This window comes from Sitophilus oryzae, unplaced genomic scaffold (genome assembly GCF_002938485.1).
Source record: "Sitophilus oryzae breed Bouriz unplaced genomic scaffold, Soryzae_2.0 scaffold_551_pilon_pilon, whole genome shotgun sequence".
Classification (NCBI taxonomy): domain Eukaryota; kingdom Metazoa; phylum Arthropoda; class Insecta; order Coleoptera; family Curculionidae; genus Sitophilus; species Sitophilus oryzae.
The window spans coordinates 1,691,581-1,743,499 of NW_022147142.1; the positions used below are offsets into that span (position 1 = coordinate 1,691,581).

The window sequence follows — 51,919 nt, forward strand, 5'->3', positions numbered from 1 at the left end:
TCCTCGACTTAAGAAGTAAACTTAATCCTGAAGCAGATATGCGGATACAACTTTCAAACATTGAACCCGATATCGACAAACTTGTATCAAACAAACAGGCCCATCCTTCGCATTAAGCTCATAAAAATATTTGTAATGAATATTTAAGTGTTTTACTGTTTCTGAGTTATTAATATATTATGTACTTAATTCTTACATTTTTTTATTTACTCTTAATTTAGAAGCTCAATAAGTAGTATTAATATCGATATATTGACACAAAACCAAACATGCACTATGTCTTATATTTAAGAATATAGGGTAGGGGTTCCCTAGAAAAAAAAAGTGCACTCTAGGGTTCCTCACTCTACAAAAGATTGAGAAACACTGATTTAAGTAATAAGGACTGCCATCCGGATGTGGCGCATGTTGTTTTAAAATTAAAATTTGGCATCGAAGAAAGATTTTCAAATGTAGAGCAAAATAACACTTGCCATTTGTACTTTTCTAGATCCTAGATTTAAGATGTTGGCTTTTTCCAATGAGAAATTAGCAGATAATATAAAAAAAAATGTATTAGGACTCGTAAAGCAACCTCAGCCCGGAAAGTACCACAGGTGCCGAAATACCTAGCAATATTGATACCGATTTCAGATGAAGAGTTGTCCGTATGGGGAAGTTTTAAAGACTATTTCGAAAAATACCAAGCCAAAAGCGACATCAACTTCTCAAGCAATTATTGAGGTTCAACGTTACCTAGAGGACGATTTGCTGCCACAAAATGAAAATCAGTGTGAGTGGTGGTTTAATCATAAATACATACCATTATCCGGTCTTAAGTGAAGTTTTTTGTGAGAAATTTTGTGCGTTAGCAACATCGGTACCTTGCGAACGATTGTTTTCAAAAGCTGGGGAATTGATAACATATCGCAGAAATCGCCCAAAAGCCAATAAAGCCAGAACGCTTATTTTTTTAAATGTTAATGAAAACTTGGTTAAAAAATTTTCCTAATATAAAATTATTGTTTATCTATAAAGTGGCTAGTAATATCTCACCTTTTGTATTCAAAAGCTTTCTTTTTTTTATACCATTTAAAAAAATTGTTTTTTTATTTTAGGGAATTACCTATAATTTTTTAGTTTTAGTTACTTATTCTTGTTTTTTATTATTTGTAATAAACACTTAGCCTTAATAACTTTTTTATAAGAAACATCAATGCAATAGAATTACACATATGTTATTTTTTCGTGTAGTCATATAATAAATTTGGTCTAATATAAAATTAGTGTTTGTCTATAAAGTGGCTAGTAATATCTTACCTTTTGTATTCAAAAACTTTCTTTTTTTATAACATTTAAAAAAATAGTTATTTTTTTTTTATTTTAGAGAATTACCTATAATTTTTTAGTTTTAGTTACTTGTTCTTGTTTTTTATTATTTGTAATAAACACTTAACCTTAATAACTTTTATATAAGAAACATCAATGCAATAGAATTATACATCCGTTATTTTCTAATTTAGTTATATAATATAAAAGTTATCTCACTGGAAGAAGTGAAGCAGTAAAAATCCAAGGACAACAATCTACCTCTAAATGCGTTACAAGCGGTGTGCCTCAAGGTTCCATACTTGGGCCATTGCTATTTACCCTATACACGTCTCAGCTCACCTGCAATTTAAAATATGCTTCTATTCATCTATATGCTGATGACACACAATTGTACCTGTCCTTCCCTCCTTCCGAAATTTTAGTAGTAAATGAGAAATTATCCTCTGATTTGGCTCTCCTCTGTAATATTTCTAAGGCACACCCTGAACTAAATCAAAAAATGCCAACTCCTACTTTTTGACGGTCCCAATGCAGAGATAGACATGAAAATTTTGTCAAAATAAGCCTGGAGAATGAAGTGTTGAAATGTACTCATGTGGCAAAAAACCTAGGGTTATTCATGGATGTTCGCTTAAGGTTTACAGAGCATATTGACAATTGTATTAAGAAGGCGTTCAATAATTTAAAATTAATATATCGGAGTAAACACCTGCTGAACAGTAACATGAAGAAAATGCTTTGTGACAGCCTTGTTCTGTCACATTTCACGTTTTGTGACGTGCTCTACAGTTCATGCTTACTGTCACGTGACCAAAAGCGAATACAGTATATTCAAAGTTATTGTGTGCAAATGATATCTGGGTTGAGAAAATACGATACAGGCATTAGCGCAAAACTGAAAAGAAATTAAGTGGCTAGATAACATAGTCTAGTCCTTTATAATAAAATCATCTTTAAAAAACAACCTGAATACTTGTACCAAAAAAAATAAAATTTAGATTTGAGGCGCACAATCTAGATCTCCGGCATAAATTCTTGTTAACACCTGCCTAAGCATAAAACGACCCTTTTTGAAAGGTCATTTAGCTATAACATAGCAGTTCTCTACAATGATGTCCCTATCAATTTAAAAAGTGCCCCGCCTGAAAAGTTCAGATTGGAAGCTAAAAGACTGATAATAAGCCACGTTTTTGATAAGTACATTATATTACATATCTATTTTTTTATTTTTTTTTTGGTTGGTGCTTGTTGGATGTAAGCGGTTTAATTGTAAACTTTAAGATAGACTGTTTTCTTTTTTTTTGTAATTGAATTTATTGTAGCTCTTTTTTTTGGAAAAGCAATGCTTCAACTTCGCCTTTTGTAATACTTATGGATTACAATAAAGACTATTTATTATTATTATTATTATTATTAATAAATTAGGTCTAAATATTATGATTTATCATACTTATAACATAGTGTAAAACTTAGAAAGAGACCCGAATAATAGAGATCGTTTTTGGAAGGTTAGACCATTATATGACGCTCTTAAATCTAAATGTCAGGAACTAGACCTTGAATCGGAGTTTTGTATTGATGAACAAATAGTCCCATTCAAAGGGAATCTAAATGTTAAGCAATACATTAGAGGAAAGCCATGCCCCTGGAGGGTAAAGATTTTTGCTTTATGTGGTAAAAGTGGTCTCCTATATGACATTTTGATTTATCAAGGTGCCACGACTGAATTGAACGCCGAACAGTCAGCGGTTTTTGGTCTTGGTGCTTCAACAGTAATGAAATTATGTGAGCGTCTGAAAGGACCATATGTAAAATTGTACTGCGACAACTATTTCTCAAGTTACAATTTACTGCAGTGGCTTCGCCAAAAAAATATATATGCTGCCGCACTGTGGTCAATTTTTAAAAATTAACAGGAAAATATTAAAAAATCTGATGAAGCTAAGCGGCGTCAAAAACTCCATAAGTAGGCTTTGAAATAGTTGCTAAGAACATTTCGTTAACAAATATGTCAAAGGTCGTTGCGAATTTACTGTTATTTTGATTGAAAATGTAGTATAGTTGACAAATTAAACTAAATAATCTTGTTATTTGCACATGAATATAGTTTTTAATTTACGTATTCCGTGCAAAAAAGTTATATGTTATTAATACTATCTAAAATGGAAAGAGCAATTGTTGTTGGTAAGTTTTTGACATTAATGTTCTTCTGTTGAGTATTAAATATGAGTAAATAATTTTGATATCGTTAGATTTTTTAATTATTAGAATATACATTTTTTAACGAACTAGCAGAAAAAAAAAGTCTTATGAGGTTTCAGTTTTAAATTAGACAACTTTACCAAACCTACAAATTTACCGTCCTAGTCCGTCTGTTAAGGCCAGGCCATTTTTTAGGACGTATTGCCCATATTAAACGCTTGGAGGTTGTTGACTTTTTAAAAGCAACTGTTAGCAAAATCTGTAAGATCCATAGTAGTATTCTTGTAAAATGATAATTTTTAAATATCTAACATATATGCAAATGATCGCGACCAAAATCTATTTAAAATAAAAAATAACGAAACTTTTCCAAGTTTTTAATTATTATACACCCTGTATACCACCTGTTCTTATTAATTATATTATTAATGTAATTTTATGATACCTAACATATAAAATCGGATATACAGGGTTGTTCACCACATACGACACTGAGTATTGTAGCTAAACGATTAGATTTTTACAAATTGTAAGTTTTGGGTTCATTGAAGGACGGTTAGAGCTACAATTAAAAAATAATTTTGCAAGATACAGAGTGTCCCAAATAAGTAAAAAATATTATAGTTGTAGTTTTTTAAATGGAACACCCTGTATATTATTCTATTTTTAGATTCTACGACTGAAATAAAGGTAAATTTGATTAAGGTTTATTGCACTTAAACCTTACCGTTTTTGAAATATTTTTAATTTTGTGAAATTGCAGTAAAAAATTTAAGGCTGCATTTCTTCAAGGGTATTAAAGGTTTTAATACTAAATATTTACTAAAGATTATTTATTGATATTATGTTGCAATAATAAAAATTATACTACCTTATACAGAGTGTTCAAAAAGTTATGTTAAATAATTACTAGCTTTCAACGACAATAACTTGTTTAATTTAAATGGAACACCCTGTATATTTTACGTGAATCAGATGCACAATTTAATTGTCTATCAAATTGTATTATACCATTTTTTACCTATATCTTCAAGTTTTCGTAGAAAATGCATTTTCTTTGCATTTTCTTATTATTTAGGCCTCATTTATCACTATACCCATGGAATATTGACATTTTAGATTTTTTTTAAAGCAACATATGTACAAAATATACAGGTGGTAAAAATAATAATATTGTAAGCCTATTTGTTTACAAAAAGAAAATTATTTAAATCTTTGTAAAAGAGTATACCAATTATTACTAATTATTAATATACTCCGCCTATTATATTTCCGCCTAACAATTAGTTAATGACATACTTAATTGTTTTAGTTAATAAATTATTCTAAATAAATGTGGATTTGACTCAGAAATCAATACAATTATAAGCTATGAAAATGAACGTCTCTTTTAAAAAATCGTCAAAAAAAATAAAATTTATAAGGTGTTACTTTGTACCACACTATCCATTACACATACAAAACTATTTTTTTCAGTATTTGGAGCAATTATTGTTAATCAACGTAAACAGTCAATTAATGTAGTTTAAATACTAGGATCATATTAATTTGGTGCTATTTCACAAATATGTAAAGAGTTTTTCTTATTTTTTAATGAAATAAACGAATTAGATCGATAATATTAGTATCTGGTACTCTTTGAATATTTGTTACATTTTTAAAAATAATCTAAAATGTCCATATTCCATGGCTATAGTGATAAATGAGTTCTAAATTATAAGAAAATGCTACTTCTGCGAAAACTTGAAGAGATAGGTAATAAATGGTATAATACAATTTGATAGACAATTAAGTTGTGCATCTGATTCTCGTAAAATATACAGGGTGTTCCATTTAAATTAAACAAGTTATTGCCGTTTAAAGCTAGTAATTATTTAATATAAATTTATAGACACCCTGTATAAGGTTGTACTTTGTTTATTATTACAACACAATATCTGATCAATAAATAAACTTCAGTAATTATTTAGTATAAAAAACTTCGATACCCTTGGAGAAATGTAGCCTTAAAATTTTTAGTGCAATTTCATAAAATTAAAATATTTCAAAAACGGCAAGATTTAAGTGTGATAAACCTTAATCAAGTTTACCTTTATTTTAATCGTAGAATCTAAAAATATAATAATATACAGGGTGTTCGATTTAAAAAAATAAAACTATAATATTTTTTACTTATTTGGGACACTCTGTGACTTGTAAAAATATTTTCAAATTGTAGCTCTAATAGTCCTCCAACGTACCAAAAACTTACAATTTGTAAAAATCAAATCGTTTAGCTACAATACTCCGTGTCGTATGTGGTGAACAACCCTGTAGTTATTAATCAAAGTTAAGTAATTTTCACTAATATTTTTTTCCGGCTAATTTGACAAAATTGACCACAGTGTGGCGGTACAGCTAGAATTTATCGTTTTCAAAAATCTCCTTTTACCACGGATAAAATAATGAAAAAACAGGCTCGAGGTACTTCAGAGGAGCTCATAAGTCAGGACGGTGACAGTAATAGTTACAAAATGGTATGATAACAAACCAGTAATAATGGCATCAAACTTTGTAAGTGTTGGAAATGTGGACAACTGTAAACGTTGGGATAAAAATAAGAAAGAATACGTACATATTCCTAGACCCGAGGGGATAAATGTTTACAACGATAGCATGGGTGGAGTCGATAAGCTCAACTTCCTAATAAGTATCTATCGGACTTTTATAAGAAGTAAAAAATGGACACTTCGCATGTTCACCCATGCAATTGATATAGCCTGTGCAAATAGCTGGTTAGAATACAAACGGGATTGCGAAATACTCAGCATACCAAAAAAAAATATAATTGATCTAGTCACTTTACGCATGAGCATTGCTGAGTCATTGATATATGCTGATAAATACAGCAATAAAAGAATGCAACAGCTTACAAAAGCGAGGCATCAACTTTTATCCTTAACTGAAATATCTGACTCCACCTCCGAAGGAATTCTAAATGAAATTTTATAAGTACTTACCAACTTGTCCATTTCAGTAGAACATTTAGTAGGTTTTGCTGCTGATAATGTTAATATTATGATGGGCAAATTTAATGGGGTTCAGGGGAGATTAAAATAAATTAATAGTAATCTTTTTGCCAAGGGATGTATCTGCCGTTCGATTCATTGGGCTGCTTCAGCTGCAGCAAAAATATTATCAAATGCAGTTGAAGAGTTTGTAAAGAATATATTTACAATTACTTAAGTGGTGGCAGGAAAAGGGTTAAAGCATTCCAAGAGTATGTAAACTGTAACTCCCATAAGGTGCTCAGACCTAGTCAGAATTGTTGGTTATATTTGGAGGCACATGATATTTTAATATTTTTTTATGAAATATCCGCCCGGGCCCAACCGGATATAGTGAAAATCCGAGCATGTCCGGATTAATCCGGATGTCTGATCTGTCAATGATAAAATTGTAACCCTTATGATTGATGAAATTCTTGAAACCTTACATGGATTATAAGTGCGGAAATATTATAGGAGAAGCTTATAACCAGTCGGAATGTGTTAAATCACCTCATGATTTTATGATCCACAGTATGCGTTCTGCATTCCAAGAAGTTGTCCATATACTTCCAGTGAAAACATTAATAGCAGAAGATTTACATATTTTTTTATTAAGAAACAATGTTTTGGCTAGAAAATATTGGTTCTGAAGTTTTGGTCCTCCTGGTCATTGACAATCATAAAATGAATATCAAGGCTATGTCTCTTTTTGCTGGTTCTTCTGCAGTTCTTAATAACGTTAAACGTTAAAACGTTCTTAATAAACGTTCTAAAATCTCTTCTTTCGTTAATAAACGTTAACGTTGAAACGATCGATGTCTGCATTATATTATGGAATATATTACGGATATTATGGAATGCTATTGCCACGAGTGCAAGCCATGAAAACAGTGCCAGTAAGACTTTTAGAAGGGAATGATAAAATTGTAACCCTTATGATTGATGAAATTCTTGAAACCTTACATGGATTTTAAATGATCAATAAAGAACGTAACAGTGAAGATGGATTTTGACAGTAATGACTCTATCCAAAACCCCAAGACTCTATCTAAGTCTTTGATCCTGTGGACCAGTAGCAGGACAGTACGTCTTGAAGGTTACTACCAACGATACTGTGCCCAGTTCTTCAGGAGTCACTGGTAAATCTCTGTGGCTGAATGAAGAGCTAACTCCATCGAATGATGATGATCCACGGTGATCCACCGCCTATAGATTATAATGTTACATACTCGGGCTTAAAAGATATTTACTCTGTAATACATGCTCAATTAATCTGGATCTACATCCAGTCGACCAATTTCGATCTGCCTCACGATATTTTGAAACTTATCACAGAACAATTAAATCCACAGATTGATGTCCAGTGACACTTTCCCCAATTCCAGATCATATGCATGGGTTCCCGTAACTATTGGCGCAATTCAAAAATTTCTATCCCTAACAGGTTGGCTGGGTCTGATAAAGTTGCCGGCCACAAAGAATTATTGGGAAAAGCATAAACTTTATAGTATATCCTTGGCTCCTTCAATAATGTCTCGAAATAGGTTCGAATTAATCCTAAAATATATACACTTTTCTGAATCTGAACTCCAGCGTTGATTCAGATGACAGACTAAATAAAGTTAAAGACAAACACGCTGACGCTTTTTAAATACACAAAGAATATTATAAAGTGTATCTATTTAATATGTAAAGTGTATCTATTTATTCTATATAAAAGATACACTGGCGCTGAACGTGTTAAGCATTTTAATATATAAGCACCAATATCAGTTGCTCTTGATATATTGTAGAGAAAAAATGTTACTATCTGAGAAGCAGTAGGGCAGTAAAACAAAGACAATATCACTTCGAGGATGTTGTCGAGGTACCTCTCGAAAGAAGAATACATAGATATCACAATCGATATAAGTACACACTTATATGCCATATCATTTTATACTTCGAACTTCATCACAGGTTCGAACTGATCCTAAAATATATACACTTTTCTGTTCTGAACTCCAGCGTTGATCCAGATGACAGACTAAATAAAGTTAGAACACACACGTTGACGCTTTTTAAATACACAAAGAATATTATAAAGTGTATCTTAAAAGATACACTGGCGCTGAACGTGTTAAGCATTTTAATATATAAGCGCCAATATCAGTTGCTTTTCATATTTTGCAGAGAAAAAATGCTACAATCTCAGAAGCTGTAGAGCAGTGAAACAACGACAATATATTTTCGAGGATGTTATCGAAGTACCTTTCGAAAAAAAAATACAAACATATCACAATCGATATAAGCACACACTCATATGCCATATCATTTTATACTTCGAACTTCTTCACAGGTTCAAACTAATCCTAAAATACATACACTTTTCTGATTCTGAACTCCAGCGTTGATCCAGATGACAGACTAAATAAAGTTAGAGACACACACGCTGACGGTTTTTAAATACACAAAGAATATTATAAAGTGTATCTTAAATCTTTTAAGATACACTTTATATACGCCAATGTATCTACACTGGCGCTGAACGTGTTAAGCATTTTAATATATAAGCGCCAATATCAGTTGCTATTGATATTTTGCAGAGAAAAAATGCTACTATCTCAGAAGCTGTAGAGCAGTGAAACAAATACAATATAACTTCGAGGATGTTGCCTACCTTTCGAAAAAAAAAACAGAAAACATTCAAATCGATATAAGTACACACTTATATGCCATATCATTTTATACTTCGAACTTCACAGGTTCGAACTGATCCTAAATTTATACACTTTTCTGATTCTGAACTCCAGCGTTGATCCAGATGACAGACTAAATAAAGTTAGAGACACACACGCTGACGCTTTTTAAATACACAAAGAATATTATAAAGCGTATCTTAAAAGATACACTGGCGCTGAACATATTAAGCATCTTAATATATAAGCGCCAATATCAGTTGCTCTTCATATTTTGCAGAGAAAAAATGCTACAATCTCAGAAGCTGTAGAGCAGTGAAACAACGATAATATATTTTCGAGGATGTTAGCGAAGTACCTTTCGAAAAAAAAATACAAACATATCACAATCGACATAAGCACACACTCATATGCCATATCATTTTATACTTCGAACTTCTTCACAGGTTCAAACTAATCCTAAAATACATACACTTTTCTGATTCTGAACTCCAGCGTTGATCCAGATGACAGACTAAATAAAGTTAGAGACACACACGCTGACGCTTTTTAAATACACAAAGAATATTATAAAGTGTATCTTAAATCTTTTAAGATACACTTTATATACGCCAGTGTATCTACACTGGCGCTGAACGTGTTAAGCATTTTAATATATAAGCGCCAATATCAGTTCCTATTGATATTTTGCAGAGAAAAAATGCTACTATCTCAGAAGCTGTAGAGCAGTGAAACAAATACAATATAACTTCAAGGATGTTGCCTACCTTTCGAAAAAAAAACAGAAAACATTCAAATCGATATAAGTACACACTTATATGCCATATCATTTTATAATTCGAACTTCTTCACAGGTTCGAACTGATCCTAAATTTATATACTTTTCTGATTCTGAACTCCAGCGTTGATCCAGATGACAGACTAAATAAAGTTAGAGACACACACGCTGACGCTTTTTAAATACACAAAGAATATTATAAAGCGTATCTTGAAAGATACACTGGCGCTGAACGTGTTAAGTATTTTAATATATAAGCGCCAATATCAGTTGCTCTTGATATTTTGCAGAGAAAAAATGCTACTAACTGAGAAGCTGTGTAGTGAACCGATATTTTTGCAAATAGATAAAAAATCCGTCAACCATATCTCACTACGTGATGTAAAAGAATGCCCAGATAGTGAACAAGGATATATAGAGGAACCTGGGTACGTTCATATACTAGAGAAAGCGAGATATGAAATGCTACACGTGTACGGATGTTTAGTCGAAATAACAAGGCTCATAACGCACTGCGGAGCATTTTCGCATCAATCAGCCGTAGCGGGAGGACTACCCTCCTACATTTATGAATTAGGAAGCGAAGAATGTAAGAAAACGCATTCTTTCCGACAATTTAAAGGGATAAATGGGAATACTATTAGCAAGCTAAAACCTAACTCTACGATTACTACCGCAGTAACGCTAGCAAGATCAGTGGATTCTGCCGGAAATTGCAATGGCGCATAATACATTGAAGAAGGGACTCAATGGAACAACGTCTTAGTACAGGCTGAAATAAAAATCACCCTTCAAGATTACTTTACAAGTCAATTTGGAAACCAACGAAATTCATTTGCGAAATGGAGTTAAGTGTCCGTTTCTTGAAGGCTATTGTATAGATAGCACGAATGGAGAATCCACCTGGACCCACAATTTGGCCGAAAATTGCCAACAGTATTCTACCCTTTACGAAGGACCTGCTACTTTTATTAAAGAAAAGAAAAATGTTAACGAGCACCAATACGTCGTGGTAGACGACTGAGCAAAAATATTTGCCATGCAAATAATCAAACAAGAGAGTGTATGCGGTTCACCAATGTGGCAAACGGAGCATCCAAGATTAATGCTTCTTAAGAAACAAAATGCATTTGACTTGAACGATTTTTTTAAACGAAAAGGTAGCCAAGAAGCCGATTTTCTGACCTACGTCAACACAAAATTTTTATATGTAGAACAGGCTTTTAAGAGAAGTTTAAACCGCATGTTTGCTCAAACAATTTATAGACGATGTTTGTTGCACCGGGAAATATTGAAAAATCGCCTTGCCATGGCACTCGTTAACCCCAACGCTGTTGCAGCTCTAATGAAGAATAAACTAGGTTACGTAGCCAAGGTGGCTGGAGAAGTACTCAATGTAATGAAATGTCAAGCATTATCAGTGGAAGCCCGAAGAGAGAAGAACTGTTATGCGGAACTACCTGTAACGGCAAATAATAAAAGTTATTTTATGTCTCCTGTCACTCGCATACTACAGGAACACGCGGAACAAGTGGATTGTAATGCAATAATACCCCCTATGTATTACTTGGAAAATAATTGGATTGGTTTTGACCCTCTACCGACCTCGGGAATAAAACCACAAGAACTTGAAGTAGACTCGGAAGAACCTCATGAATTCCAAATCATTAAGGACCTTGGTGCGGGCGGACTATATACTTATCAAGAAATAAAGAAAGCTCAAGAGTCCGTGATGTTTGGATTAGAACGCCATGCGTTAAATCATATTATCGTGCATAAAACAGCTGGACAGGATGTTGAATCACAGGGTTATTCGTCATTGAATTTATTTAACCGGGAAGAGACTGAGAAAATAACAAACTCCGCTATTCGAAAAATTTATGGCGTTTTTACTCAGCTAGGAGAGTGGGCAAGTGGAATATTAGGACTTTATTTTATATTTAGAATACTGAAATTTGTTGTAGAGACTTTTATAAATGCAGTAGCACTCCACCAGTTCAATGGTTGTTCATACGACATAAATCAGGAAGCAACCACTTCGAATCAATCAAATCCTAGGCCTACCGAAGTGGATATAGAGGATGCCAAGACAAAAACCAGCCCTTCGACTTCTTTTGCTGCCCTAAGAAAAGAATTAGCCCGCCTACCGAGGATAGAATGGACCTTTTTTGATCGAAATGACAAACAAAAACCAACCCAATTCTAAGTAAAAAGGGGTTGAGTTTAAAAAAAGGACAATCCTAATTAACATTAAAAAAAACACCAGAAAACAAAAATGTCTATAATAAATTCCACATAAAACTTTTAATTAATTAGACTCTAATTAATTAACTATCCGAATTGAGTGATTCTACGGAGAAAGACTAAAGTGCGCGCAGAGCAAGAAAAGTGCGAGAACTATGTCATCGGAACCTTTTCGGAAAACTTTTAAACAAGTTACGGACAAAATAAACAATAAGTGTTAAGCGTGGAAACATGGTGCGAACCCCAAAGTATTATAAAACAATCCCAATTTTATTAATCGACCGTTTATAAAAGAATTACCCAATGCAGAGTCGCGAAGCGCGTGAGACATCGGAAATCGAGCGGGAAACATAAATAAACAAATTCGAACAGTGCGGAGTGCGTAAGATTATCGAGATTCGAGAAAGACAAAGAAAATACCTAATCAGCAGAATTGTATGGTGACAAGGGGAAAGGAATTGCGTAAGATTATCGAGAGTCGAAAAAGACAAAGAAAATACCTAATCAGCAGAATTGTATGGAGACAAGGGGAGAGGGATAGGATTGGGTTCGGCATCGGTTCGGGCGCGATTCGGGAGGAACCCGACAATTTCGCTGACCAAGCACGAACGTTCCTAAAAAGTAAAGTGCGGCGAGAAAAATCTTCAGTTCTGCCTTATCCGAGTTAAAAAAAATCAGAAATGGATTGGGTCGTAATAATCCTTACATTTATCCGCCGCGTACCCGAGTGGGGTATTCGAAACGTAGTGTATTGGGCGGCCCTCTACCATTTGGTATGGCTCCACAATATCTTGGACCAAGATTATAATAATTGGGTGTTCCGGGCGTACGTGACCCTCTTTATAAACCTAGTACATGTAGAATACCGGGCTTTTACAGTGTCGTGGGCCCAGCGGGAGGGACGCCGCCCTCCAATCACCTGCGCGTGTGCCAGATGCTAACAGGCACCAGCTTCTCTGTAGCAACCCTATTTCTATTGGAATTTACTCAAATCACTGGGTGTGCCCAGTTGTACCTGCGCTAGGTGCAAAATAAAACACCAATACTGCCCTGTCAACATGCCCCCGTCGCCGTCATCCCAGCCCTCTCAAAACACTACGCCATCGCCAGCCCCAAATGAATTATTGGTCCAACCACCGACACCCGAGGTCGCACGTGAGTCCATACCTATTGGACAAGCGCGTCCCGCACCAGAAATATATCCCCCGCCGCCTAGACCTTCCAGCGTCAGGAGGCGAAGGGCTCTCCCAGCCCTTAATCCCAGCGGCCATGGAGGAACATCTTCCCGCGAACCAACAACCCTCGGCGAGAGCAACAACTACGGCCAATGGCGAATAACCAACGATGGCCCTCGCTTGGTTTTCAGGCGCCAAAACCCGGAAGAGCTGCTGCAGGACGAGGAGCAGCCAAAGTGCGAAAACCGTAGTGAATCAGGTGATCAAAGTGAGTCAGTGCCGGGTATTATGTTAGTTATTAGTATTATAGGAAGTATTAAAAATCATAATCTTGATGTAGCGGAACTTAATAATCTTAAATGTAGCGGAATCATAATCTTAAATGTAAAAAAAAATTATATATATAATAATCAATTTTTGATAATGTAAGGCATATTAGAAAATTTGTTTTTGTAATTTTAAGTTTTTTTTTGTATTTTATTATAATAGATAATATGAGTATCTTGGAGTGTTTTATCTTGATTACACTTTTACTGAAAAAAATGTTTGATGAACACTGATGTTTATTTAGAAAACTCTTACTTCACCCATGTAAACCACTCTCCTCAACATAAACGATTATTTTTCTATATTTTATCTAAACAACCAAATACTGTTGTCGCTCTTAAGTCTAGTCGAAATGAACTTATTAAACGATAATTTCGTCTTGTGGGATAGGGAGTGATGTAGTGAACCGATATTTTTGCAAATAGGTATAAATAATTAAAAATAATTATTTAAATACAAGGTCAAGGTTAATCGATATTAGCACATACTTATATGCCATAACATTTTATACTTCGGACTTCTTCACATGTTCGAACTGATCCTAAATTAACTTTTTCACTTTTTTTACTTTTCTGATTCTGAACTCCAGCGCTGATCCAGATGACAGACTAAATGAAGTTAGAGACACACACGCTGACGCTGTTTAAATACACAAAGAATATTATAAAGCGTATCTTTAAAGATACACTGGCACTGAACGTGTTAAGCATTTTAATATATAAGCGCCAATATCAGTTGTTCTTGATATTTTGCAGAGAAAAAATGCTACTATCTGAGAAGCTGTGTAGTGAACCGATATTTTTGCAAATAGGTATAAATAATTAAAAATAATTATTTAAATACAAGGTCAAGGTTTCTTTAAAATCTACAAAGTTCAGTAAGTAAAAATTCTTCAATACTCTAAAAGAACACATTCCAGTGCCCGTCGGTGGCCTGATTTTCGAGGTCAGTAAACCAAATTCACCAATGAAAAAATGCACCAATTAGAACGCACGTAGCCATCCTAAAAAAACGGTGGGACAATAGATTCTTCGAGAGAAGTGGCAAAATTTTACATATAAATACGGGTCCAGAAGTTCATAAAAGTAGTCTTTGGGCAAATATAAGGTGCAGCTCGCCGTAATGCCCAAATGTTGACCGGTTTTTATTTGTTTTTAATTTTATTATTTTTATTTAATAAGTGAATATTCTAGTCGGGACTTGCACTGCAGAGAAAAGTTATAAAAGTGTTTGAACGTAATATAGTAGATTTTTCAAGAGTTAATGAAAATATTAGGTCGGGACTTGGACAACTAATAAAAGTGTTTAATCGGGAAAAACATAGCGAGAAAAAGAAAAAAAAAATATTAAATTATTTTTGACTGATTTCGTGCGGAATAATATTAACGGTCGAGTTTCGGCGAGTATAAAGAAAAAGGTGTATACAGAGTCTAACTAGCGCGACGCGTGTCCGTGTCGATATAAGTTGAGGAAGGTCGGTATTTAAGTGCTTTTCGAGTATTGACCCCAAAAGCAGAGATGATACCTAAAAGTGAGTGATAGACGATAGACAAGTGTGTTATAAAAATGACTGTATTTTTTTGAAACGAAACTATAAACTGAATGATTCAAGAACTTATGTAATAATCGATTTTAATTTACTTATAACATTTTTAAAAACGCATTTCATACTGGTGGTTTAGTTTAATAAATATTTTGTATAAACATACTCCAGGGTTTTTCTGTGTTAAACAAAGAGGTATAAAATACCTGATAAATAAGCTCCCTTTTCAACAAACCAAATTAGTACGAGAGCAGGAGCCCAATAAGGAACTCATCTGGTGGAAGATAAGAAGAAGAGTGTTTTTGTGCCAACGGGGGAATTGGGCGAAAATAAAGTAAGTGATTATTATTTTCTTGGGCCCGAAATTGGCAGTCGCTACAGCTGTAGAGCAGTGAAACAAAGACAATATAACTTCGAGGATGTTGTCGAAGTACCTTTCAAATATATCATTTTATACTTCAAACTTCTTCATAGGTTCGAACCGATCCTAAAATATATACACTTTTCTGATTCTGAACTCTAGCGCTGATCCAGATGACAGACTAAATAAAGTTAGAGATAAACACGTTGACGCTTTTTAAATACACAAAGAATATTATAAAGTGAATTTTAAAAGATACACTGGCGCTGAACGTGTTAAGCATTTTAATATATAAGCGCGAATATCAGTTGCTCTTGATATTTTGCAGAGAAAAAATGCTACTATCTGAGAAGCTGTAGAGCAGTGAAACAAAGACAATATAACTTCGAGGATGTTGTCGAAGTACCTTTCATATATATCATTTTATACTTCAAACTTCTTCATAGGTTCGAACTGATCCTAAAATATATACACTTTTCTGATTCTGAACTCCAGCGCTGATCCAGATGACAGACTAAATAAAGTTAGAGATAAAAACGCTGACGCTATTTAAATACACAAAGAATATTATAAAGCGTATCTTAAAAAATACACTGGCGCTGAACGTGTTAAGCATTTTAATATATAAGCACCAATATCAGTTGCTCTTGATATTTTGCAGAGAAAAAATGCTACAATCTCAGAAACTGTAGAGCAGTGAAATAATGACAATACAACTTCGAAGATGTTGTCGAAGTACCTTTCGAAAAAAAAACAAACATAAGTATCACAATCGATATTAGCACATACTTATATGCCATAACATTTTATACTTCGGACTTCTTCACAGGTTCGAACTGATCCTAAAATATATACACTTTTCTGATTCTGAACTCCAGCGCTGATCCAGATGACAGACTAATTAAAGTTAGAGATAAACACGCTGACGTTTTTTAAATACACAAAGAATATTATAAAGTGAATTTTATAAGATACACTGGCGCTGAACGTGTTAAGCGTTTTAATATATAAGCGCCAATATCAGTTGCTCTTGATATTTTGCAGAGAAAAAATGCTACTATCTGAGAAGCTGTAGAGCAATGAAACAAAGACAATATAACTTCGAAGATGTTGTCGAAGTACCTTTCACATATATCATTTTATACTTCAAACTTCTTCATAGATTCGATCTGATCCTAAAATACACTTTTCTGATTCTGAACTCCAGCGCTGATCCAGATGACAGACTAATTAAAGTTAGAGATAAACACGCTGACGCTTTTTAAATACACAAAGAATATTATAAAGTGAATTTTAAAAGATACACTGGCGCTGAACGTGTTAAGCATTTTAATATATAAGCGCCAATCTCAGTTTCTCTTGATATTTTGCAGAGAAAAAATGCTACAATCTCAGAAACTGTAGAGCACTGAAATAATGACAATATAACTTCGAAGATGTTGTCGAAGTACCTTTCGAAAAAAAAACAAACATAAGTATCACAATCGATATTAGCACATACTTATATGCCATAACATTTTATACTTCGAACTTCTTCACAGGTTCGAACTGATCCTAAAATATATACACTTTTCTGATTCTGAACTCCAGCGCTGATCCAGATGACAGACTAAATAAAGTTAGAGACACACACGCTGACGCTGTTTAAATATACAAAGAATATTATAAAGCGTATCTTAAAAGATACACTGGCGCTGAATGTGTTAAGCATTTTAATATATAAGCACCAATATCAGTTGCTCTTGATATTTTGCAGAGAAAAAATGCTACTATCTGAGAAGCTGTAGAGCAATGAAACAAAGACAATATAACTTCGAAGATGTTGTCGAAGTACCTTTCACATATATCATTTTATACTTCAAACTTCTTCATAGGTTCGATCTGATCCTAAAATATATACACTTTTCTGATTCTGAACTCCAGCGCTGATCCAGATGACAGACTAATTAAAGTTAGAGATAAACACGCTGACGCTGTTTAAATACACAAAGAATATTATAAAGCGTATTTTAAAAGATACACTGGCGCTGAATGTGTTAAGCATTTTAATATATAAGCACCAATATCAGTTGCTCTTGATATTTTGCAGAGAAAAAATGCTACTATCTGAGAAGCTGTAGAGCAATGAAACAAAGACAATATAACTTCGAAGATGTTGTCGAAGTACACTTTCACATATATCATTTTATATCATTCAAACTTCTTCATAGGTTCGATCTGATCCTAAAATATATACACTTTTCTGATTCTGAACTCCAGCGCTGATCCAGATGACAGACTAAATAAAGTTAGAGATAAAAACGCTGACGCTATTTAAATACACAAAGAATATTATAAAGCGTATCTTAAAAAATACACTGGCGCTGAACGTGTTAAGCATTTTAATATATAAGCACCAATATCAGTTGCTCTTGATATTTTGCAGAGAAAAAATGCTTCAATCTCAGAAGCTGTAGAGCAGTGAAACAACGACCATATAACTTCGAGGATGTTGTCGAAGTACATTTCGAAAAAAACACAAAGAGATGTGCTTATATCACAATCGATATAAGCACACACCTATGTATATGCCATATCATTTTATACTTCGAACTTCTTCACAGGTTCGAACTGATCCTAAAATACATACACTTTTCTGATTCTGAACTCCAGCGTTGGTCCAGATGACAGACTAAATAAAGTTAGAGACACACAAGCTGACGCTTTTTAAATACACAAAAAATATTATAAAGTGTATCTTAAAAGATACACTGGCGCTAAACGTGTTAAGCATTTTAATATATAAGCGCCAATATCAGTTTCTCTTGATATTTTGAAGAGAAAAAATGCTACAATCTCAGAAACTGTAGAGCAGTGAAAGAATGAACGAAGATGTTGTCAAAGTACCTTCCGAAAATGTTCGGATCTATTGAAAGTGTTCGGTTCTTTGATCCAGATGACAGACTAAATAAAGTTAGAGACACACACGCTGACGCTGTTTAAATACACAAAGAATATTATAAAGCGTATTTTAAAAGATACACTGGCGCTGAATGTGTTAAGCATTTTAATATATAAGCACCAATATCAGTTGCTCTTGATATTTTGCAGAGAAAAAATGCTTCAATCTCAGAAGCTGTAGAGCAGTGAAACAACGACCATATAACTTCGAGGATGTTGTCGGAGTACATTTCGAAAAAAACACAAAGATATCACAATCGATATAAGCACACACCTATGTATATGCCATATCATTTTATACTTCGAACTTCTTCACAGGTTCGAACTGATCCTAAAATATATACACTTTTCTGATTCTGAACTCCAGCGTTGGTCCAGATGACAGACTAAATAAAGTTAGAGACACACAAGCTGACGCTTTTTAAATACACAAAAAATATTATAAAGTGTATCTTAAAAGATACACTGGCGCTGAACGTGTTAAGCATTTTAATATATAAGCGCCAATATCAGTTGCTCTTGATATTTTGCAGAGAAAAAATGCTATTATCTCAGAAGCTGTAGAGCAGTGAAACAACGACCATATAACTTCGAGGATATTGTCGAAGTACATTTCGAAAAAAACACAAAGATATCACAATCGATATAAGCACACACCTATGTATATTCCATATCATTTTATACTTAGAACTTCTTCGCAGGTTCGAACTGATCCTAAAATATACATAACAAGGCAGAAGTAAAAGGTAGAGCTCACAAGGAGAAGGTAGAAGGAAAAGGTTTTGCCTTAATTTCATATTCATAATCTTTTCCTTTTCTTTGCAAGCAAATCCTCGCAGAAAAAAGGAAAAGGTAGACGAGCGCAATTTACGAGTATGTTGCCACCAAACATATTGCAACTTGCAGTTACAGAGGTAAATGAGCAAATTAATTGTTATTAGGTATAGAGTGTTTGCTGGTACTTCTAAGTTCTACTTGAAGCTTTGAGTGGTATTTATATATTTGACTGAGCTGTGTTAAGATGGCAAGTGACGAGGAACTGTCAGACTACCAAGTAGAGTTACAAGACACCGCCGGCGCCGTTTCAACTGCCCAAAAGCTTGTTCTATGACAACTCTTTCTTTCTTTCATAATCGATTGAAAGCAGCCTGCGCTGAGTCTTCCAAGATGGGGAAGGGTTTCATCAGATAGGACATTATACCATAGCCACTGTCTCCCAACAACACCGTATTAGTCGTCCGCCGCATAATTTCATGAACAGAAGAATTTTTCCATTTATGGAATGAAAATCATGATAAATGTTTTAATGATTTCAAAATGTAATAAGCAAAGCTCCTTGTTTAAATTTTTTTAGTCCCGAGGATCCAATGAAAATCTCTGTGGATGCCTCTCAGAATGGGAGGGGAGCCTCTTTGATGCAAAACAGTATGCCGTGTGCGCATGCTTCACGTGCACTCACGGAGACTCAGAAAAACTACGCTCAAATAGAAAAAATACTTTTAGCTGTCTGGTTCGCGTAGAGACAGATCACAAGCCTTTAGTGTCCATTATGCACAAACCAATAAACTCATGTCCAGCTTGTTTGCAGAGAATGTTGATTCAGTTAAAAAAGTATGAATTTGAAATTGTTTATGGTATGTCTTATTTCAAAATCTTTAAATGCATCGGAACATAAAATAAAAGAAATAAAGCAGCTTACAAACACTGATACCGAGCTTTCAACTTTAATAGCCTAATAACTGAATGAGGCCTTGCTGGATCCGATCTTTCTGAACACTTCAAAGGAATACAGAACTAGTGGTGTTATGAATGTTGATCACTTATCTGATCATCATATGGTATTCTGTGAGTTTTATTTACAAGTACACAAATTTAAACCAAAATTGGTTACTTACAGGGATTTCAAGAACTTTGACGCGGTTGGATTTCATAGAGATTTGCAATATGTTCCTTGGCACCATATTTTACGAATTACTGAAATAAAAAATAAAATAGAATTTCTAACCCAAAATGTTCTTTATCTTTTTGACATACATGCACCTTTACGTAATGCCCGAATTACGAAACAAAATGCACCTTGGTTAACACCAAATCTAAGATTAATAATGAAAGAACGAAATAAGGCTTTATCAAATCATAAAAAATTGAAAACACTTCAAAGCTGGACAATTTACAGGGAAATAAGAAATTTTACAAAATCGGCCATTCGCAAGGAAAAAGCAGCATATCTTAACTATTTAAATAATCGAGATGCAACACAATTTTACCGCGCTCTTAAAAACTTGAATATTCAACATGGCCAACCTGTCATTGACATACCACCTGATCTATCAGATCCAAATCATATAAACAGGTATTTTACTTCAATATTTGAGAACAGCGATGTTGCATGCGCAGAGAGAATAAGTTTTTATACCAACCATAATAAATTTAATGAAAATTTGTCTTTCAATTTTAAACTTATAGATGTGCCTGAAATAATTAAAATTATAAATAGTATAAAATCAAATGCAAAAGGTTCTGATGGTTTAAGTTTACAAATGGTAAAAATGTGCCTACCCAGCATTGATAAATACATATGTCATTATTAATAGTTGCTTAGAAATTGGATTTTTTCCACAAATATGGAAAGAGGCATTAGTCATTCCTCTACCAAAAACTGAAAACCCATCAAGATATGATGACTTGCGACCAATTAGTTTATTGCCAATCTTATCGAAAATCTTGGAAAAGATTGTGTATAGCCAAATAATAAATTATTTAAATGATGCAAACTTGCTACCGAAAGAACAATCGGGGTTTAGAAAAGGTCAAAGTACAGAAACTTTGTTATTGGCATTATCTGATGATGTTTTTCGAGCATGTGATAACGGTTTAGCAACTGTTCTTGTGCTATTGGACTTCAGCAAGGCTTTTGACACCGTGAATCATGCGTTGTTGGTTGAAAAATGTAAATATATTGGCTTTGACAATGTTTCGGCGAATTTTTTGAAATCCTACTTGGAAGATCGAAGCCAGAGAGTTACTATAAATAATGAATTCTCTGAAAATCTCTGTATATCCTCTGGTGTCCCTCATTTTACCCGGTATAGCCTAATATGTAGTTAAATTAACTATTGTACTTTACATCAAATTAAAACTTGATCCAAAAAGTTATACAGGGTGAGCCAAAATTAATATTGAACTTTGATCACCTTTAAAAGCATGTTACTCTTTTATTTTAAATGGAACACCCAGTATATTATTCCGATATTCAATGGTGAATTCATGTCTCTTCAAAATACTATTAAGGTTGCATACCCCTGAAACAAAGATTTTCCTAGATATTTTCATTTACATGATTAGAAATCTAGGTGACTGTGATATGTCTGATGTTACTTCAACATAGCTGTCTAATTAGTCCAACTTTAACAACTAATTATGATTTTGTGATTGATAAAATCTAGGTGGCTTTGATATGTCAGACGCTACTTCAACATAGTAACTAACAATTAGTCCAACTTTAAAAACTAGTTATCATTTTGTGTCAGTTAAAAAAAAATTCTCAGAAATTTGAGGAAAATGCAAACTTATCATACATCAGAGAGAACTGATATGATTCCATTAGTTGGTGAATGCAGTGTGCATTCACCAATTAATAGAATACTTAAATACTCCTGATTTTATCTAGTCTGGATTTTTTTATGGGGATATGTTAAAGACAGTGTTTACAAAACTCAACCAACTATTCTCGACAACATGAGAGAAATTATTGTAGCTGCTATTCGAGGTAGAACTCCACATTTGCCTTTTAAAACGAAAAGATCCTTTTGAAAAGACAATCATTTTATGCAGTTAACAGGAAAGGAAGCATTTTGAGCATTTGATTTCATCTAGTTAATTTTTGTCACATAATTAATAGATTTATATCTAGTTTTAATTCTGTAATAATTAAAATATGTTTTAAATGTGTATTTTTTTATTACCGTTGAGTATTTTACCCTACAACCTTTATTTTTTGTTAAACTAATAAAAGGTATATCACACAGCCACCTAGATTTTTTCAAATAATAAAGATCTACTGACGCAAAATCATAAAAATTGAAATATCTAGGAAAATCTTTGTCTGAGGGGTAGGCAACCTTAATAATATTTTGAAGATATATAAATTCCCCATTGAACACCGGGAAAATATACTAGGTGTTCTATTTAAAATAAAGGAGTAACTTGCTTTTAAAAGTGACTAATGCTCCATATTAATTTTGCCTCACCCTGTCTAACTTTTCGGGCCAAATTTCAATTTGGTTTAACATACAATGGTTACTGTAATTAAATATCAGGCTATACAAGGTCAACTAAAATTTAGGTAGCTATTATCGAAATTTAAAATTTACTCTTCATTTTCACAAAATGTGAAATATGTCAAAATCCTTAGATTTTAGGTATATGCTTCTTTAATAAAACTCACCTTTATTTTTTCCTAGAATCCGAAAATCAATTAATATATAGGGTGTTTCATTAGAAAAAACACAACTTTGATGTGTAACTTTTTTGGGGACATCCTGTATAATTCTATATATTTTTATAAAATGCTTTCAGTTAACCTACATACGCTGCCAAAATTTCATTTCGATATAAACTATCGCTCTCCTTGGAGCTTCCGCGGCGTATGAGAGGCGCCACCCTGTATAATGTGGATTGTAGAGATCCTGTAGGCAACCATATGGCCTTCAATTTTGATGCGCCGTTTGGAGTTAAGCCGTAACTTGCTGCCGCGCTGGTTGACTCTTCCCCTATCGAATTTTATTCGCTATTTCTTGACTCGGAAATCTTAAATCTCATGGTAAATGAAACAAATTTGTATGCCGCCCAACTGCTTTGTTCTGGTGAAGACGTTCAATGTTCGTCTCGATTTGATGCATGGGAACCAACAACCTGTGAAGAAATGAAGAAATTTATAGGCATATTAGGATACATGGGAATCGTGCAATTACCCTCGATTCGCCGTTACTGGTCTAAGAAAATACTGTTCCGATTTAGTGTGGTATCACAGTCATGAGTAGAAATAGATTCGAAGTTCTTCTAAAGATGTGACACTTCAGTGACAATGAGAACTGTCCCGAAGGCGATCGGGAACATAAAATTAAACCACTAATACAGTACTTGCTGGAAATGTTCCAGGATGCTTATACACACGGACCCGTTTTTTGTATTGTCGAGTCCCTGGTGCCCTTCAGAGGCAGATTGGTAATAAAACAATACATACCGCAAAAAGCGCATAAATATGGCGTAAAGCTTTTTAAACTTTGTTGTCAGAAGGGATATACTTGGAATATCAAAATGTATGCAGGAAAAGAAAGGGACCCTAATTGCACCGTTCCTACAAAAATTGTAATGCAGTTATCAGAAAAATTGCTAAACAAAGGAAGAACTGCAGTCACTGACAACTATTACACCAGTTTGGAACTGGGGCACAAATTCTTACACCACGAAACCCATTTACTGGGTACGCTTCGTAGTAATAGAAAGGGGAATCCGAGAGACGTTACCCAAAAGTTGAAAGTTAGTGAAATTATTGGTAAAGAAAATTCAAAAGGAGTATGTATCATGAAATGGAAAAATAAGAGGGATGTGGTTATGTTATCCACCAGACATACCACAGAAACGGTAAATGTAAATCGCAGAAGTGGACCTATACAAAAACCAGCAGCAGTTGTGGAGTATAATGCTGCAAAAAGTTCAATAGATCTTTCTGACCAAATGTCCAGCTACTGTTCGGCTTTGAGAAAGATTATTAAGTGGTACAGGAAAATTGCCATTGAGCTCCTTCTGGGTACTGTCGTTGTAAATTCCCACTTCCTCTATAAAGAAATTCATGATAACAAAATGTCGATTACTGAATTTCGAGAAAATATTGTACAGGGCCTTCTTTTCCACCCGAACAGGAGCACACACCTGGGCCTAGCAAGAAAAGGAAAATAAACAATCACCAATTCAAAAAGAAAGAAGGGGCTGCCCACAGTGTTCGGAAATATTGTCACGGTTGCTACGAAAAAAAGAAAAAGGGGTTAATTGAAAAGAATAAGGTTCCGAAAGTTACTACGTATTGCGAAGATTGCGAAGAAAAGCCACATTTTTGTTTGGATTGTTGAGAGAGAAAAAGTTGGAACATATCACAATTCATTTTTTTTGGTCAGTTTTTACGGTATATTTTGCAAATAAATGTTTAAATAATATTTGGCCTTGTTTTAATTTTTACAAACAAATGTTGAACCGTTAACATATTTAATTTATAATAAGCTTGAACCGCTCAGTTTAAAAATTCAGATCAATTGAAAACTTAACAAATGAGTTTCTAACAAACTTTTCAATCGGTATTTTGTAAACCCAATACTGCTGATTATAGCCCACAGGCCATATCGGTCCATGCTTAATGCTAAATAATATCTAACTGCGGTCCCTCGGCCTGTACAGCGACCGAAAGTAATGTGCAAACCGGCGGTCCAATGGCCCGCCATGGCCCTGTGTGGCAACACACTCAGCGGTCCCTATGAACCGCCGCGCCGTGGCGCTTAACGTGTTAATATTATTTTGTTGTGTTCAAAAAAGGTGTTAATTTTTATTTATTTTTTTAAATTTGTAGGTATTTAAGTAATCTACGGGAACACGGTTTGATAACCAAGTCTATGAAATTTATTGATAGAGAAATTCATGTAAACGTTTTATTCAAAAAACGTGTTTTTTATAATAATTTTTCATTTAAAAAAAACAAAAGTCCTAGGCCCCCCCTGGGCTCAACCCCAGCAAAGTACCAATTTTCATAAAAACCTACGCTTCAGGGTGACTTAATAGGTAACACCGAGTATGATTTATTAAAAAATATTAGTTCAAAAAGCACGTTCAATGAAAAATAATAAAATGTTTTCTACAAATAGCACACATACTTAGAAATCCCTAATAAAATTAAGTATTGACATTCTTTATATATTTTATTGCCTTATATATTTTTTTTAGTTGTTTCTTAGGTCTTGTGGCTATGGTTAGATTAAAACAAGTTTTTCGACGACGTTTCGCATTTATTGTACCATGCTTCTTCAGGATTTTTTTTTGGTCTTTCCTATGTCTACAAAACAATATTAAGTCAATAAGTAAAATATTCATAACATTAAAACAACGTGTTAATATTATTTTGTTGTGTTCAAATAATGTTTTTTATTTATTTTTTTAAATTTGTAGGTATTTAAGTAATCTACGGGAACACGATTTGATAACCAAGTCTATGAAATTTATTGATAGAGAAATTCATGTAAACGTTTTATTCAAAAAACGTGTTTTTTATAATCATTTTTCATTTAAAAAAAACAAAAGTAACTAGTTAAAAGTCAACAATGTGTATTCATTTAATTATGTAATAATATCCATTTAATTATGTATAAATATAAAAATAACATTAAAAAATACTAAAAGATATTAAAAAACATTAAAAAATATTAAAGAATATTAAAAAATAAAAAAAGTGATAGCGTACCTTGGAGTGTTTATTACCGTTTCTTTACTGAGAATGGCTGGAATTGTTTATTTAAAATTCGTACGTATAGATTTTTTGTATTTTTTTCCTCTTTTTTATACTAATTCGAGCCATTTTGATATATTCAGTGCAGCAATTCGTCTCTTAATAATATTAATCTTTAAATGTATACAGGGTGGCGCAACTCATTCGCCTCGGTTGATTATACGAAAACGGAAAGATGTAGAAACAAAATATTTTATGGGTATATGTGGGGAGGCAATGTGCACAATTTAAAATTATTTTGAAATATACAGGGTGTTTCAGAACTAAGATCCATACCAAAGTTAAATTTTTTAAGTATTTTATTTCATTTTTGGATTCGTGGGCCCAAAAAAGGCATTTATTAAGGGTTAATGTTTGGGCATATGTTTAAAATCTTTGGTTTTTGAGATATTTAAAGATATTTTTAAATTGCATTCTAATATAGAATAGATTATTAATACCTTGCACGTTACTTTTCAGAATTAATTCTTGTGCTGAGTTTAAAGGTAAAGAAATAAACTTTACTGGAAAATGTTATTACTTCCTTAAATTTATACAGGGGTATCAAAAATTGCTGATTTAATTTAAGGATTTATTTTACATAAAAACTTCGTTATTTCAAATACAACACCCTGTATTTTTTATAATAAATCGAAGCATATTCAAATGCTCTTTCAAACTAGCAAAATAAAAACACTAAATCACCACAATACACCAAAACACTTTTACTTTTACACTGGACGCGCGTTTCGCTAACCATGTTAGCATCATCAGCAGATGATTATAAACTGACAGATGATTATAAACTGACAGTTTATAATCATCTGCTGATGATGCTAACATGGTTAGCGAAACGCGCGTCCAGTGTAAAAGTAAAAGTGTTTTGGTGTATTGTGGTGATTTAGTGTTTTTATTTTGCTGTTTAACACCAAAGGTTCCAACCCTCAACTGTAATCTTTCAAACTATATTAGGGTTTCCTATACCTGTCTAGCTCAGATTTTAAATAAAGAGCAATTTTTCAATAAAATGGCAACCAAGAGAACTAGTGTCGTCATGACAGTTTTTGTATTGACAGTTAGTAGCTATTTTCAAAATCGAAATTAGTTTCTGGACTTATTTAAATTTAGTTTAATTTTATTTAATTTACCTACAATAGTTTAATAAATAATATTTATTAAATATACATTATTATTCTATCAAGAAAAACGAAGTAGTTCTTTGATTTATTCTACGATGTCTTGTAGATATATGGATTCTCTATAAAAGAGACAATTACAACAAATTCATTTTCTACACTTCCAACGACAGGTTTCTGCCTCTAACAGGTTTTTTTATAAAACACATTACCAGCTCTGCGAAACAGGGCAAGTAGTTTTTCAAAGGAACGCTTATCAGAAAGATTTCTATTTGGATATTTTTGAGCATAAGCTCTAGAGGCCAAGAAGCAATTTTCCTCACAAAATAAAATCACTAGAAACATATCCATTCGTTCCGCCAGCAGATACTGCTTTATTTTTCTTGACAAAATAATGAATACTTATTTATTAAACTATTGTAGGCAAATCTAAGTAGACTGTTATAAATTATAAATAATAACGTCCCTAAACTAATGTCGGCTTTGAAAATAGTTACTGTCACTAGAAAATTGCCATAACGACAGCAGCCATCTTGATTGCAATTTTATTTAAAAATCGCTTTTAATTCAAAATCTGAGCTAGATAGGTATAGCAAACCCTAATATAGTTTGAAAGAGCATTTGAATCTGTTTCGGTTTATTTTAAAAAATACAGGGTGTTGCATTTGAAATAACGAAGTTTTTATATAAAATAAATACTTAAAATAGATCAGCAATTTTTGATACCCCTGTATAAATTTAAGGAAGCAATGCCATTTTTCAGTAAAGGTTATTTCTTTACTTTTAAACTCAGCACAAGAATTAATTCTGAAAAGTAATGTACAGGGTGTTAATAGTGTACAGGGTGTTCTATTGTGGTATGCAAATTTAAATATCTTTAAATATCTCAAAAACCAAAGATTTTAAACATATTTAACCCTGATAATAAATGCCTTTTTTTGGGCCCAAGAATCCAAAAATGAAATAAAATACCGGGTGTTCCATAAGAAAAAATATAACTTTGGTATGGATCTTAGTTCTGAAACACCCTGTATATTTGGAAATAATTTTAAATTGTGCACATTGCCTCCCCACATATACCCATAAAAGATTTTGTTTCTACATCTTTCCGTTTTCGTATAATCCACAGAGGCGAATGAGGTGCGCCACCCTGTATATATTATGAGAATATTTCTTTACAAAAAAAGGCATTGAAATAATTTCTTTTTTTTTCTTGGAAGAATATGTATTTCTGTATCTGTAACATTTTTTCTTTTTATTTCCATTTTTACATAAAGGGTAAAAAAATTTTACTGAAAGCAGTGTTGGCTTGATTTAAATCAAATGATTTAAATCATGATTTAAATCGTGATTTAAATCAAGTGATTTTTTTAATTTTAATCATGTGATTTAAATCAAAAAAATATGAATTATTGAAACTTTATAATAAATAAAAAAATAAATGTAAAAGTTATAAAAATGTGTCTTAGAAAATTATAAAAAATATTTCTATAACATATAACAGATAATAAATCGAAAAATAATTGTAAATGTTATAGAACTATATAAAAATATCTGTTCATCAATTTAAATGTTGGACCAATTTTTGAAGTAATTTCGTGTGAATCCATTAGACCGCTAAACTAAAATTTTAAAAATTATGTATAAGTGACAAAAAGTCGCTGTTCGAATACATATCATTCGCAGTGTAGTGCAGAACTAGGATAGGTAGTAGGCACTTATGCCCACTTGCACCGTTTGTATAAACTTTGTTTAAAGGCTAAACAGTGATTAACTATAATAAAATATGTATAGTTAATCACTGTTTAGCCTTTAAACAAAGTTTATACAAATAGTGCAAGTGGGCATTAACATTTTTTTTGTTTAATAATATATTTTTGTGCTTAGGCGTAACAGTGCTTTACTTTTATGCATAGGCGTTAAAATTACAAAAATTATTACTCTTGAGACGTTTGAAAAAAAATCCTTTTGATCTGAAGCGAGCGACTTTTTATGCGGAATATATTGGTGACCGATGTGGAAAAATGACACGCGCCGTAAAATTGTTAATGTTATCGGTATCGGGCAGAGTTATAAAGATTTAGTTATAGCCATTTAGGATAGGACTTTACTTGGAAATAAGTCCTAGTCATTTGCAAATCCGATTTAAATATTGTTTTGAATTAAAATAAAAAAAATCTGATTTAAATCAAAAAAATCTGATTTTTTTTTATTTTTATTAAAAAATCATGATTTTTTCCAACCCTGACTGAAAGTGTAGCAAAACAACAAGACAAAAAATAAATAAGTAAAACCCACATTTAGCTTATTTTTCATAAAAATATAAATTTATCTAAATTTAGTGGTTTATTAAATTATAGTAGATTTGACTGAGATTACTGATATCTTTTCTGTCATTAATAGCATTTTTCTCCTGTTTAATTTCTATCATTTCCTTGACGGCTAATTTATGATAATTTCGATCTTGTGCCAGAATTGTAGTGTTTTTGAAATCCAATTCGTGGTTTGTTTGGGATTCGTGTTTATGTAACGATGTGGATTCGTTTTTGGTATATTTATGGCCATTCAATCTGTTTTCGAGATACTGAGTGGTCATTCCTATATATTTTCCAGGACAATTTAAGCATGGTACGGAGTAAATTACATTTGACATTTTTTTGTTAGTACTTTAAATTTTAATGGAGTGAACATGGACTTTATCAAATTTTGAGCTTTGTGAGAAACAGTTATGTCATGTTTAGATAAAATATATTTAATTTTTTCAGGCGCTCCTTCTGTATAAGGTAGAGCTATAAATCTATTATTCCTATTAATATCTTTTAGTTTGTTTTTTAGCTTTGTTATTATATAAGTATATTCGTTGTTTTACAATTTTCGATATTAATGAGTTAGGGAAGTTGTTATTAATTAGCCTTTGTTTGATTTTTTTAAAACATGTGGTCGAAATTCTGGAGAAGTGAATGTTATTGCCCGGTCAGTAAGACCTATAATTACGCTTATTTTTTTAGTTTTAGGGTGATTAGAATAATAATTTAGATATAGTCCTGACCATGTTTTTTTTGTATACCATTTGGTTTTTATATTTTGTGGGTTTTTATTTCTTAATAAAGTAACAAGAAAGTTAATTTCGTTATTGGTTTCAACTTCTAATGTGAATTGTAATTTAGGGTGGAAATTGTGGAAAGCTGTTAGAATATCATTTATTTTGTCTTCAAGGACCGCTGCTAAACAGTCATCTACATATCTTTTGAAAAAAATAGTTTTTAACTTCAAAGTCTCAAGTACCTTTTCCTCCACAAATTCCATAACAAGTTGTGCAATGGTAAAAGATACTGGAGAGCCTATTGCAACACCATCTACTTATTGATAATATTTATCTTCATATTGGAAATAGTTATTATGTATGACTAGTTCTATTGCTGTTAAAAATCGTTAAAACACAGAGTAGTATGATTCTTTAGAAGGTCCAACTTTTGCGTTAGAATATCTGTTATAAGGTCATTAGGAATGTTTGTATACAAGGATGAGATGAGTTTGTAGGAATTTTTACAGAGTCAATAAATTGCTTAAATTCTAACGAGTCTTTCAAATAGAAAAAAAAATCCTAAAAAAGCATAAGCATGATACAATAAATGCGAAACGTCGTCAAAAAACTATTGTTATAATCTAACCATAGCCACAAGACCCAAGAAACAACTAAAAAAAATAATAAAATTAAGGTTATAAGTAAAACAGGCTGATAGCTACCTCAAAAATCACGTCTAATCTAAGAATATAAGTATATTCATTCTTTAATTTCTTAGCTAAATACTCTTTGCCAATCTCATATATACTTATCAGGTATTTGATTCAAACTATTGCTGTATTTGTAGCTAAAGACCAACATATAGGTACCTCAAGACCTCAAGTAATTTGTGTTACTCTTTCAAAGTATATTCAAGAAACTAAAAATATTCCAGGGATTACTTAATCTAACAATTATCACAGAACCTGTATACTCCTCTATTTACGTATGGAAACATATCTACTTATTTCTCTCCTGGTCTCTACAAAAGATAATGTAACCATTTTCTTTATATTCTGCTTTTCATAGGATATTTAATCACTTTTAATCTTCTGGCTCCACGTTAGTCTATTTCTTAACACCATTTTCTGATTTCAGACTGCAACAATTATTTTACTTCTACAATCTTTTTACCTAATTTCCAGTACAAAACTCAAGAATACATTTTCATATACTTCATTTTTAAGGAAAAAGCAGGAAAAAACACAAAACACAACTTAAATTTGACGTACGGCGAACGGTCATGCCCTTTGAGTCATGCCATAACCATAGAACAATTAGAAAACCACAGAACATACTTAACAACACAAAAAACAGCAGATGGGTTATTTATATTCTGTGGGACTTATATTAGGGATGTATCAAATGTAATGGATTTTAATTGTTTGATCCGGTGGCTGACCTTGAAGCCCTTATTTGCTGCATTTGATTATCGAAACTATGCAGGCGCACATCGTCGATGTTGCCAAATTGCAAATTATTTTCTAATTATTTGCAGTAGTAAACGTTTTTTTGAGTGTTAATCGCAGAGATATGGTTAATCGTTAAGGTAAAGGCACGGCATATAAATCACACGGCAGGCCGACTCGCTCTGGCGGGAACGCTACGCGCATTTCCTTGCGCACGCCGCCATTATGGCTGCCAGCAACAGAAATGAACCAGTGTCGTAATCAGTCGTAGTCGTAGTTTTTGTCATCGACAACATACAGTTAGGGTGCAGCCACACTATCCTAAAAACGGCGTATCGGCGTAACAACGTAATGACCTTGAATAGATTTCCAGTAATTCTATTGGCTGAAACATTCATCTGTCAGAAATTTTATCTGTCAAATTCATCTGTCAAAAATTTCAGCCAATAGAATTACTGAAATCGATTCAAATCGTTACGCCGACCCGCCGATACGCCATTACAAGATAATAACTACACACCACTTACAGCCACTGAGGTGCAGCCACACTATCCTAAAACGGCAATGACCTTGAATAGATTTCCAGATTCTATTGGCTGAAACGATGCATCTGTCAGAAATTTTATCTGTCAAATTCATCCGTCAAAAATTTCAGCCAATAGAATTACTGAAATCGGAATCAAAAAAATCGTTACAATTACCTCTTTTTAGGATAGTGTGAAACTTTCAACTAACGTGCGGCTTAATTTATTTCATTCTTTTCTTTGAAATTGATATATTTTTGTTTTTTTATTTTGTTTATTGTGTGATATATTTGGTTTTGTAGTTTTAGTAGTAGAATGGAGTCCAGAAATTCTTTAGTTTTAATACTCTATCATTTATCTACAGCATTCAAAGTAATTTTTATTATTAGGTATCCTGCAAAATGACAAACAAGATTCATTTCACAAATTACTGTTTTTCTGATTATCCGTATCTATTTTTAATTTTTATGGATAGCTTATGACAATTCAGAGAGAAAAGAACAGAGGTCTCGTTGTTTTTTATAAGGTCTGCCGTTTTTAATAAGATGTTTGCCAGATCATTTTGGCAATTTCCAGTACCCGTGTGTAATAAATAATAATAATAATAATAATTTTTATTAGTCATAACAAATATACATTTCACAGATAAGTCAAAAATCAATCAGTAAAAATAAAAAATGCACTTATAAATAAAAAAATCACAATAAGAAATACAATGTAAAATACGTAAAATGACATGACCGATTAAAATAAGATCTGCAGGTCTCTGCTCTCTCTCAAAGCCTCCAGCCACTATTCGGACACAAAGTTTTTTCAATGTTCTTCTAAAATTGGCTGCAGGCCTCCCGTAATCCTGCTGTTAAAACACTAACGAATTGATTTTTATAATGTAAAACCAGCTGTGCTTTTCAACAACAGGACTGTGGTTTCCTGCCTAACTATTAATTTATCTGGATGGGAATGATAGGTTTACAAGATATTTGGAGATTACAAAATTACAGGTACAAGATAAAGGTGTCGTACCAGATTTTTATGAGTGCAACTGTACACTCAAATCGCGATAGCTTTTGCCTAATATAAAATTATTAATAATAGTTATAAGTTCATACTAAAACTTTTAAAAGAAAAGTTAATTTTTTCTTTTTAATGTTTTAAATAAAGCTTTTTTCTTAAATTTGTTTTACTTTTTAGTAATGCTGATTTCTCAGTTAATTCCCATTTTTTCTTAAATACTTCCTATGGGCATCCTAATAATATGTATATCGATTTTCATTACAAAGGAGAACTTAAAAAGAAAACCGACAGCTGTCAAATTTGACAGTTCAAATGTGAGACGATAAAATGAAAACCGAGTATGGGGTAGGGAGCATCAATATCGATTTTTATCAAAGTCAGTTTGAGGGTGCGACAGCTGTCCAAATTTGACAGCTCAATTACTCTTTAATTTTAGCCTTGGCCACATAATTTTGGTCAAAATCGGACAATGATGACATTTTTTGACAGTTGTCAAATTTTAATAGATATTTTTATTGGGTATTTCTTTAATATTCTTGTTTGTAACTCCTGGCATGTTTTTAATTTTATTGCTTTTCTCACAGTTAAATGTTTAATTTTTACATTTTACTTTTTAAGGGGAGTATGCGATTAACAGTTCATTGTTTAAATCAGTGATGATTCCCAAAGTGGTTAGGTGGACCCCCAGGGGTTCACAGGAGACTTGCTAAGGGGTCTACGTGAGGCGTGAACATGGGGGTCCATAAGATGTTAATGGGGTCCACGAGAATTTATCTGCTTTTGATAGTAAAGAGCAAAAATGTAAGCATAATTTTTGCAGGGCCTACCTACATTGTTTTTAAAAGTACCTATCTAAGCAGATAATATTTTGGCATAAGGCAAGCGACTGTTGTCCAAACTTGCGTATTCGATATTACGTACAATTTCGTGTACAGACTTGCAAAGCGCTATCAAACAATGCTTAATGCTTGTTCAGACATGAACTTGATGCCACTATAAATACTTGATGCAAAAGGCAAACGCATTCATTTGTTTCCGGAATTTCGAAAAAAGGCGAATTTGGGAAAAAAAGTTGTAGAAAATTTATCTGTGTTTGCTAGTGCGGAGAAAAGTAAGTAACCTACCTTTTTTGTTATAGTACTTAAGTATTTTGTTTACGTGTACTAGTCGGTTGATCACAACTTGGCCTGTATGAATAAGTAACTTAGTAACTTACAGATATTTTTAATTGTCCTCTTTCGATTTGAAGAAGACAAACACAGCACGTTTTTATTCAATTGTTTTTCACAGGAGAAACACTTACTCTCTAAAAAGGCCGAATAAGCAATATTGAGCAATTAATTTTGTAATTTTTCTTGCAAATAACTACTAATTTTATAAAACAGTAATTTCACCAATCATTTTAAATTGGTTTTGATAACTATTTTATCAAAACTTCTTCTTTTCGGAAAGAGCGAGCGGTGCGCGGGCGACAGGAGAAAAGGGCAGGCTTGGACTTCGATGCCAGTTTGTCACGTTTAACAATGAAGCACAAAACCACGCAAATACACGGGCGCGGCGAACTCATTGATTTAATAAAATGTTGGTTATCGTTTTTATGGACAATTTGGGATTTCGACTTTTATTTTTTCCTACACAAATATGATCAGTATTCGATACTGGAGTACACAATTATTTATACTATTAAAATTAGTGGCAAATTATGTACTTTAAAATTGATACCGTTTTGTGAAAACGTCTGTATTTGTCTCAGCGGTTTATTAGTTGGATCCCTTTGCGTAATTCTATTTCCGCGTGCTGACAAAGGCTGCGGTGTTGTGATACCTATATTCAGAAAAAACTTGGTTACTAAAACATTTTTTTTACAGGTAGGTAACTGACACGAGACATGGCTACAGCAAAGAAAAATGTCGACAATATAGTATCGATTATTTGAAATATGGTTTTGTTCCATCAGAGGCAGACAAACAATTGCCCATGTGCCTATTATGCAACAAAGTTTTGAGCAATGACTCTATGAAACCATCAAAGCTCGAAGATCATCTAAAAAGGTGTCATACTGATAAAATAGGTAAAGATTTAAAATATTTTCAAACATTGAAAGAAAAATATGGAAAGAGACCCACCATGCACAGTATGTTCGCTTCAACATCTCAAAGTAACGATGATGGCTTGCGGGCATCTTACAATATCTCATTACTTATAGCAAAATCTGGAAAACCGCACACTATCGGAGAACAATTAATTTTACCCGCTGTTGAAGAGGTTTTAAAAACTGTTTTGCACAAATCTCCATTTGACGTACTAAAAAGAATTCCATTAAGTAACAATACTGTACAAAGACGCATTGATGAAATGAGCTCTGATATCGAAAGCTTTTTGTGCAATCATCTGCAAAAAACTCATTTTTCTATACAACTGGACGAGTCAACGTTACCCAGTAATGAAGCATTACTATTGGCATATGTCCGATTTATTGTTGAGGAAGAAATTCACGAAGAATTGCTATTTGCCAGAACTTTGGAGACTGACACTAAAGGCGAATCAATATTTAATGTCCTGAGTAATTTTTTTACGGAAAAATCGATCCCATTTACAAACATTATTTCAGTGGCAACAGACGGAGCTCCTGCAATGGTCGGGCGATATCGTGGGTTTATAAGTCATCTCAAAAGAATTATACCAGGACTTACAGCTATTCATTGCGTAATCCACCGACAACATCTTGTGGCAAAACATTTAAGTGACAGGTTGAACCAATCTCTTCATTTTGTAATAAAAGCTGTCAACAAAATCAGAAGCAATGCATTGAATACGCGTTTATTTGCTCAATTGTGCGACGAAAATGATGAAGACTTCCAACGACTGCTCTTACATACTGAAGTACGCTGGTTGTCGAAAGGTGCATGCTTAACGAGATTTTACTCTGTTTTCGATTCCATATTAGAGTTCTTAGAAAGTAGAGATCCAGATTTAAAAGAAAACTTGATCAAATTCAAAGCAGACATTGCGTATTTGACAGATTTGTTTAAAAAATTTAATGATATTAACTTGCAGTTACAAGGGGACAGCCTGAATTTAATAAAAACAAAGGGGATAATTTCGGCTTTTCTTGGGAAATTGAAATTTATGAAGCAAAACATTAGTCGGCGCGAATTCTCTCAATTTCCAAACTTGTCGCAGGTAGAATGTATTGATGAGGATATCCATACCTACAGTCAACATTTAAGTGCTCTGCATGATGACTTCAAAACCAGGTTTGAAGATATACTGACGATGGATATACCACCATGGATCATAAATCCATTTGATGAAACGGAAGTGGCCAATGTTGTATTACAAGAGGAGCTGCTCGAGCTAAGCACTAATGAGGAGCTGAAGGTGAAATTTAGAAAAGGCTACCCAACATTTTGGCTGCAAGCAGAAATACCCGAAAAATATCCTGGACTGTGGGAAATCGCAAGGAAATTTTTAATAGCTTTTCCCTCGTCATACCTTGTCGAAAGAGTTTTAGTGCCGTTACAAAACCTCTTAACAAAAAAAAGGAGCAAATTAAACATCACAGAGCGGGGGATTTGCGGTTGCTCACAAAATAAAGCCAAACATTGATCTTGCTGACACTCCATCAAATACATCACTTCCCATTAATTAAAATTATGACTGACCTATATTACCTTAATATTTTCTTGTAATTCTATTCTTTTAATAAATAAATTGATATAAAATGTACCATTTTCGTTTTTATTTACATATCGGAATATAGGGACAGAACTCAGAAGTGACACAATTTTTATTTTGGCGACTTTAAGAATGGTAGAAAATGTAGCAGCAGGGGTCCACCGAAACCAGTAAAATTTTGAAAGTGGTCCACGAGAAAAATAAGTTTGGGAACTACTGGTTTAAATAAAAGTGACAATGTAAATAAAATTCAGTTTCAGTCAATTACAGTATTTGTTTAATACGACCCTGTCTCTCAATAGTTTATTTTCTGGGAAATTTTTTTATACGTTTTAATCCGGCCCTGACTCGGCACCCATAATGGTGTTTCCAAGGTCAAATTTTATAGAAATTTTAGACAATGGGATCTTTGGCAATGGGAGTTAGCCTGCCGTGTGATTTATATGCTGTGGTAAAGGTGTGGATCCGGTGGCTGACCTTGAAGCCCATATTTGCATGCTGATCATCGATACTACGCAAGCGCACATCGTCGATGTGTGAACAACCGGCTACGTCGCTTCACATCGCGTGGCCGTGGTGTAGCTCCAAATTCGTTCGTTTTAAAAATATTATTAGATTTGGCTATAGGCGCCCTCTGTGTCATTAATAGGGAACTGTCTCATCGAAAACATGCTGTTCCGTAAGCAATGGCCATCTGGATTATATGTTATCTGTGGTATTATGAATATATAAAATTGTAATAATAATATTTATTTATATATTTACATTAGAATTAAAAATTATTATTTACAGATTTTTTCTTAATGGTTTTAAACTTATTAGAATTATTTTATTTCTTTCAAGTTATTTAATTTCTAGTTATTTACAGGCAACAATAGTTTTGATTATATGTATTGATGTATTGAAGTACTACCATGACGAGTCTTATAGAATAATATACGTCAATGGGAGATAGAGGTAACATTTTACCTATAATGTTACTAATATAATATACTTTGATTATAATGTTTGTATCATAATTTCTTAAAAATATCAAGTTAGTGGATTAATAGCAATTTTAGACAGTGGCGGATACAGAGGGGGGGGGCCCGGGCCCCCCCTAAAATCTGTAAATTGTAAAGGAAGAAAAAACTTGGAAAGGAAGAAAAAACTTGGACACATCCCTTTTAATTTTCCGAATTTTTAATAAAGCACTTTTTAAACGTAGCATAATAACATAGTATAAGGAAACTAGTAGATTTACTCCTTGTCAAATCCTTTGTTCTTTTTCTGCCACTTTATATGACCTTGTTCTCGCCTCCCGTGACCACTGACGTAGCTATATAGTTGTGGTCTATTAACTAGGCAAAGTTAAGTCGTGGCACTCGCCGTAGTTTCACAGATATGTATTTAGAAAAATATGACTTCCCAATAAAATAAAATAATAAGTTGATCATCGAGTAAAAACTTGCTTGAAAGCAGAATGTTTTCACATTTCGTGTAGGTAACAATTCTCCTGTATCTGAAAATCTTCTGATGGGAAGAAATGCGGAAAATATATATAATGACATATTTTTATATTATTATCTATTTTAGAGATTTTCTACAATTTTTTTTTTGATTTAAAACAAGTTTAATTTTCTGTAGATAACTGGGTTCTATTTAAAGCACACTGCGGTGTTGCCATTCTATTTCTTATTTACTAAAACTTTGGTTAAAAACATTATATATGAAAAGTGGCAAAAAGCTAGAGTGAATATAACTTTATTAATACTTAACTATATTTTCTTAAACATGACAAGGACACCAGAATATATTCGTGTAGAAAAATTTGCATTATCGTATACAGGATATTTTTTATGGCGTCACCAAAATCGTAATATTTAAAATGTTGTATCTCATTTTTTTTAAATGCAACACCTAGTATATTATTTTTCTTTCAGATGTAGAATTAAAAAGTGAACATTTTTTGTATTTAAAGTGTTCTTAAATTTTTAGGCGTTTTGCAAATATTTTCTGTATTTCATTACATATGGGATTTTCAACGATAAAATATCAGACAAAGATCATATTAGGTGGCTTTGATAAAAAATTTACTGTTGAAAGAGCTATATGTAATATAATACTGCGAATATCTGCGAAACCGTTAAAAATTTAACCAATTAACCGCCAAAAAATATCCTATATAGAATAATGTATATAGAATGATTAATGAATGATAATGGTAAAATAAAAATAATATAGAATGATAATGGTAATATAATTAAAAAAAAATTAAATTAACTTTACCATAACTTTTTGTGACACCCTGTATATAACAAAACATTTTAGGATACGACCCTTTATAAACCTTCAAACATATGAATAAAACTTTTTTCACATCTTCGACAAGAACGACGATATTGGATTTCCTCGCAATAATGGGCCACCCTGTATATTTACGGTGAATTAAAGCTAGGTATGGCACTTTTCTTCCCTCAAATATAAACTCAATATTTTGTCTATAATATTTTGAATATTGTTATATTACGACCACTTATAATAATATAAAATAAAAATATAAATAAATAAAATAAAAAAAAACATAAAAAATACAGTCCACTAAATTTATAATAGATTATGCTATTATAAAATTCTTTCATTTAAAAAATATGAATAATTTGCGGAGACTTTAGATGTATAAAATATTTACTCTAAAATTGTTTCAAAAACCAATCTATATAAATTATCTCGTAAATTATTATTGGAATGAAAAGTTTATGGCAAATCCCCTTGCCAAAGAATATTTTCATGCGCATATTTGAGACAACCTGTATATTTAAAAAACAATTTCTAAGATTTGCCCACATGCTAAAAAAAATAATAACATTTAATTAATTACATAATATCTCAGCTTCTAAAATAAACAAATATAATTAAATGTTTATTGGGTATACCGTTTATTGATAATTACTATCAGCTTGCCGATTGACATCCGATGGAAATCTAAAAAAACTCAAAGAACATTTTTTTGAATTATTACTACAATTAATAGCAGCACACAGTAAGGCACTCATTTTTTGTCAATCCGTCTCTGCGCTGGAACGCAACGCTCGAACCTCGCAGCTCGACGGACAGAATTCAACTGAAACGCCATGAAACGCTTTGCAAGCTGCCGATATTCGACAGCTTGCAAAAACTGGCAGAAAATATTTGCGAGAGTGCAACTACTCTTTTCCTTAAACTATGATAATAATCTAGAGCAATTAGATTAATTATAGGAATCTAGAGTTTTATTTCTATTTAATTTTATTGACTATGAAAATACATAATAAGCGTTCACGTTTTGTGCGAAATATTAAAATAATAATATAAATAATATACCGTACTATGATCGAAAAAAAATAGCGCCAGCGATGACTATGTGAAATGAAGATCGCTCTCATTTTATATGGGAAATGTCCTCACGCCGTTTTTTCGATCATACGATATATATTGACAAAAAAAAAACATTGAAAAGCACTAATTTGTTTTCTACTGAAAATAATTCCAAAATAACTTGCAATCTGGCAACATCGACGATGTGCGCATGCGTAGTGTCTGTGACTATATGCAGCAAAAACTCGTTTCAAGGTCAGCCACCGGATCCACAATTTTACCCAGGTGGATGACACTTCTTATGGGAGAACTGGAAATGGTTGAAAACTTGACTACAAGCGATTTTCTAGGAATCTTCTTTACCGATAAATTATTGACAAGAGTGACAGATAAAACCTTGACATTCTTTCAGTATAACTGTTCATCTCTTTTTCTTTCTAAAGTGTGCGTTGAAAGGAGACAAAACAATTTTTGCAACCCATAAATTGTTATTCGAACACCACTTTTTCTCCTTGTCGGGTCGTTGACGTGACTTGTCGCCATTTTATTTCTTTTGTTTACACGCTGCAGTTTGCTTTGTAAATTGAATACATAAATTATTTAGGCAAATATAGGTTTTTGATAAAACTCCTTGGACTAACGTGTAGGTAAGTGTTGATAAATAAGTTTTTTTTCATCTTAACATGCTCATTGTCATTCTCCTGATTTAGGTGACAGAAAAGGATCATCAAATGAAATTGAATTTTATATTTTTTCATCCCAGGACCGATAATAAAATATATATTTTATGGATACCTTCCTAAATATCAACGAGATGAGCCATCGGAAGAAAGGGACCATAGTACAAAACAGAAAGGTGATCTTTTTTCTTTCCACTTAGGATATTGAAATTATTATATACTGTAGTCGTGTTTGGCATTATGCTCTTAGAAATATAGGTAAACAAAGAAGAACAGATATAAAGCATCCCAGAGGAAAAGAGAGGCAATACCTGTACTCTCTCTCTGATATTTGTGAAAGTTACGGCAAAGTATTGTTGTAAATGTCATCTTTTTAATCGACCTGAAAACTTCGAGCAAAAAGATGACACTTTCAACAAAACCCTGACAGATATCAGAGACGATACAGGTTTTTCCTCTCTTTTTCCCTGGAATACTTTTAATTTATTATTCTTTGTTTATCTAGATTTCTCAGAGCACTATGAACGAACTCAGCTTGTATGTTTGAAATAATCGTCCAGTTGGCTTCAAAATGATGATCGATGACATTTCCTATATAATTTTACTTTCAAAATTATGATATATATCGTCATTTCTAAGCCATCTATGACGCCATTTTTTTCAGTTTTGTTATAATTAATTTTGTCTCTTGATCTACTTGTAACATTATTTTTTAATTTTATTAATTTATTGTGGTGAAATTAATTTCTGTTGTATATTTGATATTGATATTAAACATATTTTTAAAAAATGGTGTATTTTTTGTGTTTTTATCTATGTCATAATTAAAAATAAATGAAGAATTAAAATTTTTTATTTTTTTAAACTTCCCGCCATGCGTGACAATCTAGTCCGTAGTTCCTACAAGCGATATTGGGGGCGCTAGTAGCAGTAGACTTGTCAACAGTGTCAAATTTAAACGTCAATTTCACTTTCCAATATTTAGCAAGGCGCTCGCACTTCTCCTTGTGTATGTGTTTTGTGCTTTTACCTTTGTCTATATATAATATAGTCTGACAATGAGGGGTATTGTGAGCTGCTGCCACCATGCGGTCTTTTTTTGAACCTTAAAAATGAATGAAAATCGCCAAGAATTTTACCCCTCAATTAAAATGGTGGGAGATGGGCGGATCTAGGTTTAAAGGTTGTCGCCTACTAGACCGCAGCGCGACGCGGCGCGGCGCCATGTGGAAATTTCTTTTGTCTGCTTGCCATGTACTTAAATGGACCAACGCACATTAGAGCGCGCAGCGGAGAAGCGCGCCGCGGGATTTCCGTCAAGAAGTCGGAAGACTTCTCTAGCAACTTTCCGTCTCCCGCGTTTCGGCGCGTTGCAGTGTGCGTACTCACAAGGGAAATAATTTTGCATTCGAGTCTTTTCAGTTGGCTTTTTGACTAGGAACTAGTGATATGTATCAATGGCAGAATTGTATTTTTAAAGGTAAATTAGGCAAATCGATTTTCATAAAGGAATATGATATTTTTTTTAGTCTTCCCTCACTAGAGACAGATGGACGAAATGCCTTTCTATCAAAGATTTAATATAATTGAGGGGTGTAGAGGCAAAACTGGCAATCTCCACTTTTTAACAAAAGTGACAATCTCCAATTTTTAAATTCTAATTACCTAAATATATAAAAAAGATCAGGGTTTTTTTGACCACATAACTAATATACACATCAGAATAAATAAGAATTATCAAAAATATTAGTAATTTGTCTCTTCTGAAAAAATATGATGAGTAGATATACCCGGTGTTTTTTCTTCTAAAACCCTCAATTGAGGAGTGCGTAAAATGTTTCCTTTATATTTTGTAATACTGAAAAAAATGATTTTGTCTTTTATTAAATCTGGAAAAAGATGGTAAAATTCTCCAAACTTCTTTCTTTTTTTGTTAATCGTATGAGTCCAAACTTTTCCTCACCCCCTCTTCCTCTTCCTCTGTTAGAAGAGCACAAAAAATACGCTTTCGTCCGTACTTGAACTCATTGCTTTAAAAACTAAACTACAGTAAGTAAAAAACACTTCGACTATAACTAAATAGCGTTGCCGCGTTTCAAAAGCGCGCTATAGTGGGCGCAGTCCCTTCGCAGCCGGAAAAAATTCTCTTCCCAGCGCCGCGCCGCACAGCGGTCTAGTGGGCGACAACCTTAATAGTATATTTCAGTATATTTTTAACTTTCTTTTCTAAATCCGAGTTTTTAACCTTGATTTAACCTTGGTCGGCCACAAATTTTATTTCCATGTAAAAAAATATGTCAACAAGCAATTTTTGATAGAGAAATTTTTATTTTTAAATAAAATTTGGAGCTAATTTCCAAACAGATGTACAAGAAAGAATATTTTCAATAATAAAATGAAATTAAATTATACAGAATTTTTTTGAATATTGGAGATTATTTTATTGAATAGATCTGTGTTAGGGGAAACATAAAAAATAAGAATTATTTAACTATACGCATTGAAAATAGTTTTAGTTTTCCTGAAGATTTTTTCTACATATTTTAATAAGTGTAATCAATGGAAAAATATATTTTTTTCTTAATCTTGAATGGTATTTTTATTATAAATATGAACAAAATACCATATTTATCTATATTAACAAGAGAAAAAAATTTGGAAAATTTGCCTACAGTATGTCCCCGGATTCTCTTTACAAGAGGAAACACTTTTTTCTTACTGACCTTTTGATAATAATGCATTCTGCATAAAAAATGCTTCCTTTAAAATTGTTAACCCAGTTGATACTTTTTCAAATTTCCATACCGTATTAGAGAAAATAAAAAAAAATTGAAAATATGGAAGAATTTTGTAATTATTAATAATAAGAAATAATTATTATTAATTTTGATTAAAGTCATATTGCTGTTTGTTAAAGTATCACATTTCTGGATAACTACTATCACGCTTTCCGTTGCATTGAAATCAAATAAATGTTGTGCTTCTTTAACCTTTTAAAACAGGAAAAAATATGACATTAATTAAAATTCTATCAATAACAATCTATATATTATTTAGATTTTTAGGATTTCCATATTTTTAAGTTTTTATTAAGTCTTCTCTAAAACGGTGTGGCATTTTGACAAAGAATAAACGGGATTAACCAGCAAAATGTTTTTATGAAAAATGCATTTTTATCAAAATGTTAATAAAAAAGTGCTTCCTCTTGTAAAGACAATCCGGGGATATTACTGTATATTAGATACTTCGATAATGGATCAATAAGGGTTATAGGGCAAGCATGACTGGAACATTGGGGATAAACTATGAACTAAAGATCATAGTTAGTGTATGAACTCGTAAGTTGTTTTTTAATTATAAGAATTTATATGTTTTAAATACAATTATTAATTAATAAAGATTTATTTTCAAGTTTACAATTAAGAATAAGTCGCCAAAATTGCTAATATTTATCTTCTATTCTTAATACTCTTATAAAAAAAAATCATTTCTTGTGTAGGTACACAGTAATTTTTTTTTATAAAACTTTAGGAGGTTTCAAATTCTATTCATTCACTAGGGTTGTGATATATGTATCTATATTTTTTCTTTGTGATGTTCATTGTGAAATTATTTTTCATTAAAAATATTTTTTCAAAAGAAAATCAAATTACTAAGACTGAGACTAAGACAAACAGGAAAAATGGAACAAATTGAAATACTAAAATCTATTACCCCCTCAATTGAGTTCATAAACTTGTTTTAAGTTGATTGCTCCCTAATTATTTGAGTAATTTGTAAGTATTAGTAGATAGGTATGTAGGTATTATATTGATGTGTTTAAATCAAGTAAAATTTAGTCGAATTTAGATATTGGTATCTTCTGTTGGATTTAGAATGAGTTTAAACTTACAAAGAAAACATTTTCAATACGACTATGTACTTTTATTATTTAATTTTATTTTTTTTCCTAAACAATTGTGTGTATCAGGCATACCTTATATCTTTGTAGAACAAAACCCATTTCTTTAATTTATCATCATAAAAAATAAGGCTTCCTCTGTTCCAACAAACCAAGTCTCTAGTTAATCATTTATCATACACAAAACAATTACATATCACATTTTTTGCACTGATAACCACTATCAAATCACTATTTAATGTTAGCAGTCAGTCCCTTAAGACTTCTGCTGCAAATCCACTAATGGAAGTGCACGATCACATTAGTCAGCCACTTTTTTATTTCACATTGCATGGAGCAGATCTTCCACTGTCCTGAGTCTCATCCACTGTCTGATGTTACGAAGCCATATCATCCTCTCTTTCCCTTAATCTTTCCTTCGATGATCAACTGAAGGAATTGGTATCTATTGTTACGTATCACGTAACCCCATCCTCTTTTAATACACTTGTATGCATAATACTGGCAACTTTTTAGGAACATCCGGGTTTCAGGTCCTAATTTTTGGCGCATCTAGCGGATTCAATCAGCATGTCCAGCTTGAAACCATTCATAGTTGACTGGTTGGTTTTCTTAACTGTTGTTGGTTTATTTAACTGTTAGGTCACTAATTCTATGACGATAGGGATCGTGTTAACACTAAAACAGAACATAATTTATATTAAAAGACGATAAATACGATCAAAAACATACATAGATTTATATCGAAGAAATGTTATAATTTTTGCTACAGTAGATTACAGTACTTACTAGTTCTGAACGCCATATATGCCTGGAAAATCAATATTTGCCTAGGAATTTCTCAATTTCCCTTTTATTTTCAGATTTTGAATGTTTTGAAGTATCGCGGTGAGGTTAGGTGCTTGTTAGGTGTCATCTTTCATCAACAACAGGTTTGCGCGCGATCCTTTTTCGTTCAAAATTTGTTCGATTGTTTATCGTTTCTATTTTCTTAATTATGCAGTCGAATTATTATTTTTGTTAATAAATGGAATGTTGGGAATTTTGTCTTTACTCTGATTTAAATATTCAGCCCAGATTTTTTTTTAGATACTCATTGTTTTTAAGAAAGACTCTAACTTGACCCTAACTAACGGACGGTAAAATCATTCCTAATATGGAAACTCTAGTAATCGACCAATTAGAGAGTGAGAAATCCCACTTTTTCTAAAAATTCGAAATTATAGCGTAGGCTTTGGCGTAGGGGAATACGCAAACTTCTGAGGAGTAGAGATGGGCAAAAGTAACCGGTTTTTTGAATAACCGGTATTTTCCTCTAAAATAACCGGTTATTTAAAGGTAGTTTTTTTTTTCACCAGTTAACCTAATAACCTTGCATTACGTTCAATAACCTATAGCCGGTTATTTTTTAAAAAATCGTACTTGTTTAAAACAAGTAACAATTAAATATTAGCTGTTTGAATCGTAAATTTCGAAGAAGCGAACGGCACGGATCTTCCAGATATTACGACGATAACGGGAGATCCCGCTCCCGCTCCCAAAACGAAAATATATGACATCAAACATCAAATGTCAAAATTAAATCAGGCATCAGGCGAACCCTGATGATAATAATCAAAACAACGGCCAAATGGCCCTGACAGGTCAGGCCGTAAAACAAAGTACTAATGGCATAGACTACTACTAGCCACCAGCTAGCCAAGTGATACGAACCTAACTTCAAATAGATTCTCTAAATTCTATATTTAAATTTTAACCGACTTTAACGGATTTTCAACGGTTCTTCAAAAGTCTTCCATGGTTTCGCCCAGTTTCACCCACGTTTCACCGTAAATATATTTTATTTGTAGTTTGAAGTCTCTCTTGAAGCTTAGACTAAAGAATACAAAATTGAAGTTCAAGTAATGAATGAAGATAATCTTTCATTATCTATTCATTCAGTCTCCTTATTTTTCTTTGGTATTTGATTAAAATAACTTGGTTGTAGATTGTAGAACTTGTGAGTTGTGTGAATTGTGAATTAGTAGTTTTAATATCATATCCATCTCTACTCAAAAAAGTGAGGTTAGCATTTTTATTTAAATTCATTTTGTATATATACATACTTACATTGCTACAATCTCTATTTAATCATGCGATTTAACTAAGTTTATTATCTAAATTTGAAGTAGACCTATGGAGTGTAGAGGTAAGTAAACCTATAGGAAAACTAAATATTTAGTTTTGCTAGGTTAGGTTATTTGAATAACCGGTTAATTTGTGTCGGTTAATTTTGTCAAGTTATTATTTTTTAAAGATAATTCCGGTTAACCTATAACCGGTTTTTTACCAATAACCGCCCATCTCTACTGAGGAGCCCTCGCCACCTGGTGAACAGAGCCCCAAAGCATCCGATTATTGTATATCTATATCATCTATAATCAAGGCTTTTACTATCTTTTACCCAGCCTTTACCCAAGGATACTATAGATATAAGGATAGTTCGATTCCTATCTTCCTGCACTGTCAGTTTTTTTACGTCATCTATTGACCGAGTTGAAGTTGGCGCTAAAGATTTTAGACAGTGACAGTTATTTTTGCATTTGACGGACGAGCGCACAGTGCGTTGGAAGATAAATTTAGCGGGACGAAAGCGTTTGGTTAGAAATAAGCCAAAAAATGTGTACTGATAAGAATAAATAGTAGACATTCCAATTGATAAAAAATGCATGAATATTCTTTGTATTTCGATACATTTTTATCAACCAAATTTGGTCGTTTTCTGCTCAGCAAGGCAGAGATCATACGAAAACAAAATATTTACAAATGCTTATACATTTTATTAGAAAGCCAAATTATGTTGAAGATTGCCAAAGGTATGTACTTTTCTACTGTATGTATATTATTTGTTAAAATCCTTCGTGCCTTTGTTCTGCAGATATCAAACTTACACTTTTTTTTCAAATATCGATATATTGAATGATGTAGATCTTTTGAGTTACCAATAGTTACCAACACAGGTAGTCGCAGTCACAGGGAGTTCAAGCTTAACAGGTGAATGCCCAAAAAGATTCATTTCAATCGGATAGTATAAAAACAAAACAACTCCATCAAAAGGCACTGAGTTTAAAAAATTGTCTTAGATACTTAATATATGAATTTACAATTACCGAGTGTTAAAATTAAAATTAAAATATCTATCTTATTTATTATTTTCAAAATAAAATATATTTTTTTAAAATAAATTATAGAGGGTGTCACAAGATTACAAATTAATTTAAAAATAACTGCTAAAGAGTTTTTTGATATCATAATTTTATGTATTTGGCAATAGTTTACAATACGGTTTTTGTGTATCATGTACGAATAATATCATATCGTTTTATTATCTTGTATTTATTTATTAATAAATTAAGTTGTTAATAAATAAATAAATTTAACCATATAGTTGCTATATATTAGACCATTTGCTACGTTCTTAGATTTTAAGTCCCAAACATTCTCTTGTACGATATTACGATTCGGACAGATAATGATCAGCCGACATTTTTGATTTCGCTTAGTCGCACAATTGATTTTGGAAATCGCCCAATTTGCGACTTGCGATTTTTGCTAAAAAATGGTCGCCAAATTTTGAAAAAAGTAGCCCAAATTGCGACAAATCGCCCAATCTGGCCACACTGTGCCGATCCTATAGAATTCTGACGATATGTAGAATTCTACATGACACAGAGTCCCACTGCTGTATTTTGTTTGGATTACGGATACAGAGGGTTTGTGTTGTGCGTAGATTTTTTGTTCGTTGATTTTTTTTTTAAATGGAATGCTTTGTTTTCTACTGTAAATTAAAAATTGTGAAAGTAAAATAATTGTTGTGCAAGAAATCAAGCCGCTAAGAGAGATGGAAAGATGGAATTACATATGAAAAAAAATAATTTGAATACCAGCAAGGCAACCAGTAGATTGTGTCCATAAATGTATAAAAAAGTGTATACAGGTAACTTGTGTGTTATTTTTAATACTTTTTATTTTAATAGTGATAATTATTAAGTATAACTCCTATATTTTTTAGTCCTTTAAAATGAGAGAACTTCTCTAGAAATTATTTGAGGTCAATGTATGTTGGACTTTAGCTACAACTGTTTGTGTTAAATACCTAATATATTTGAGAACTGCAGTGAGGATTTCATTAGAACATTCGTAAGAAATTAAAGTTCAAAATATTTAATTATCTGGCTAATGTGTGCTATTTGTTTTTTTATTTATTTATTTATTTATCAACGGGCTAAACTAACAGCCCAGTAAAGTAACAATAACAAAAATATGATAAAAATAAACTATGCCTATGAGTACAAAACAAGAATTAAAAGATATAATATATAAAAAATACTCTAGGCGATTGAAAACAGTCAAGATGGGATGCCAATTAGTTGAAAATATTTCTTTATTCTTCATTTACCTAACATAGTTTCAGTTATATAAACCGATTTACACAGCGATTCAGTGTTCTGAAAAAGTTCTATATCATGTTACATGTTTCAAATTTTCACTCCAGGCTATTTTTCAAAATATGGAAGCAATTTTCTTGGCACACATTGAATATGGGGCTGCGTTCAGATATTCAGGGTAGATGCACCCAGGACCTAAAATTTACGTCCTGCAACGTTCTAGAATAAAGGATATTCTTATAGAGAGAGACATCTCAATATAATTTCAATGTAGTGGAACAAGAACAAACATCTCTAGGTTGTTACGTCATGTCCAAACAGACTATCGTCCGCAATGCCTGAACGCAGCCTGGAAGTATTTCATTAGACTGGAGACATTAATAAAAAAGTATTCTGTGTAACTGGTTTGTAACTATGGTCTGTCTCTGGTTTGTAACTATTTTATTTACAACTACTTACATTCCAAAAGTAGGTACAATATTTTAATTTAAAAATGAAAAAATGCAAAATTTGTAATTTTTTCTTGACATATTATTCGAAATCAGTAAAATAAATAACTTGACTTCTAAATTTCTCATTCATTCTTTCGAATTTAACATGGAAAGCCAGAGTGTCAGAAAGTGATAACAATAAAGAGTATTTTAACATTGGCACCCCATCAGGACTTAGAGAAGCTGCAGAAAGCAGAGGAAAGAAACAACCAATGGATGAGGTAAATGGAAGTAGGATGTAACTGTGGTTAATGTAATGGATGTAATTGTGAAGTGTTTTGACTCATCCTATTGTATATTATATATATTAGGTCAAAACTAGGTATTATTATCTATTAGTTTATATTATCTTATCTTGAATATATTGAAGTGTACCTGATTATTCTTAAGGTTCTTAGGTAATGCTATCCAGGTCAGCTCTTAGGTAATGCTATCCACAGGGTCTTGTAAAGTATAAGTACCCACGAATTTAGCATTTTTTTGCAGAAAGTCCTATGCTTATAGAGCAGTTTAAAAGAAAAAAAAATCCTTGGATGAAGCACTTTTGAACCAAAAAAATTCATTTAAAAGTGTCTAAAATGCTAACCAATCTAATAATATTTTTACAAAATCACAGGTAATTATTAAAATATAAAAACCATAGCTTAACACTCTCTACGAAGAAAAGCTAACCAAAGCAACCCAATCTAATAATATTTTTGCAAAATCACAGTTAATTATTTAAATCATCGTCTCAAAAGTGGCTCACCCCTATAACTTTTTTATTTTTTCACATAAAAAATCTAGATTTGGTATGTTAGTATATGACATAAATTAGGATTGATTGATGTAATTCAATTAATTTCCGTCCCTTTCTGTTTCACCAGAAATCACTACAAGTTTTGATTTTTAAATGGCTCTCTCGTAATTTTTTTACTTTATTCAATAGAAAATGACATTCTGAATAGAATGACATATCATATGTCAACTTTTGACATCCTCGCTTAATAAAAAATTGTATATTAAATTTCAATCTAGAGTGCCATGGTTATGTTAAAAACACTAATTTTTAATCAAGGAGCCTTGCAAAAATATATTTGATGGTCTAATATTTTTAGTGACTTGTCCAAACCGGTAAAAAGATGATCAAATCGTATTTTTAATCATATCTCAATTTTTTCAAATGGAACGGGGGTTGCTCATTAGCTTAGTTGGAAAAAGCATTTTTTTACAAATAATTTGATACCACACACTTGGTATTTCGAGTCAAATTGTCGTTATGAACCGCATGTTATAATTTCAAATAAACTATATGCGAAAATGTCAAAAGTTGACATATATGTCATTCTTTTGGGAGTGTTATTTTCTATCAAATAAAGTAAAAAAATACCGAGGGTGCCATTTAAATATCAAAAGTTGTAGTGATTTCCGGTGAAACAGGAAGGGACGGAAAACAATTGAATACGTCAATCGATCCTAATTTATGTCATATACTAACATACCAAATTTCTTTTTTTTTAACTGACAAACAAAAAAAGTTATAGAGATGAGCCACTTTTGAGACGCACTCGGTATAGAAGAAAATTGCATGATCCAATGATTTTTTGATTTGAATCAGCCCTATTTACGTAAAGCTTTAATAAAAAAACAAGAATAAGTGCAACATTCCGAGGTACTTATAGTTTACAAGAACCCTATTCACATATTACAAAGTGACCACTTTGGTAACATTGTTCCAACAATCAGTACCTAGTCTGTATACTACATTTAAAATATTTGAATTCAATAGTAGTTATATGATAGTTTGTAAGCTATTTATTGCTAATAAATCTGTCAGTTTGCTGTAATTTCTACTATTGACATGAAATGTTTTTGCAGCTTTGCGTCAACCCAATTATTGGTTTTACTCCACTGCTTCAATTACACACTGAATATCAATTGGGATTAAGAAAAGCACAAAGCCGTACACCTGCTTTATGTGCGAATTTATGTATGGCTTTGTGCTTTTCTCAACTATAGCCCTCCTAAACAATGCGTACGTAATTGGCCTAAGTTTGACACTGTCCCTGTCGCATGATTTGACTTTGCACTAGACTTGTGAATGGTGTTAGAATTCTGGCATTTGATTGGTGGAAATTTTACGATTGACACTGTTGACCGT

The 51,919-nt window shown here is 32.4% G+C and overlaps 1 protein-coding gene and 2 long non-coding RNA genes across 3 annotated transcripts; 2 read left to right on the plus strand and 1 right to left on the minus strand.

Moving 5' to 3' along the window:
• The first annotated feature begins 23,907 nt into the window (after positions 1 to 23,907).
• LOC115887040 lies at positions 23,908 to 24,549 on the plus strand. The gene has a single exon (XM_030906362.1). The coding sequence runs from the start codon at positions 23,908 to 23,910 to the stop codon at positions 24,547 to 24,549; it is 642 nt and encodes a 213-aa protein (XP_030762222.1).
• A 20,324-nt stretch (positions 24,550 to 44,873) lies between these two features.
• On the minus strand, positions 44,874 to 46,117 carry LOC115887053. The gene is made up of 2 exons (XR_004050991.1): positions 45,651 to 46,117; positions 44,874 to 45,539 (listed from the first exon to the last, which is right to left on the minus strand). It is a non-coding gene; the product is annotated as an uncharacterized LOC115887053 (long non-coding RNA).
• Positions 46,118 to 48,354: 2,237 nt separating this feature from the next.
• LOC115887070 lies at positions 48,355 to 50,158 on the plus strand. The gene is made up of 2 exons (XR_004050994.1): positions 48,355 to 48,837; positions 48,913 to 50,158. It is a non-coding gene; the product is annotated as an uncharacterized LOC115887070 (long non-coding RNA).
• The last annotated feature ends 1,761 nt before the right edge of the window (positions 50,159 to 51,919 follow it).

Excerpts from the sequence above, each read along its gene's own strand:
- LOC115887040 (XM_030906362.1), top strand. The coding sequence starts at position 23,908 with ATGTATGCAGGAAAAGAAAGGGACCCTAATTGCACCGTTCCTACAAAA.